We start from the raw sequence: 72,089 nt of genomic DNA, 5'->3' as shown, positions 1-72,089 counted from the left end.
TCACATCAGAAAACTATCATAACTTCATCTAATAACACTATCATAACATCATCTAATAAACTACACACGAAACCAACCATGATAACTAAATAAATGTTGTGATGAATTATTTTCTTCTTTTTTTCTTTTTCAAATATACGTGTATTTTAAGGATGAATACTATTTGGTGTTACAAAGACGAATATGGGGTTTAATTATATACTAGAACAAATAACATGAAACTAAAATGTAATAAAGCACATTCACTTAAAAACCCGCATCTATGCCTTCATAGATCATGAAAATATATATCAACAGCTCTCATATACCAACCATTACCGTCACACCGTATGTAAACGAGCCGAGTCGGGAGCCGAGCTCGACCCAGCTCGAGCTCGGCTCGAACTGAATTCGAGCTGGCTCGGCTCGAGCTCGAAATTCAAATCGAGCTAGGATTTGAGGCTCGAGCTCGACTCAATTAAAATTCGAGCTAGCTCAGCTCGATCTAGCTCAAACTAACAAAAAACCGCAAAATTTACTAAATAAAAAGCCCTAGAAATGAATATTTTCATATACTAAGGGCCATATATGCAATTTAATTTAACCAAATGGCTAAATATGCATGTATAAATGTTTAACTCACTTTGTACATTTTCTTTACCTTCTTTTATAGGGGAAATACTTCCTTAGTTTTTGTCTTCTGAGCGATGGGACAAAAAAAATGATGTAAACCTTACCGAGCCGGCTCACGAGCCGAGCCAGGCCAAGCTCGAGCTCGGCTCGTTTACAACCGAGCCAATTTCGAGTCGAGCTTTTTTCAAACTTTTTTCGAGCAAGTTTAAATCTATAGACAAACTTAAATTGTTATTTGTTCCCTTATATCAAAAGTTAAACTGATTAGGGTTTTAAAACTTAAAAACTTCATTAGAATAATTAACAAAGTGGCTAGTTTTATTGAGAAACTAATATGTGCCCGGAAAAATATCTGGATTTAAAATCAAAAAACACACAAACAAAACTCAATAATTGGATCTCATAAAAGTTTCACATAAGTGTTCAAATCAAACCAAACCCTAGTGTCAGACCGTTCAAGAAGTGAAACAAAACCATAAATTAAAACTTACCACAGTTGTCGAGTTCTCCTCGTAAATAAACCCAAAATTGCCGACTTCCGCTTCCCTTTAAAACCTACGGCCCATGATTATTTGTGGGCTGCTTTCTTTTTTGTAAATACATCTCTCTAATTTTATTATAGCCCAACTCATACTAAAACCTACGGCACATGATTATTTGTGGGCTGCTTTCTTTTTTTGTAAATACATATCTCTAATTTTATTATAGCCACTATTTTTAAACGTAGCCTGACTAGAATTAATTTAAAGCCCCCACTTCAAACAATTCAATCTGTCACAAATCTGCTTCCCAATTAATAATTCAACTCCATGTGGAACATGAGCTTTTTTTCATATATTTTGTTGATCTTCGAAATTAGAACTCAGACTTCAGCTTAAATATATATATTCATGATTTTTTGCTTGTCCTCTTAAAACCAATCATCGACACGTCCGTTTTGAGTTCCAAATCTATCGGTTATCCGCCACAATCACTCCACACCTACAAAAACAATGCAAAGTAGATTCCATTCCGGTAAGAATACATGTTGCTTAAAATAATGAGTTTTATATATGATAAAGGCATGATACGTAATAAAAATGGATTCTAAAGTTACGATAAAATATGTCTAAAAATGCAACTAACGGTGGATTTTGAGGTTAGCCCTTTGGTTCATTCCTTATGATGGTGTTTAGCATATAAGAAAATAGTTTGAACATTGTTAGCTTACTATATTAGCTTGCCACTTTAAAAATCAACTCTAATCATTCATCGAGTTAAATGAATAATTATAATGTTAAAAAATGAAAGCATACAACAACTTAGTATGAAAAAAATATCCCAACCCGACACGTTGACCCTCCTAAGTCCTACCCACTATGATGGTCGTTAGTAAACTACCTTACCTATATTTCTTTTTGAACGTTCAACAAATCCTGGACACCCAGGTACACCAATAGATAAAAGACCACCCACGCCTTTTACAATCTCTAACGCATCTTAACCTATATTACTCTCTCTATTTTAATGTTGTTACAAATAACTACATCAAAAAACTACCATAACTTCATCGGATAACTGCACAAGAAAACCAACCATGATAACTATATAACTTTTATGATGATTTGTGTTCTTTTTTTTTTCTTTTTCAAATATACATGTATTTTAAGTATTTTAAGGATGAAGACTATTTGGTGTTACTGTTGAAAGATATTGGGCTTTCATTCATTTGGTTATTTATTTTATTCTGTTGGGCCTGTATTGTTGGGCCGGTTGTTACTAATGGTAATATGGTTGTTAGTTTGTTTACACAGGTAGTTGGGCCAGATATTTTGAAGGCAGTAAGTTGTAACTTCAGGGGGTATTGTTGTCAAGTTGTTGATCTATTGGTGCAAAGTGGAACATGTGTTGAGCTGCAATATATAAGGGGTTTCTCTCTCTTCAGTTGTTTTACTTCGCTCAGTATTTCACTTTCACTTTGTTTAGATCTAGGGTTTGTTCATCAAGTTCTCTGTTGTATCTTGGCTTCTTCTCTCATCTGTTTGAGAGATTTACAGTACTGTTGGTATAGATGATCATCAGTTGATGATCATCAAGACTGGTTGTATCGTTCCATTTGTTCAGATCTTACATTTGTAAGATCTCTGGGTTTTTGGGGGGCAAAGTTTTTGGTTTTGGTTAAATAAGAGATTTGTCACCGTTTTGTCGCTAGATCTGTGTTTGTTTTCTTTGAATGTTTGTGTGATTCATCTTCAAACCATGGTTGTTAACATGGTATCAGAGCCTTCGAGCTCCTGTTGATGATTTGTTTTGTAGATCCGCTGTATTTTTGATATTGTTTTTTTTTCTGATTAGTTGTTTGTATTTTGTTGTTTAGGGTTTCTGTGCTCGAAAACTTCTGTTGATACCAGATCTGGTTAGATCTGTTTGTTCTTGGTGGTGTTGACTCAAACCCTAGCTTAGGGTTTTCTGATTGGTGGTCATCTTTGATCAAGGCTTCTGCGTTGGTCTCTGAATCCTAGAAGATTCAGGGCAAACTAACCTGAAGTATTATCTTGTGGTCTTTCTCTTTATCAGATCCTGTAGTTCTTGAAAACTACAGATCTGGTGATTGTTGAAGATATTTGCACCCTCTGTAAGATCGTTCTTATCCCTTGTTTCTTATTTCTGTTGTTGGATTAGTTGAAGTCGGGGTAGTGAGGACCGGCACCTATATTTGTTCTTTGATTGTTATTGTTTTTCTAGGGTAGAGTGGCTCCTGAGTAAAGGCTTGTCCAGGCACCTTTGAGTGATGAACCTGGAATCTGGTCCCTGACTCAGCTTCGCCCTTTGTTGTTTAATATTTGGTGTATTGTCTGTTATTGCTTGTATTGTCTGCTTTGTTTGTTGTGTTTGGTTGATTGATTGTTTGTTATCATGGTTGGTGGTGAGGGAACTTCGGTTACTCTTATCAGTAAATTGGATATAGGAGACCCTCTTTATTTGCATCCTAGTGATTCTAGTGCCCTGACTATAGTTAATATAAAATTGAAAGGTACTGAGAACTATTCTGTGTGGTCCAGTGCAATGAAACTTGCATTGGAAGCAAAGAATAAGGTTGGTTTTATAAATGGTAAATGTGAAAAACCTAAAGATAATGATGTTCTTGCTGCTCAGTGGGATAGGTGCAATTCTGTTGTGTTAACCTGGTTGCTTAACTCTGTGTCTGAAGAGTTGTTTTTAGGGCAGGTCTTTTCCAAACTTGCTTCTGAAGTTTGGACTGATCTGAAAGAGACTTATGATAAGGTAGATGGTTCTGTTGTCTATGACTTATATAAAAAGACTAACTGTATATCTCAAAATGGCTGTTCTGTGGCTGAGTATTATAATAAACTGACAACTATGTGGAAGCAGTTTGATGCAATGGTGCAACTGCCTTCATGTTCTTGTCAGGCAGCCAAAGATTACAATGATTTTTCAACTTTAATCAAACTGATGCAGTTTCTCATGGGTCTTGATGATGTCTATCAACCTGTGAGGACTCAACTGTTGACAAGAGAACCATTTCCTTCTGTTAAGGCTGCTTATGCCTTAATTTCTAGAGAAGAGTCACATAGACTCTGAAGTAGTGGGTCAAAGGGTCAAAATGTGTCATATGTGGCTAGGTCTAACCAATCTAATCAAAACACATCTAGAAGGAATTTTAGAGGACCTAATTCAAATTTAAAATGTACCCATTGCAACATGATAGGTCATACTGTTGATAGGTGTTTTGAAATAATTGGTTATCCTCCGGGTATGAAAAAAAGAACTAGTGGGACATTTAATAGAAATAATAGTGGTAATAATTCTAATAAATCTAGTATGTCATCTGGTCCATCTAGTTCTGCTATGTCTGCTTTGCCTTTTACACCTGAGCAGATTGCAAAGTTAATGAGTTTAGTAGGTGAAAAGGCTGATGGGGATCAGGAGAAGTCTAATATGGGAGGTATGTCTGCTTGTGTGTCTGGATTTCTTAGTTGTTCTAGTAGTGTGTGTTTTGATCATGACTATAATTGGGTAGTTGATTCGGGTGCTAATCAACACATGATCAAAAGTGATAAGGATATGTTTAACTGCATAGATGTGTCTGAGTGTGGGTTAAAGGTTGGTCATCCTAATGGGACAAGTGTTAGTGTGTTAAAAATTGGAGATCTTAGGCTGATTAACAATGTCATTATAAAAGATGTGTTTTATGTTCCTGGATACAGTGTCAATCTATTGTCTGTACATAAACTAGCCAAAGATAATAAAATAGCTGTCTTGTTTAATGAGGATAACTGTATGTTACAGGATTTGAGGTCAAAGAAAATCCTGGTGATTGGTAGACAAGAGAATGGGTTATATTTTGTTGGTAAAAATGGTAATTTTGCTAATTTGTGTTTTAATAGTTCTGTTAGATCTGATCTTTGGCATAGTAGGTTGGGTCATCCTTCTGATCAGGTTTTGGCTGTTTTAAAAGATAGTTCGGATGTTAAAAGTGTTGAGCATAGTCCTTGTGAGGTTTGTCACAGGTCTAAACAAGTTAGAGTCCCTTTTCCTTTGAGTGAACATAAATCAAAGGAATTAGGGGATCTAATACATTTGGACTTGTGGGGACCTTATAAAGTGTCTAGCTATGAAGGTTATAAATATTTTCTAACTGTTGTTGATGATTTTACTAGAACTGTTTGGTGCTATATGCTTAAGAATAAAGTTGAAGTTTTTGAAAACTTGAAGTTCTTTTATGAGCTTGTGTTAACACAGTTTAAAAAGAAAGTTAAGATGTTTAGAAGTGATAATGGTACGGAGTTTATAAACAGTCAAATGAACATGTTTTGTAAACAAAAGGGTATTATCCATCAGACTTCATGCTCATATACCCCACAACAAAATGGGGTAGTTGAGCGGAAGCACAGACATCTTTTAAATATAGCCAGAACTTTAATGTTTCAGAGTGGCCTACCTTTGAGATTTTGGAGTGATTGTGTTCTAACTGCTGTATATATTATTAACAGGCTGCCATCTTCTGTGTTAAGTGGGAAAAGTCCTTATGAGCTTATGTTTGGTTTTAGACCCTCTCTGTCTCATTTTAGGAATTTTGGGTGTCTTTGTTTCAGTACCATTTTAAATGAACCTGATAAATTTGCTTATCATGCTGATAAGTGTGTTTTGATAGGGTATTCTAATGTGAAAAAGGGGTATAAGCTTTGGAGTATAGATGAGAAAAAGGTTTTTTTCTCTAGAGATGTCAAATTTTATGAACATGTGTATCCTTTTAAGTCTAAACAGATTAATGATGATGTTATGGTTGATAACAGTTTAAATTTGATAAACTTTTTTGATCAAAATGAAACAAATGCACCTGAAGTTTCTTTAACTCCCAGTGATGAAGAGGGTACTACTGATTCTCACGACACAGTCAGTGATGATCAGCAGCCAGGTCCCTCTACATCTGCCACTCCTGGTCTAAGTAGTGCAGGTCATAACTTAGGATCTAGTGTAGAAGGTAGTAGTAGGAGGGAGTCTGGCAGGGCAGAGGACACTGTTGTGTCAACTGATGAGATCAGCCCATCTGAGGGAAATCTAGAAGGTCTTAGACGATCTTCTAGAAATACTTCTGTTCCAAAAAGGTTCCAAGACTTTGTTCTAAATAGTTGTGCTAAGTATGATATAAATAAAGTTGTAAGCTATGCTTGTTTGACAGCTGATAATGTTGCTTATATTAGTAGTTTAAATAAGACATCTGAACCGAGTAGTTATAGTGAGACTTTAAAAGATCCTAGGTGGATCGAAGCCATGAATCTTGAAATGGAAGCATTAATGCGTAATCAAACTTGGGAACTTGTTGATTTACCTAGTGGTAGAAAGCCTATAGGCTGTAAATTGGTTTATAAAGTTAAATATAAAGCTAATGGTGAGGTTGAGCGATATAAGGCTAGGCTTGTAGCAAAAGGGTATAATCAAAGGGAAGGTTTAGATTTTGGTGAAACCTTCTCACCAGTTGTGAAAATGGTCACTGTGAGGTGTATCTTAAGTTTAGCTGTTCAAAACAGTTGGACTTTGTATCAGTTAGATGTGAATAATGCATTTCTATATGGGTCAATTTCTGAGGATGTGTATATGTTACTTCCAGAAGGTTATTATAGTAAAAATGAGACTAAAGTGTGCAAACTGGTTAAGTCATTGTATGGGCTGAAACAGGCCCCTAGAAAGTGGAATGAAAAGTTGACTAGTGTGTTGCTTGAGTTGGGTTTTGTTCAAAGTTCATGTGATCATTCTTTGTATGTGTTGTCTAGGTCAACTGTGTTTATTGTGTTACTTGTATACGTTGATGATATTGTTATAACAGGTAACAATAATTCTGAGATTGGTAAAATAAAAAATTTGCTTAGTAACAGTTTTCAAATTAAGGATTTAGGTGTCCTTAAGTATTTTCTTGGTCTGGAAGTTGTTTATGATAAGTTTGGGTTGTGCTTAAATCAGCGTAAATACTGTTTGGAGTTATTAGCTGAATTTGGGTATCTTGGTTGTAAACCAGTTAATACCCCAATTGAGCTAAGTCATATTGTGAATAAACGGACAGATAGTGATAAAACAGAACTTATAGATGTCACAAATTATCAAAAGTTAATTGGTAAGTTAATCTATTTGTCATTAACACGTCCTGATATCAGTTATGCTGTGCAGTATCTGAGTCAGTTTATGCATAAACCTTTAACTGCTCATCTCAGAATTGCTTTAAGACTGTTGCGTTATTTGAAACTTAATCCTGGAAAAGGTTTAGTGTTTAAAAAGAGTGATAGTTTTGACTTGACATGTTTTGCTGACTCTGATTGGGCTAAATGTTTAGATACTCGTAAGTCTGTAACTGGTTACTGCATTTTTTTGGGTAAAAATCTTGTGTCGTGGAAAAGTAAAAAACAATCCACGGTTTCAAGGTCGACTGGAGAGGCTGAGTATCGTGCTATGTGCTCGGCAACATGTGAACTTGTGTGGATTGTGAATGTGCTAAATGAGTTGAATGTGAAGTGTAAACTTCCAATTCAGGTGTTTTGTGATAGCAATGCAGCTATGTCAATAGCTGCAAATCCTGTGTTTCACGAGCGTACGAAGCACTTTGAGATTGATTTATATTTCTTGAGAGAAAAGGTGTCAAATGGTTTCATTGTTACTAAAAGGGTTGAGTCTGAGGATCAACTGGCAGACATCTTTACAAAGGGTTTAAGTGTTACCCAACACAATGACTTTTGTGGTCAGTTGGGAATGTTAGACTTGTTTAAACCCAATTGAATGAAGGGGGAGTGTTGAAAGATATTGGGCTTTCATTCATTTGGGTTATTTATTTTATTCTGTTGGGCCTGTATTGTTGGGCCGGTTGTTACTAATGGTAATATGGTTGTTAGTTTGTTTACACAGGTAGTTGGGCCAGATATTTTGAAGGCGGTAAGTTGTAACTTCAGGGGGTATTGTTGTCAAGTTGTTGATCTATTGGTGCAAAGTGGAACATGTGTTGAGCTGCAATATATAAGGGGTTTCTCTCTCTTCAGTTGTTTTACTTCGCTCAGTATTTCACTTTCACTTTGTTTAGATCTAGGGTTTGTTCATCAAGTTCTCTGTTGTATCTTGGCTTCTTCTCTCATCTGTTTGAGAGATTTACAGTACTGTTGGTATAGATGATCATCAGTTGATGATCATCAAGACTGGTTGTATCGTTCCATTTGTTCAGATCTTACATTTGTAAGATCTCTGGGTTTTTGGGGGGCAAAGTTTTTGGTTTGGGTTAAATAAGAGATTTGTCACCGTTTTGTCGCTAGATCTGTGTTTGTTTTCTTTGAATGTTTGTGTGATTCATCTTCAAACCATGGTTGTTAACAGTTACAAAGACAAATATAGGGTTTAATTATATACTAGAACAAATTACATTACATTAGAATGTGATAAAGCTTAAAGTCTAAACTTTAAACCACTAAATGATTCTCTTATTCAACCACAAATCTTGCACATACAACTGAAAAAACGCATCTCCGCCTTCACAGATCACGAAAATCTAAACCGACAGCCCTCATATACCAACCATTACCGTATATATATATACACATGAGTGATCCAAGACTTTTATTCAATTCTTGTAACTTGAAAAAAAAAGAGTGTATCCGCGCGACCACAATCAGCAAACAGTAGTTTCCTTGGTCACAAACCCGTTATCCACCACCCGGTCATCTAGCAACTGAGTTGGTGGTGCTTCATCCATGTCTGACTCAATGATATCTTTCGTATTCAAAAAACTCGGTTGATTCGTTGAAGATAACATTCTTGCCCACATCCTATCAGTAATTACAACCTTGTTTTGTTTCTCAGTTATTCTCTGCAAATATAACAATAACTCGATTAACTTGTGTTTCTTTTTTCAGAACGAAAATGATTCAGAGGGTATAACGGTAACTTTAAGTTTTTAACTTACGTAAAACGGTAGGTAACATTCTCGACCATGGACCGGGCCAACAGTGAAGCCAGTGTAGCCAGCCATAGCTCCGTGAACCGCACTTTGAGCCAGAAGAGTGCAGTAAACATTATCCGATGCATTACTTGGAACAGCTCGAATCATGTACGTAGGATCTGTAACCCGAACACATACACCCTTTTTAACTTTTAATCATATCATATCACATGAAAAAAAATGACGGATTTACCCTTCCTTACCTATGTATTTAAGGTTGATCTCCATTTCTGTTTGTTTCTTGAAATGACCCTGCTTATAAGAATCAGAAATATCACTTAGATGGAGATTGACTATTTACCGTATTGAGCTGGATCGGGCTCAACAGTTGGGCTTGGGCCCGTATGAGGTCTGGCCCATTGGGCCTAACCCAGCCCATATCGTATATATTGTTTTCCTTACCTTGATTTTTTGAGATAACCACAAACCAACATCATTTAAGAGCTTGTTTCCAGAGGCATCCTTGTCATCATTAGTTCGTAAGCTCTCGGCAACAAGATCCTGGCCCGCACCTTCTGCTACAACGATTACCATATGCCCGTTTTCTTTGATTCTTTTTTCTATATATTCGAAAAGACCTCCGGGTCCTTCAAGATAGAAAGATGACTCGGGAATCAAACAACAATCAACATCTCGGCTTGCTAGTGTTGCATGCATTGCAATAAACCCTGCACAGACATAATTAACACGTTAATAATATATATTATTTTTCTAACAGTATTGCTTTTGTTAAAGGTAACGGGCCAAACAGGTTTGAAAATCATTCAACTTCTAGTATGAATCCGATCGGCCTGGCCTGGCCCGGCCCAACAGCATATTGTAAAATCATACCACTATTTCGTCCCATTAACTTCACAAGGCCGATACAGTTCTCGTTACTCTCTGCCTCAACATGTGCTGCATTAATAGCACGTTGAGCCTCCTCGACAGCAGTATCAAAGCCGAATGATTGATCGATAACCTGTAAATCAAGATCAAAGTGACACGGTTAGATGACCAAACCTATTCATAGAAGTGCAGAGACCAGATGAAAACAACGATCTTAAATCAGTACCGGAATGTCATTATCTATAGTTTTTGGAATCCCGACAACTGCAACGTTAAGACCCCGCCTTCTAACTTCCTGCATGAACACAAATTGTTTGCACTTGCCTTCATAAAAAGCATTAAATGTTTACAGTCTTACAAAAGTATACCTCATAGATAGCGGACGCCCCCTTTTGTGTTCCGTCACCTCCTATTATATACACCTGATTGATTCCGCGATCTTCAATACTATTGACTATCTTTTTGTTATCATAACCACCTCGTGAAGTCCCGATTATGGTGCCACCTCGTTTATGAATACCGTTAACCACTTTAGGTGTTAATGATATTGTATTTCGTGAGTAAAAACCTCGGTAACCTCCCTGCATATCCATTAACATAGCATATAAGTGCATACCCATGATTCAGGTATGAAGGGAAACTAATGGAAATGAAATTTTAACTTACTTCAATCCCTTCGATTCTTGTAACGCCATACATATCGTGTAAACTACCAACGATTTCTCTAATCACAGTGTTGAGACCGGGGCATAGGCCCCCACATGTCACAATACAAGCGTGAACGTCGTCTGATTTGAAATACACCTGAAATAACATTCATTTAGTATGTCAATTAACATGTGACATATAGAAATATATATAAGTTATAACTAGGGCTGCAAATGAACCGAACGAACACGAACAAGACATTGTCCGTGTTTGTTTGTTAGAAAATATATGTGTTCGTGAATCGTTAATCACGAACACTTATCGAACGAGATTTTATGTTCGTGTTCGTTTGTTAAAGAAATGAATTAGTTCGTGTTCGTTTGTGTTTGTTTGTTAATTTTAGGCAACGGACAAAAACAAACGTTGACGAACACAAATGAGCACAACCTATGTTCATGAACACAAATAATCGTTCATAAACAAAATATATAATACACTGACACTTATTAAATATTTAATTTGTCGGAATTTTGAAGTATTTAAATAAATATAAAAACTAAAAACACTAATGATCTATCGAACACAAACGAACACGTTACCGAACGTTCACGAACATAAACGAACGAACACGACCTCTGTTCATGTTTGTTTGTTTAACTAAACGAACGAAATTTCTTGTTCGTGTTCATTTGTTTAAAAAATGAACGAACACAAATGAACTTCCCGCCGAACAGTTCACGAACTGTTCGCTGAACGTTTGGTTCGTTTGCAGCCCTAGTTATAACTAGTTGATATGTGTGAAAGGTTTTTACCTTTTGACGTGGTCCTGCTCGTCGAAAATGGGTGCCTCTAGGACCATTAGCATGAACAACAATCTGTAAAAATGCAAACGTATTATCAGGACGCGTAATCACATAAGTATGAAAGTAAATGTCTTCGGGTTTCGTTAAATATCGTGTGTCATTAAAGGGAAACTAATCCTTAAGTTAAGACAATGGTATATTGTACGAGAATCATATGAGTGTAAATTAGCAACATGCTGACCTTTTGAGCAATAGTGTCATCCGTATCAACGAAATACTGCCTGAGAAAACAATCAAACACAAGAACAAGTTCTTAAGAATCAAAGCCATTCCAAATTAAATTTTGAAAATGATGAGTGAAATTACTTAAAGAGCTATGATTGTTAACTTACTTAACAACTGCGTATGCAGGATGATCTTGCAGTGGATTAGGATAAGTCTGCAACAAATCATACATTTAATTATTAGTAAGTAACATACACTTCATATTACCACCAATATACAAAGGCACAAATCCCTTCATCATTAAGAGTAGAGCTTGAATCAATTAATCGTCAAAGATGTGTGTTTCTGTGTGTTAAGATTCAGACAAAGATGTGTTATTACTTTTTTAACAAGTATAATTGTTAGTTGACAACAAAGTACAATTATGATCGCTTACACTATATAGGTCACCAACTCCAAACTCACCTTACCAATTACCAATAAATCAGGACCAACTATCAAGGGTAAATTAATATAAAAAAAATAAAAAAATAAGATATATTTGTAGTTTTCATATGATTCACTATTTGAATTTGGTTTTGTATCAAAGTACATCGTCCGACATCGGCATAGGTGTTAATAGTTAACACACACCCCCCTAATAATTTAATGACTAGTTGCGTCACGTATCACAATTATGTGAGCTCGGTATTCTTTTTCTCGATTCTCTTACTTCACCCGTTCGTATTCTATTTTTTAATTTAAAAAAAATTAATTAATAAAATGTCAATCATATATCTTTAATTTTTAAATCTTCATTACAAACTATTAAATATTTCATTTATTCAAAGTGTATAATACATGGGTTCCAACCTATTTTGTGTATGTATGTCTATAGTTTGTGTGGGTGTGTACACACACTAGAGGGACACCATACTTAAATTAAAGAAACTAAAATGTTCGTTTTTATACTGTAATTTTTTTTTCTTTAAAAAAAACATTAACGTATGCAAAAAGTTATAGACGTTTGAAAACTGCATCGGTTATGTTTTAATAGATTGTAACATATGTTTTAAAAGTTGTAATAATCCGTTAAACTCTTAAAATTATATAAAATTACTTTTTGTCCTATTATTATTATTATTATTATAAATAAATAAATAAAGGGCGGATAGACCCTTAATCAGACAGGCATGATTAACAATATAATATTAATCGCGTTTGTCCAAAACAATTCACAAATAACACAAAATTAACCGTGTGTGTGTGTGTGAAGAGAGAGATGGATATTCATACAACATACCGGAAGATCAGAGATATAATCAGTCAAATGAGGAACATCTTCAAGAACATAACCATGATCCCCCCTAACAACCTTCGGTTGACCCAACACTTTAACCGGCACTGAACCCATAACTCTACTCCGATGTGTCACTTTCACCAACGCTTTTCTCCCGTTACAGTTACCCGTTTTCCGACCAGAATTATTATCACCACTTACCTTATAAAAACCAACGATCGAACCACTGTTACATACAGAATGCATTAATTTCAAAACAACAAATCTTCAAATATAGCTACAAAAACCATCTCTATATATACTTCATTTAAACTGGAAACTGGTCAGGAAATAACGACTCATGGCACACCAAACAAGACCATACTTTTAAGGTTGACTTTGAAACAACTGATTGCATGTGTTTCTGGAGGGTAAGAAACATGTGGGGGTGTCTGGTTTTCCAACAATCTCAAAGAAAATTGTGAGGGTTTATTGAATAAATTGCTTGGAAAAGAAGGTCAATAACCGAGGTTGAAATTGGAAACGGCAGTTGAGGTATTTGAGAACATTGATTTTTGCCTTTTTGGATCAATTGTTAAAAGTCCTTGAGGTTTTGGGATTGTTTCTTTTGGTCCTTTGAGTATTGAGTTTGGCTGAATTATCCTTGTAAGTTGTAAGAGACTTTTCTTGTTTCACAAGGCCACGTATCTTTTTATGAAAGATTTGAATTAGTTTCCATAAATTAAATGGAATTTAATTTAAAAGCCGTTATATGGTAACAATATTTGGGTTGTGAATATGTTAACAAATAGAAGGTAAATAATGCTTGATAAGGTAAATTTTTTCATGCTCATGTAAATGCTCGGAAAGTAGTTAATGGCATTCCGGGTCTTAACATTGGGTCAAGTTGGGTTAGTAAACCGTCGGTAGTTAAACTGGAAGTCTTGAAGTTTTTTAGGTCCAGGTTTTCGGAAGAAGTGATAAACAGGCCGTCTTTGGAATGTCTTGATATTAATAAATTGTCGAAGATGGATAAATCGGGGTTTGTTGTGCCATTTTCTCTATTGGAGGTGAAGAACGCCTTAAAGGAATGTGGGAATGACAAAGCGCCCGGACTGGATGGCTTAAACTTTAAGTTTATTAAAGTGTTCTGGCATCTTTTTGAGGAGGATTTTATGAATTTTTTTGCTCATTTTTATGAACAAGGGAATTTTAGCAAAGGTTGTAGTTCATCGTTTATCACCCTTATCTCCAAAATTAAAGACCCGTTGAGTTAAAAAATTATAGACCTATAAACCTTATTGGGATTATTAGTAAGTTGTTATCGATGGTGCTTGCGAATAGATTGAAAAAGGTTATTGGATCGGTGATATCGGAATCGCAATCGGCTTTCTTGAAAGGAAATTTTATTTTGGATGGTCCTTTGATCTTTAATTAATTATACAACTGGGGTAAGAAGGTTAAGAAAAAATTATTTTTCCTTAAGATCGACTTCGAAAAGGCTTATGATAATGTGAATTGGAATTTTTTATTGTCGGTTATGCATCAAATGGGTTTCCGGCCGAGATGGTGTTGTTGGATTAAAGGAATTATTGAATCGGCTAGATCGTCAGTTTTGGTTAATGGTTCGCCTACGTTCGAGTTCAAGTGCTCGAAAGGGATTAGACAAGGTGATGCGATTTCTCCTTTTCTATTTATTATTGTCATGGAGGCGTTATCGTATATGATTGATAGGGCAAAAAATGAAGGGGCTGTGGTTGGTATTCAAACCCCTTTGAATGGTCCGGTCGTCTCTCATCTGTTTTATGCAGATGACGCAATTATTTTGGGAGAGTGGTCGAAGGCTAATATAGAGAATGTGGTTCGTGTTCTTAGGATTTTTCATTTATGTTCAGGATTAAAAATTAATCTTTCGAAATCTAATTTATTTGGAGTCGGTATCAATAATGGGGAGTTGGAAAATATGGCGGAAATTATTGGTTGTCAAGCAGAAATTTTTCCGTTCAGATATCTTGGCCTAACTGTTGGAGCTAACATGAATAGGGTTGCCAACTGGAAGCTCGTGTATGATATAGTTGAAGCTAGGCTTGCGAAGTGGAAAGCGGCGATGCTTTCTATGGGAGGGAGAATTACGCTGATTAAGTCGGTTCTCGAAAGCTTACCGACTTATTTCTTTTCTCTTTATAAAGCCCCGGTTCAGGTTATTAAGGATCTCGAAGCTAAAATTAGGAATTTTTGTGGGGAGGATGTAATGCGGTTAATAAAATTCATTGGGCTGCTTGGGATCGGGTGGCTTGTCCGATTGATAAAGGGGGTTTGGGCCTTAGTAAACTAAAGCATATCAATATTTCTTTACTTGCCAAATGGGGTTGGGGGTTTAAGGCGGATAAGGAGAAATTATGGGTTAAAGTGATCGAAGCGGTTCACACTACGAAAAATAGATGGGATTGTTTCCCGGTCAGAAAATCTATGGGGGGGGGGGGGGTCTGGTGTAACATAATCAACATGCTGGATAAATTGTCGATTGATAACAAACCGCTGAAATATTTTTTATGGGAGAAGTTGGTAATGGGGAATCGATTCAGTTCTGGATAGATCCGTGATCGGGTAATAGGCTTTTGAGTCTCAGGTTCCCAGCGCTATTCCAGTTGGAGATGAAGAAAGACTGCAAGATGGTTGACAGGATCGCTAATTTCGGTGGGAATTCGAGATTTTGTCTGCAATGGAAGCGCCCGTTGGAAGCTGGGCAGGAGGTCGATGAGATGATTGGATTATGCAGCCTGCTTATTAATTTCGAGTTAAAAGATGATATAGATAAATGGGTTTGGACAGGATCAGTGGATAAACAATTCAGTGTGGGATCGGTTAAGGAGCTTTTGACTAAAATCCTTGGATCACAGGGGATATATATTCCGAGCAGGTGTAGATGGGTCCCTCGGAAATGCAACGTATTTATATGGAGACTCAGTATGGACAGGCTTGCTTCAAAGGATGCGCTCAAGAAAAGGAATATAGACAGGGGGGATCAAGTATGCGTGCTTTGTGACGAAGAGGATGAAACTGTCGAACACTTATTTACTTCGTGTTATATTGCGTTGACACTTTGGTCTATTGTGAGCATGTGGTGCAAGATCCCTTTGATCTTGGCTTTTTCGGTGAGGGACCTTCTGGAATCGCACGAAAATATTGGTCTCAAAGGGAAGAAAAAAGAAGTCATACAAGGTATCGTAAGAGTCGGGTGTTGGAGTAATTGGAAGGCTAGGAATGAGGCTAGATTTAACAACAAACCTGCGAAATTGGAGGGGATTATTAGGGAGATCAAATCGGTGGGTTTTGTATGGCTTAATTCTGTAGGATCGGTTTTGACACCGTTCGATTGCGTAACGAACGTTCGACGTGCGGAATCCGTGAACGTGCGTGACCGAACACACAATAACGTACTAGAACCGTGAATCTATTGAAAGATATGACGTGTACAATACAAGAATCACGTAGAGAGTACTTTCTCTCTCTAGACTTTCTCTCTCTAGACTTGAATCTTCTAAATCAACAAATGAGCAAAAGTCTTTAACTTTAAACCTAAAGCTCCTATTTATAGACCTTGGAATTAATGAGATTTCTCATTAATTACCAAAATGCCACCTTGCTAATTCTATCTAAATATTACAATATAAGCTTGATTTCTTCGGTTTCTCGCTACGGCTCAAATTGACGAAGCCGATAGACATTAATGCACTAACAATCTCCCCCTTGGATATTTCCGCAGTCAATCTCGTAGCGACTTGTCTTTCTCTTTTTCAAACAGAATCCCTGTGGATCTGTCTTCAGCTTCAGTTGCTCTTCCTATCGATCAGACTTCTTTTCTTCAGGCTCCCCCTTTCGTCAAGCTTCCGTGCTTTTAGGATCGACGCCTGGCTTTCCGTAGCAACAGAATCAGAAACCTACACATCTCAACCTCTCGTAAGACAAAATAATTTTGACTCTAAAAGAATTTACTCAAAAATTCACTCAAAATTCTCAAACGTATAACACACAATATTGTGATTCAAATTAATGAATCATCTTAACATTTGAGGATTATCTTCCAACTTCTCATCATCTTAACCAAACCAATTGTTCATCTTGTTTAGCCTTTGAGATTTTGAATATCAGCTTTTCAACATCAGTTGTCGAAAATCTTTTTGGATTTTTTCAATAATATGAAACATAAATGCAAAAACAAAATTTAAACGCAGAAATAAAATATGTACAAACACTATTTTTGTGAGTTTGTGAAAGAGGATCATATCAGTTTTTGAGACAAATCACTAGCACCGTTAAGCTTTAAACATATTAAGTTCTAAACGATTCACATTGATTGACGATATAATTGTCCTCTTAAGCTCAATCTAAAAACTTTCGAAAATGCTTACCGATACTTTAAGGTATACTTTAAGGATGTCCAATGCTTAAACAAAATAAAGAAATAAAACAAGTTTAAATCTTTGCAAAATGAAATGCACAATCACAGTGACTTTTCAGCAAAGTAGTGAAAGTTCACAAACTTAACCAGTTTTATGTCTTTCGACAATCAGCGATTACTGAGTAGGCACACAATCAAGAAGGACAAAACTAAGTACTATGCTTTTAATCATGTTTCCCACTAGAACTAGGCTTTTTCATTTAAGTTTGTATCGTTATCGCAAATCTACTAGTCTAGATGAGCCTATCGTCACATCTTTAGTGAGACCGTTTATCACATTTTACATTTCATTTCTTTAGCATGCTGTGATAGTCCACTGATTTACTATCATTTCCTCTTGTCTTCAACAAAACTCATTTTTAATTTTTTTCTATGTTTTTGACATTTTCAAATTTTCTAATTTTTTTAAATTTTTCTCCCCCTAAAATCAAAATATATTTCAATTTTGATTTTCTGAGAAAATTTGAAAACAATAAACTGTACAAAGTAAAGTGACAACTTGACGAGAATTACTTCAATTCTCCATCCTCCTAGCGTAAACAATTAGAACTCCCCCTGACAACAAACTATTTTCCCATTATGATTTCAAAACACTTAAGTTTGTTTTAATCAAAATGGTTTTTCTGGAAAATTAGTTTTGTTGATTTTCACAAACCATTTGTAGGTCAGGGGTTTACTTCATCACTTTATTTTCCTTTAATCACTTGTCGAAAAGATAAATCAAGTACAACTTAATGTCCTTGATTAGTCTTTTGTAATTCGAAATATCACAGTTACCAACCTGTGAATTTCTCAAGAAAGATGCCGATTCCTACTCCCCAATTACCAACCTGGGAGTTCCGACAAGTCAGGTTTTTCATTTAAACAGTTTCACCCAAGCCTGACGGTCCTTGGGTGCTTTTTAATTCTCGCTCAACAATGGTGGAAAATTTGCATCATCCATTGTTAAACCAGAATTCTCTACTTTTACCTCATCAACTGGCTCCTCTGGCTTTGATAAACCAGAATCATTGCCTGAACGTGGCTTGTCTGACTTTAATAAGCCAGATTCATCGCCGACATGTGGCTCCTTTGTTTTCACAGAAACAGATTCATCGCCAAGAAGTGAAAATTTCACTTTCTTTGTTTTGTTAATCTTCTGCTTAACAACTTTGTCTTTCTTCAAAATTCCTTTCTCTTCTGTCCTCATATTTGTATCTGATGAATTCGTTTTGCAAGATTTATCATTCTTTGAAAAGCAAGACGATTTATCAGAACTGCTGTTTGGTTTTCCTGATGTACCCGAGGACAAAATTTTCTCGAGATACTCTCTCGCCTTCTTCCTCTTTTTCCTCAGTCTGTCTTTCTGCCCTTGTGAAAGCTTCACTTTCTGTTTTTGAACTTTCTGTTCTTTGGGCTTTACTTCGACTTTGACTGATTTCTTTATCTTTTTCTGAGATTTAGCCCTCGATCTTTCCTTTGATCTCATTGGGCAATCTCTTGCAATATGTCCTTTGATTTGGCAGTTATAACATCTCCTCGTCTCAAACCACTGATTCTGGCAGTTAACAGCAATGTGTCCTTGAACACCACAAGTGTAACACATCCTGTTATCGTACCAGTCTCCACCATCAATCCAAACACTCAAATCATAACACTGATTTGATTTGTAGTACTCATGACTTCTCCTATAAGCTTGATTTGACGCTTGAGCACTGTGGTCAAACCTGCACCACTGATTACCAACTTTTTGTGAGTTTTTGTTTTCAGATTTATGTGATTTTGCATAATGATTGGATGACTGAACTGATGAGCTTTTATTTTCATTTTGAAAAATTTTCGAATTTTTAATTTTTTGTTTCTGTTCTACAATCTTCTTAACAGGTTTTTGCTTTGAGCATTCACCTATTTAAGTAGATTGCAAAACAGTATTTTTAAATTTTTCTTTTAATTCCAAAAATATTTTCTTTTTCTCTTTTTCATCATCAGGTTTATCATCGCAATCTTCAATTTTGACTTTGTCAAAATTTGTGACATTGTCACTTATTGGAACAGCATTGATCGGTTCTAGACACACATATGGTGCAGAAGTCACAAAACCTTTCAACTTATTTTCTAACTCAGCAATTTTATTCCGATCACTTTCAGCTTCTTTTTCAAGCTGAATGATTTTAGCAAAATGAGAATTTATTGCAATTTGTTTTTCAAGATTATTTTTACCAAAAATATTTTTCTCATCTTCTAAAATCTTTATTTGATTTTGATAATCTTTTCCTTTTTCTTTTAAAAATTTGTTTTCCAATGTCAAACTCTCTAAATCCCTCAAGAGTTTGGCATTTTCAGATTTCAGATTTTCACAATTTAAGCACTTCTCGATCGTCTTTTCAGCTTCAGCTTTCTTCTCCACCTTGATAGCTGAAATTTCTTTAACCTGCTCCTCTAACTCTTGAACAATTTCCTTAGATTTGAATTTTACTTCATCAGTTGCTGCTTTACTCTTCTATCTTGAATCAGACTTCAATTTTCTAATCTTTTGAAATTCAAGTTCTTGAGCTTGAATCTTCTCGACGAACGAGCTCAAATTGAAACTATAATATTCACCGTTCTTCTTCCAAGCTAACAAATACGTTCCCCACACATCAATTGGTAAAGCATTCGCCAACTTATCAACCCATGTCTCATCCATTTGGTTAATGTTCAAACTCCTCATCTCTAAATATAACTTGACATACCTTTCGATCAACTCTTCAGTTGATTCTCCCTTGATACCCGTAAAACTAGAAAACTTATTCTGTGCAATATAAAACTCAGAATCCATGTTTCGGTAATGAAAAATTCACAATAACAAATTTTCAAACAATACAAAATTTCACACAATCTAAAATCAGTTAGGATCGTTTGAGGATTCACTCGGGCGAGTATCCTATGCTTAACAAATCACCTTGAATCACCTGCAAACAAACAAACACACAATCAGTTTAAACGAACTGAATACGTAAAAGTGTGTGTGACGATGAAATCAATCTAAGACTCGTTGTCTAAGATTTGCGGATTCGTTCCAATTTTGTTCGGATGAAAACTTTGTATATGAATTATCCGGAAAATGGAAAGATGTGACACGTCCTTTGAATGGGCTTAGAATGACTTGGGCCTAACGGATCTTCAAAACTGATGAGCTATCCAATTTGGCCTAAAAATCTCTTGACTTGTTTAAATGTCGTTGATTAATGATTGGACCGATATAAGGTGGCTGATGATAGGACCGTTTTTTATCCGACAACCTTTTAATTGAGCCGACAACCTTTTAACTTTTACATACAAACCGAATTAATGTCCCTCATGGCAATTCATTGATTATCTCAATATGTATAATGGCCAACACTATCTTTTATAATTTTGATCAGATCAATATCAGACAACTGTTGTTCCACTGTTGTTCCACACTTGTTTTTCACTTTTGTTTACACTGATTGGGCCACAAGATCCCACTAATCAAAATAATTTTCTATACTGTAGGACCGAACTATTACTGATTTGATCTTTGGGCCTTTCAATTAGTATATGTGATTGGACCACTTTATCTAATTTGTTGTATCTCGTGCCGATATAAACAGATATGCTCAAATATGATTGGATCGAATGATTTTAGTTGACTGACACCCTTTTATTTACCAAGGAATTCTATTTGACCTCAATATCCACTAAGCTGACAACTATTAATACACAACAACAATTTCCAATAAAATGAATGAATCGGTGCACCAGTTCACGTGATTTGTAAGTTCAAGACAACCTCTTTTTAATGTTTCAATATCTCGATCACATGCAATTCTTGAACTAATTACTCACATGCAAACCGACAATATCAGATACCAACTGATTGCCGATTGGACCTTACGCAAAAACAACTTATCAGTACTTTGAAACCACAAAAGAGAAATCGATGATTACACTACGAGCAAAACCTCAATTAAACCGGTTTTGGAGCGAAATCAAAAGGCACTCAAAAGCGAAATCTGATGTTCATAAAAGCGAAATCTCTCAACTTTTGTGACACAGGAGCGAAATCAGGTGTATTGGGGGGACATATGAGCGAAATCAGGTGTCTGAATGATCTTAAGAGCGAAATCAGGTGCATTGGGGGGACATATAAGCGAAATCAGTGTCTGAATGATCTTAAGAGCGAAATCAGGTGCATTGGGGGGACATATGAGCGAAATCAGGTGTCTGATGAGCGAAATCAACACTTTTGACACGAAATCAGACCTAAAACCTTCGATTTCTCCTAAACGGCTAGGAGTTTGGATCTGAAACTTGGTAGGGTTATAGATCAGGTGTTTTCGCACAACATATCAAAAAATCTGCCGATTCGGACCGTAAAACCCCGTTCAATTTGACGAGAAACAATGAAAAACGTGAAAGAATGAGTAGAAGATAAAGAAATAATACAATTCGGATCTGAAAACGCTGAATTCTGGTACGAATCAATGTGTTTGATCAGTGCAATGGAGCTCCTAGCTCTGATACCACTTGTAGGATCGGTTTTGACACCGTTCGATTGCGTAACGAACGTTCGACGTGCGGAATCCGTGAACGTGCGTGACCGAACACACAATAACGTACTAGAACCGTGAATCTATTGAAAGATATGACGTGTACAATACAAGAATCACGTAGAGAGTACTTTCTCTCTCTAGACTTTCTCTTTCTAGACTTGAATCTTCTAAATCAACAAATGAGCAAAAGTCTTTAACTTTAAACCTAAAGCTCCTATTTATAGGCCTTGGAATTAATGAGATTTCTCATTAATTACCAAAATGCCACCTTGCTAATTCTATCTAAATATTACAATATAAGCTTGATTTCTTCGGTTTCTCGCTACGGCTCGAATTGACGAAGGCGATAGACATTAATGCACTAACAAATTCCAGAACTAAGGATAGAGTAGTTAGTTGGGAAGAGTGGTTTAGTTTTGTTAATATGTAATCTTTTTTGTTCGTTTATTTGTTTGTCGTCCCTTCTTGGGGTTTTGGCGTTTGCTGTTAATGAAATTCTCCTTAAAAAAAAGGTTCGGATATAATAGGAAGTTTATTTGGGTAGGAAGCCTAGGAAGTAATCTTGGCCATTTATTTATTTAATCAAGGGCTAAAATTAAATGAATGAAATTGAAGGAAAAAAAGGAGGCGCGTGGGTTAGTTAGGGGCATTCTAGTCAATCCAGCACAATAGTTTCTCTCTCCTCCAATTCCCCCCCCCTTTTTTAAACGTTAATAACTCTTTCATACGACATTATTTTTTTATAAAAATTGCACAAAAAAACGAGAGATTTTTATCTTTAAAACGAGTATACCATTGCTATATTTTCGATTTTTTTTTTGAAAACCCAATTACGTAAAACGCAATGGAGAAAACCCAGTTGCGTAAAACGCAATGAAAAAAAAAGCATAAAAAATGACTTTTTCTAAAACGCAATGCACAAAAAACACAAAGAAATGTCTTATTTCTAAAACGCAATGACCAGAAAACACAAAGAAATGTCTTATTTCTAAAACGCAATAGCCTAAAAACACAAAAAAATGTACTTTCTAAAACGCAATGGACTGAATGTGTTTTACCTAAAACGCGATGCACCCAAAACACAAAAAAAAATGTCTTATTTCTAAAACGCAATGGCCAAAAAACACTTAAAATGTCTTTTTTATAAAACGCAATAGCCTAAAAACACAAAAGAAAGTGTACTTTCTAAAACGCAATGGACTCAAAACACATAAAAATGTGTTTTACCTAAAACACAATGCACAAAAAACATAAAGAAATGTCTTATTTCTAAAACGCATTGTCCAGAAAACACTTAAAATGTCTTTTTTCTAAAACGCAATGGCTAGAAAACACATAAAAATGTCTTATTTCTAAAACGCAATGGCCTAAAAACACAAAAGAAACTGTTCTCTCTAAAACGCAATGAACTGAATACACATAAAAATGTGTTTAAACACTTCAAAAATGTTTTATTTCTAAAACGCAATGACCAGCCAAGGGCTCTTCCCCTTGGACCCCGCCAGGGGCTGCCGCCCCTTGGACCCTGCTACCAGGGGCGCTGCCCCGGACCCCCGCCAAGATCGTAAAACGCAATGACTAAATCAAAAACCCAGATCGTAAAAATGAAATTAAAGAATTTATTACATGGATCGAAGCCGATTTCTTCAACGATTGACAAAATTTGAATGACAAAAACACTTATTAGCGATCGAATCGAACGGATCGAGTGATTATCTTCAAAATCATGGGAAAAACGAGATTTTTAATGAAATTAAACTGAGTTTTCTTCAAAAAAAAAGCTGAAGAACACGTTGATCGGGTGTTTGAATCATTGATTGATGACGAAAATTGCACTATAATGTAGTGATTATTGAGATAGCAAGTGAAGAAAAGGTTGAAGATGGTGGGTTTTGAAGTTACTGGGGAGAAGAAGGAAGAAGAAAGGATATGATTTACTAAAGAGTAAATTACATGTTTTGTCCTTTACGTTTACACCAAATTGCAAGCGCTGTCCTTTAGCAAAAAAATTGACAGGTTCTGTCCTTTTTGTTTCAAAATCTTACATGTTATGTCCTTTAGGCCAAACTCAGTTAGATTTTTTTGGTTAAATCATATTATACAAGGGTAATTTGGTCTTTTTACCCATGTATATACATAAATATTTAATTAACAATAAAAAAATTGAAAAACTAATATAATATATTATATACATAAATAACATTTGTATATTGATATCACATAGATGATAGAACCCACATCTCTCTCTCGTTCTACCCTGTCCGTCTTTCTCTCTACATCTGTCCACCACCAATGACAGCCACCAACAACCACAACTCTCAACATCACCCACACCATCACTGTTCACCACCGCCCCACTCCCAACCACCGCTCCAAGGGTGTACTAGTTCAAGAACCACCACTACCACCAGATCTGGGCAGATCTCTTTAACCATCTTTTGAAACCTTAACATATCTCTTGTTTTCAGATCTTAAAAAATGATGAGATGGGTTTGAATGGTGGTGGTGATGGCATAAAAAAAGAAGCACTCGTGGAATTAAGTTCACTTTTTCCTAAGATCTTCACCATTGTGGTGTCAGATCCTTTTTAGTTCTTAATGCAGCTACTCAGGGGAATCAATTTGCAACAGAACATGAATAATGAGATACACTTTTATATTGTTTATTCCTTTTTCATTCACAAAGAAGGCATCTGTAACTTGTTATTTTGAATGTTCTCGGCTGTAATTGCTCAGGGTTGTGTAGCTTTTTTTGTAATTGTTACCTGTGGCGGTGACGGAAGTGGTGACGACGGTGGCGGAATTGATGGATTTCGGTGCATAAATCGATGTCTTCTACGTCTGTGATTGCTTGAAAGTATGATAATTTGTCGGTTGAATCGTTCATTTTGGTGTGATTTGTGGGGGATTTGGGGAGGTGATGAAGGTTTGTTAGGTGAAGTGGGTGAAATCTGAGAGTAGAGAGAGAGGGGTAGAGAGAGAGGTTGAGCTGAATATATCATTTGGCTTTATTTTATATATAATTTTTAAAAACTGCGTTAAATGACCAAATTACCCTTGTGTAATATGATTTAACCAAAAAAATCTAACTGGGTTTGGCCTAAAGGACATAACGTGTAAGATTTTGAAACAAAAAGGACAAAATCTGTCAAGTTTTGCGTTAAAGGACAGCGCCTGCAATTTGGTGTAAACGTAAAGGACAAAACTTGTAATTTACTCTTTACTAAAATACCCTTTCTCTTTATTTTAAATTTTGCCACATGTCATAATCCTATTGCTTCCTATCATTCCTAGCCAAAATAAACTTTCTACTTGATAATGAAACTAACTTTTTTGGTTTTCTTTGTATTACTTGCTTGTTTTTATAAACAAACCTGTAAGCTATGATAATAAGAATTTACAAAAATAATAATATACATTATTTTTTTATTAATTTCTTGGTTACTAAAAATATATGAAGATTCAAACTATTGTTCTATTATTTTTTGTTAAAATCTCTTTGAACAATTGATATACTTCTTTGTGATGTATACAATTTAAACTTAACAAATGAACTTTTAAGTTATTGAATCATTTACCAATATATAGATCTCACTAGATAAATATTATTAGACGATGATGATACTTGATAGTTACCATTTATCGATATCGTATAACCTTAGCATTTTATACATATATTAAAAATAGTTACCATTTATCGATATCGTATAACCTTAGCATTTTATACATATATTAAAAATAGAATCTTATGAATAGTGACAGGTGGACACCTGTCCTGTCCACTTGATGTTAACTATTTTTTTATACTGTCATCCTTTATTTGTGTTTATAACTTATTTAATATGCACATGTTTAGAATAAATTGTGTTGGTCTAATGGTTCAAGCGTCATTTGATTGCCTTGAACGCCCAGGTTTGAAACTGCTTTTTGTTCTTTTTATCATTTTTTTTGTTTTGCGCTCTTTTTATCACTTTTATTCCTTGCTTTTAAAGGTTTGAGTTTTGGACTTTTGGAGGAAGAGATGGCTTATAGAGAGAGAGAGCACAAGGGACATGGCCTTCGGTTGTTACAAACTTCGGCCGATCCCTGAGCAGCGGCGGAAGGTTATGATGTGCACAAAATGCAACATATAAATTACATCAATTGTGGCATAAAACTAACCCTTTTTTAGTACTAATGTTGGAAAAAGCGTGCTTTTGTCTTCCTTTTGTATTTTCACGATTAAATGAGCTCAAATAGACAAAAGAAGCAAAAAGGCAGCTAAATCTGACATAAATACAAGAAAAGGAACAAACGTGACATGCCCGACCTCCCGGCAGCATCTTCCCAAGCAAACAAGAAGACAGAAGACTGAACACGCCCCGTGCTCAGTGAGCACGGGGGCGTTCCCAAGTGTCAGCAAAAAAGACAAAGTTGTAGAAGCTTCCATCGCCCACCACGGGGCCGTGCTCAGCGGACACGGGGCCGTGGTCAACTATAAGATTCGCGTAATCCAGGCAAATCTTGATAGTACAGATATGCTTCTGCACACGGGGTCGTGCTCAGCGGACACGGGGGCGTGGTCAACTAATGCAGACAAACTGCATTTAATGAAGAAAGAGAGGAGGATGGACACGGGGCCGTGCCCAGTGGACACGGGGCCGTGCCCGAGCTTCTGTTCAGCCTATAAATAGGAGTGCTTGGAGCTCTTGCAACTCATCCCTTGGCAGACCACCTCTCTCACACTTCACCCACCACCACCACCATCATCCACCACCATCATCCATTGTCCATCATAGAGTGTGTGAGTCATCTCGGGATCCAAGATTGATCGTAAGAGTTCTTGACAATCAAAGGCCATGTTTGTCTAAGTCTCTTACATCACTTGGTGAAGACAAGTGTTTAGTGTAATACTTTTTATTTTTAATTGGTTTTGTATTAATGACTTTAATTACTAGTTTCTTATGTTGAAGGTGATTCTTCCTTATCGTTTGTCTGTGGCGTCTTGGCATTATTTTACTGTCTATATAAAATAAAAGATTTTCACCATTCATATCTCCACGGTCTATATGGAGGTATGTTGGCTACCTGGTCGGGGGTTAAGGGAACGGTTTGGTAAGAGTCTTGCCATTGTTCAGTGTATAGATCCTGCAAAGGACCTGGGTCAAATTTAATAGGAACTCCTTCAATACCCAACGGTATTGGATGGCGGGGGTCCAAACTCTTTGACCCCTCATAAGTTAAAATACTATTAAAACTTTAACCCGGCTACTTAGGACTGTATCCCTGCTGACTCAGACTACTTAGCCGAGGGTAACGTCGCCTTCAAAAGAGGGGCCTACCACATTATGCATTAATAACTTAATTAATTATCTTTCAATAATCCGACCCTTTAGGATTGTATCCTTGCTGACTCAAACTACTGGGTTGAGGATAACGTCGCCTTCAAAAGAGGGGCCTACTACAATAACTAAGATAATCTCTTAAACAAGTGCAAAAGTGCGAAAATAATCAAAGGTTACACTACACACGAGTCGGATCCAAGTGATTCATCTTGTCTATCTGTTTTTACTTTTATTTTACTTTTCAGCATTTTAGTTAGTTTTATTTTTCTAGTTTAAAAAACCTTTTTCTAATTTTTGATTTGATTAGACGTTGAGGATAAACCGGTACTAAAAGCTCTTGTGTCCTTGGACGACCTCGGTATCTTACCAACACTATACTACATCCACGATGGGTGCACTTGCCCATATGTGTGTTTAGTGTTAGTAAATATCGTGTTTTATAAATTTAAAACTTGGCTAAAAAAGTGTAAAAAGGGCTTAAAATATACACCTAAAATATATTACACTACACATGTGTCAAGTTTTTGGCGCCGTTGCCGGGGACACAAGGATTTTAAGAAAGCTTAAAATCGACGGCCTAATCAGTTTTTCAAAACGCGCGCACATTTTTCTGCATTTTAGTTTAGTTTGCATTTACAGTAGGTTGAACACGGGCCGTGTCCACTGAACACGAGGCCGTGCTGCATATTTTTAATAAAACACCCAGATACAAAGTCTGAACACGGGGTCGTGCTCACTGAACACGCCCCCGTGCTCAACGAAACCAGTAACTTTAATTAAAACGCCCAGATACAGATACTGAACACGGGCCGTGTCCAGCTTCTGTTTCCGTCTTTATTTTTATTTTCTGGTCCCGAGACTCTGTCGTGGTCTGTTGAGTGATCCTTATGGATCAATACTCAGGGGGCTACAATTACACCTATGAGGAGGATGATTGTAGGGAAGACTATTACACTAATTGTGGTAACCCGCACTCGGTTCAATATTACAACTCATCCCAACCATCCACTTCATACAACTATAATGAGGAGCCCAGGTACGAGCCATCGACTTCATACACATCCTATGAAGACCAAAGGTATGAACCTTCTCCCTCATACTCATATTTTGGTGAACAAAGGTATGAGCCTTCATACTCATACTTTGAGGAATCAAGATATGAGCCACCACCTTCATACTTTTATTATGAGGAACCATGGCGTGAACAACCTACCTCATATGAGTACTATGAAGAACAAAATTACGACCCTTATCCATCATATACTTACAATGAGGAACAATGTTGTAAACCATCTACTTCATATGAGTACTATGAAGGACCAAGGATCGAACAACCGGATTCAAGCTTTGAGGATCCCGATCCTTTTTCTATCACCGAAGTGACCGATAGGATATTAGAAAAACTTAAAACTGTCGAGCGATACATAAAAGAATCTCGCGCAAGGGAAGAGGAGTCCCGCGCAAGAGAAGAATTAAATAAAGAAAAGATAGATGAAGAGTTAAAAATGGAAGAACAAATAAGTGAAAAACCGACACATGAGTTAAACAACGAAAGGGGTGAGGACGATGACGTTAAAATTCAAGAAGAGTCTAATTTTGAAGAAATTAATCTCTTGTCACCTTCTTTTGAAAATCATTGTTTAGTACCAACTCATGCTAAGTTTTTAAAAGAGTTAAACACTAACACTAAAATTGAAGAAATGGTAAGTGTTAAGTTAACTAATGATCAAACTTCGCTAATAAAAGAAGACCCTTTTGAAATTAACATTACACCGGTTCCATGTTTCTTTCAAAATTCATTTATTAGTAACATCACCATTGATAAAGATCTTTGTGTTAACATAATGCCTAATTACATTTTCGAAAAATTAAGTATTAGTGATTTTTCTCCACTTCAAATACCCATTTTTCTGTCCAATCGGAAAATAATAAAATCAATCGGTGTAGTTGAGGATGTCTTGGTTCAAACAAATCAAATGGTAATCCCAACCAACTTTGTCATCCTCGATGACGCTCCTCTAGTGTTGGGACGACCTTTTGTAAAAACTCACGAAGCTTTGAAAAACCTGAAGTTCAATAATCCACCTCTTCAACTAGGGCGTTCAAAAGGCGCATAGATCTTGAGAGCTCAATGAAATATCCTTTTGGCAACAATGACCCCCTAATTGAAGATGAAGATGAGCCACCCGATACAAGTGAAAAGATTGACCACTTTGTTGAAGAAGAGGTCGCCATAGAACAAACTTTTAAAGTTCTTGATCAAAATGAGCAACCAAATAAGGAGTATCCTAAAGACCCACCTCTTGAGCTCAAAGAACTTCCGAAAGGTTTGGAATATGCTTTTCTAGACAAAGATGGTAAATCACCTGTAATTATTTCGTCTAAATTAAGTAGTTTAGAAAAAGAAAAATTAATTAAACTTTTGAAAAAACACAAAAATGCGATCGCTTGGAAGCTTGTAGATATTAAAGGAATAAGTCCTTCCATGTGCACGCACAAAATTTTAATGAATGGTGACTACAAATCGGCAATACAACCACAACGAAGAGTAAATCCAAATGTGCAAGAAGTGGTTAAAAACGAAGTCATCAAATTACTTGATGCTAGACTTATCTACCTTATCTCAAATAGTCCCAGGGTAAGTCCCGTCCAAGTAGTTCCGAAGAAAAGAGGTATGACGGTAATAACTAACGAAAAGAATGAATTAATACCAACAAGAATCGTCACATGATGGAGAGAATGTATAGACTATAGATGATTAAATGAAGCAACAAGGAAAGATCACTTTCCTTTACCCTTCATTGATCAAATGTTAGAAAGATTATCCGGTGTCACGGCCCCCGACCCGGTTTGACCCGTTTCAGGAGCCGCGGGACAGAAATCCTGCGGTATTTAATTTAGGTGACAAAGGAAGTCTTTTAAAACAGGATCTTTAGTATTAAAACTGCTCTTTACATAATTTAGGGATAAAACCCAGTAATTTACAATAATGTGATTTCCATGGAAATCTTTATTTTTAAAACATGTTCCTTTATTTATTTACACTGAGCCACTTTTCTAAGCTGGTAGTGCTTCCTGGCACTTTTCTTTGCTCACAACAGATTACCTGAAACATGTTTGAAAAAGGTTTTGTCAGCGGGGAAATACTGAGTGAGTTCATTCAGTTTTTTAGGAAATGACCCATAGTTATAAATTACAGCATAAGAGCGATTACAATGGTTCATATCTTATTTTTATCTGGCTTTCTGTCACAATGGTGACAAGTCACAATGGTGACGATGGTCATACCACTATTAGGTCAATGAACTCTAATAGTGACGTTTCTCCCTAGTAGGTCAATGAACCTAACTGGGAGAAATAGTAATGTGCACAATACCCCACTAACCAATAAATCAAGATATCCATGACTTAGTCCCTGTAATTATAACACTTTGAAAATAATTTGGAGTATTGTAAAACAGTTGATAAAAAGAGAATGACTCACATTGCAGATTTAACGAGCAGTGTATAAGCCTACTGATTAGCCTTGATTATTTCTAATTTAACAATAATGCACACAAAACAGGATTAGTGATCAATACAGCAGTTACGATAACTTCCGAGATCAATTTCTCATAATGAATGACCAAGTGCAATACTTTAACTCATTTATCAAAATGACAAACGACAAAGTATAGTACTTCAACTCATTTATCGAATTATCGACAAACGACAAAGTACAATGCTTCAACTCATTTATCGGTTTACCGACAAACGACAAAGCATAGCCCAATGTGGGCGGCACTTAGACATTCTTTGAATGTATTGATTCCGGAAACTGAATCGTAATAGCGATCGAGTAATTACCCTGTTCCGCGGCAGCACCTCGTGATTAGTGTGTGTGTGTTGGACTGTTTCTGTGATAATTCGCTCTACGTAACTCAATTTTACGTCGTTCCAAAGACAGAATTCAAGTCCCAGACTCCTCTATTTATACACGAAATTTGACCCTGTCGCGTAGCGCGAGGGGTACCCCTATAGGCGTCGCGCTACGCGAGGGGTAACCTAGTTTCTATAGGTAGCCACGTCCCTAACTAGGCTTGCTGTGTTGACAGTTTCCTAAAATTCGATTTTTACAGATAATTATGAAGATAATCGTTGGCTAGGGTTTATCCTCCCCTGAGTTTTAGGGGCCCTGATCCTGATTCTGAAAATTCTGAAAATTTTAGGGTTTGTGTGGAATCACTTGGGTTTCTCAATTAGGGTTTTCTTAATAGATAATTAACATTCTAATTATTAATTTTAATGAGGGTTGTTACATCCTCCCCACCTTAAGAAAAATCTCGTCCTCGAGATTTACTGAAATAGATGAGGGTGCTTTCACTTCATCTCTGATTTCAGTTCCCAGGTGTCCTCTGGTCCTCTCCTGGATTCCTATTTGACTTTTACTAGTACTAGTCGTTTGTGTTTGAGAAACTTAATCTTCCGATCTTCTATTTGTAGGGGTTTCTCTATGAATTTTAGCTTTTCATTTACCTCTATATCTTGAAGAGGTACTTACCAGGGATTCGTCTGTGAGACATTTCTTATGATTGGATATATGAAACACATCATGTACTTCAGCTAATTCTTCTGGTAGTTGTAAATGATAAGCTACTGGTCCTATACGTTGGATTACTGGAAATGGTCCTACGTATCAGAGACTTAGCTTCTTCTCTTACCTAATTTATAAATTCCTTTCCAAGGAAATACTTTCAATAGCATTTTGTCTCCAACTCGAACTTCGACGGCTTTTGTTTATTATTTGTATAGTTCTTCTAACCGTCTTCAGCCTTTCCTTCGTGATACTAAATATCATAGTCGTAATCACCGAGGATTTCCTTTTTCCTCATGTTTAATTCTTGTTGCTCAAATATGTATCTTAAATTCTTATGACCCATATGGATAGTAAGCTTGCTTAGATAATGTTTCCTAATCTTAAGGGTAACTTGTGGTTTCTAATTTTTAAGCTTACAAGTGGTAAGGCTTTCTTCGTGCTTTTGCAATTGCCTCGATGCATACACAATTATCTTTTTGTGTCGCATTACCATACATTCAAATTTTAACTTTGAAGCATTACCGTATACTTTAAAATCTTCTGTTCCTTCTGGTAAGGCTAGGATTGGAATATTTATTAATTTATGCTAGAGGGTTCTTTTTGTTTGGGTTCTCATTTAGAATTAACTGTGTTAACTTAGTTAAGGATATATCTATCTAAAAGAATCCTTAATAAACTGCCTATAGTATCCGGCTAAATTTACAAAATTCCTAATTTCCATTTAAAGATTGCGAACTCTTCCATTGCTATCTTAGCAGGATTTAAGTGAATATCTTCATAATTTATCATGTGACCTTACGTGGTTTATTTCCTATAATCATAAATACTTTTCCGGCGGGTACCTGAATTTTCTATAAAGTTCTTGTCACAGAGAATTCGAGTAGGGTTGGCTACTAACCAATCTATTTCTAATACAACATCAAACTCGGCTAATTTCATAGGAATTAGGTTAGCGAAGAATTATATGACCTGAGAGTTCTATATTTTCCTTTTTGCCTGTTTTGACTGTAAAGATTTGTCTAAGTTAAGAATTTTGACACAATGAAGTATTTATAAAACTTTGGTGTGTATCAGAGTCAGTTAATACTTTTTGTGTAAACGTTGTAACCTAGGACGTACCGGCTATTACATCTGGAATGAGCTCTGTTTCCTGAGCAGTCAATTGAAAGGCTCTTACATTCCTTTTTGCTTCTTCTGCAGGTTTGGCTTTAGTGTCAGATGGTTTGTTTAGTTTTGGACAATTTGGCCTAAGATGTCCAGTTTCTCCACAGTTGTAACAAACTGAAAATTTCTTCCTCCTGCAGTCTTCTTCCTGATGCCCCGGAATTTTGCAAAAATTGCAGTATCCTTTGCATCTTCCAAAATGCTTTCTTTTGAAAAAATTGCAAAATGGACTAGTGGAAGATTGCCCATTCCCTCCTTTCTTAAAATCGTTATGGTTATCCGAACGGATTACCTGGGTAATCTTTTGGGCTACTTCCTTCCTTCTATTTTCTTCTCTTGTCCGTACTAGTTCGTCAGTCAGAGTATTGGCTAAATCCACCGCATCATCAATCGTGCGAGGTTTCGCAGCCTTGACGATGTTACGGATTTCAGAAATCAATCCCCAAAAATATCGAGAAATAAGTACCGGCTCTGGCGAAGCCAGGGTTGGTACTACTCGAGCATATTCGAAGAATGTCGTAGTATACTTTCGACAATCTACATCAACCATTCGGTGGGTTAAAAATTTGTTTGTCATTTGTTCCTTTTCATATTCGGGACGGAATTTTCTTTCTACCAAGCTCTTAAATTCTTCCCAGTTCATAGCATACGCCATTCTTCTTCCTTTTGATTGTAACACCGTATTCCACCATTCTAGCGCTCCTTCTTTGAAAAGATTTGACGCGTACATAACCTGATCATCCTGAGCACATTTACTTATGGCAATTACTGCCTTAGTTTTCTCTAACCAACGTAGTGCCGCAGTCGCTCCTTCGTTACCTGCAAACTCAGATGGTTTACAAGCAAGAAATTCCTTGTAAGTGCAACCAGGCGTTGCAACTTTCATTTTCTTAGGGAGCGGCGCTGGTTGTGGTTCATTGTCATGATTAACATGATCATTGCCTCCGTTTACGCAATTACTGAAGTTATTTTCAGAAATACGTTTGCTAGGAACGGGTTGTTGTGGTTCTATTGGATTTTTAACAGCAGCAACGATGGCTGGAATAGCGTTGGCTATCCCTTGAGCTATCATTGTTGGAATAGTGTTGGCTATCCCTTGAGCAACGATATTTTCTATATCCTGCCTAGTCATATATTGATCCCCCGGTTGTTGCTCAGAATCATTAACTGGTTCATTATTAGCGTTTTCCATTCGATAACTAATTTATAGATAAATAATTAGTATACAAGAAATAATCCAATATCACACTTAATTGCACATAATCACGTATACGAACAAAATTTGTAAATTTTCTAAAATTTCATGCTTCTATATACAACCGTTTTATTATTTATCTTACACATACTGATTTTACTATTACTATTACACAATAACAGTTTCATAAATCCCCTATTCTTTTTGTCAACGATATTCTAGTAACTGTGTTCCCTCTTATCGTAGTTCCAGGAGATCTGTTTCCTAATCTCTTGGATCCTATTTTCAACATTCATTAGTTTTTGGTCAAAGTGGCGGAGTTCAGTTATATTTTTATTACTTATTGGGAAATTTTGGTAAAGGTTCTAGATGGAACTTGAGGAAAAAGCTTATAGGGATGGTTTTGTAACTGTATTTCATTAATTAACCATTCGTCTATTTGAGAGTGGATTGAAGGGTTTGGAATAGATGGTTCTAAGTTCATTGGTAGTTGTGTTTCGAGAGAGCGATTAAAAATATTTTCATTAACAGGCTTAATAGTATTATGGCTTGCCATTATAGAATCTAACTCTTCCTGAGATGGTAACTTTTCAATTTGCCTAGAACTTCCCCCAATTTCTATTTCCTTGGGCTTGGGTTTCTTGGGAGGTAAAGCATCGAACTCTATAGGTTCTTCTATATCTGGTATATACCTATTGAAATCTCTGGAAACTTCTACTCTTACTGGATAGAGATTTAAATTCTGAAGGGCCTCAGACAAGTTACTCATGCTGTTTAGTAAAATAGATATAGTCAGAATTCATAAAATTTATAGAAAACTTTTTAAATATTAGTTCCTATTGGGTACTATTGAAATTTACATCACACGAGGTTTTATTTGTAAATTTTATGAATTTCCTTGATAAGACTTCTAGACTGTAGATAATAAAGGTACTAATACTTGAGTCAAATTATTTAAGAATTTGCATTACTTACTACATTGACTAGCATATAAAGATCTGCTCATACTGTACACAATTAGTCAGATAAATAAACAAATAATCACAAAATAGCAATTAATGGAAATTAAGTATTTTCTAAATACTTAATTGGCTTAAATCAGTGGCTTGAGAAGTGGCTCTGATACCACCTTATTTCTGTCACGGCCCCCGACCCGGTTTGACCCGTTTCAGGAGCCGCGGGACAGAAATCCTGCGGTATTTAATTTAGGTGACAGCGGAAGTCTTTTAAAACAGGATCTTTAGTATTAAAACTGCTCTTTACATAATTTAGGGATAAAACCCAGTAATTTACAATAATGTGATTTCCATGGAAATCTTTATTTTTAAAACATGTTCCTTTATTTATTTACACTGAGCCACTTTTCTAAGCTGGTAGTGCTTCCTGGCACTTTTCTTTGCTCACAACAGATTACCTGAAACATGTTTGAAAAAGGTTTTGTCAGCGGGGAAATACTGAGTGAGTTCATTCAGTTTTTTAGGAAATGACCCATAGTTATAAATTACAGCATAAGAGCGATTACAATGGTTCATATCTTATTTTTATCTGGCTTTCTGTCACAATGGTGACAAGTCACAATGGTGACGATGGTCATACCACTATTAGGTCAATGAACTCTAATAGTGACGTTTCTCCCTAGTAGGTCAATGAACCTAACTGGGAGAAATAGTAATGTGCACAATACCCCACTAACCAATAAATCAAGATATCCACGACTTAGTCCCTGTAATTATAACACTTTGAAAATAATTTGGAGTATTGTAAAACAGTTGATAAAAAGAGAATGACTCACATTGCAGATTTAACGAGCAGTGTATAAGCCTACTGATTAGCCTTGATTATTTCTAATTTAACAATAATGCACACAAAATAGGATTAGTGATCAATAAAGCAGTTACGATAACTTCCGAGATCAATTTCTCATAATGAATGACCAAGTGCAATACTTTAACTCATTTATCAAAATGACAAACGACAAAGTATAGTACTTCAACTCATTTATCGAATTATCGACAAACGACAAAGTACAATGCTTCAACTCATTTATCGGTTTACCGACAAACGACAAAGCATAGCCCAATGTGGGCGGCACTTAGACATTCTTTGAATGTATTGATTCCGGAAACTGAATCGTAATAGCGATCGAGTAATTACCCTGTTCCGCGGCAGCACCTCGTGATTAGTGTGTGTGTGTTGGACTGTTTCTGTGATAATTCGCTCTACGTAACTCAATTTTACGTCGTTCCAAAGACAGAATTCAAGTCCCAGACTCCTCTATTTATACACGAAATTTGACCCTGTCGCGCAGCGCGAGGGGTACCCCTATAGGCGTCACGCTACGCGAGGGGTAACCTAGTTTCTATAGGTAGCCACGTCCCTAACTAGGCTTGCTGTGTTGACACTTTCCTAAAATTCGATTTTTACAGATAATTATGAAGATAATCGTTGGCTAGGGTTTATCCCCCCCTGAGTTTTAGGGGCCCTGATCCTGATTCTGAAAATTCTGAAAATTTTAGGGTTTGTGTGGAATCACTTGGGTTTCTCAATTAGGGTTTTCTTAATAGATAATTAACATTCTAATTATTAATTTTAATGAGAGTTGTTACATCCGGTCATAAATTTTATTGTTTCTTGGATGGTTTTTCAGGTTACTTTCAAATCCCGATAGCACCCGAAGACCAAGAAAAAACAACTTTCACATGTCCCTATGGAACTTTTGCTTATCGACGCATGCCATTTGGTCTATGTAATGCCCCCGCAACATTCCAACGTTGCATGGTGGCCATCTTCCATGACATGATCGAAAAGACAATGGAAGTCTTCATGGACGACTTTTCTATCTTTGGAGACTCATACGACCAATGCCTCGATAACCTTGAACGAATGCTATCCCGATGTGAGGAAACTAACCTCGCCCTTAATTGGGAAAAATGCCATTTCATGGTAACAGAGGGAATAGTACTCGGTCACAAGATCTCAAGCGAAGGAATGGAAGTTGATCGAGCAAAAATAGACACTATTTCTCGATTACCTCTACCATCCTCCGTTAGAGCAATCAGAAGTTTCTTAGGGCATGCCGGATTTTATAGACGATTTATCAAAGACTTTTCTAAAATTTCAAGACCTCTAATGAAATTACTTGAAAAAGATGCGCCTTTCATCTTTGACAAGGATTGCAATCAAGCGTTTCTTACCCTCAAGGAAATGCTAGTCAATGCACCTATCATGATAGCGCCTGATTGGAAATTACCTTTCGAAATCATGTGTGATGCAAGTGACTTTGCAGTTGGAGCAGTCTTGGGACAAAGAAAAGAAAAGCATTTTCACCCAATTTATTATGCTAGTAAAACACTTAACGATGCACAAGAGAATTACACGACAACTGAAAAAGAATTACTAGCTGTGGTATTTGCTTTTGATAAATTTCGTTCTTATCTTGCTCTTTCTAAAACAATAGTCTATACAGATCATGCAGCCATTCGATACCTTTTCAAGAAACAAGACGCAAAACCCCGTTTGATCAGGTGGATTTTACTCCTCAAAAAATTTGATATTGAAATCAAAGACAAAAGAGGAGCAGAAAACACAGCAACAGATCATCTTTCGTGCTTAGAAGACCCAGCTTTGGAGGCAACTAGGGACGAGCAAATCAACGAAAAATTTCCAACTGAGTCCCTAGAAATGGTGGAATACAAGGAAGAACCGTGGTATGCCGACTATGCTAACTACTTAGCTAGCGATATAGTCGCCAAAGGATGACCACATCACCAAAGAAAAAGATTCTTCGCTAATGTAAAGCATTACTTTTGGGAAGATCCTTATCTTTTCAAAATGTGTGCTAACCAACTCATCCGACGGTGCGTACATGGTAGCGAAGCAAGGAGGATTCTCCGCCATTGTCATGAAGGTCCATACGGAGGACATCATGGTGCCGCTAGTACCGCATGAAAGTATTTGATTCAGGATTTTATTGGCCGACCATTTACAAAGACGCGCAAAGTCTTGTCAAGACATGTGATGCTTGCCAAAGATCAGGTAATATTTCTTCCAAAAACGAAATGCCACAAAATGGCATTCTCGTTTGTGAAATTTTTGATGTGTGGGGACTCGACTTTATGGGACCTTTCCCGCCGTCAAAAGGAAACAAATATATACTTGTGGCAGTAGATTACTTGTCTAAATGGGCCGAGGCCGAGGCACTTCCAACAAATGATGGAAGAGTTGTGGTAAGATTCCTGAAACAATTATTCTCTCGTTTTGGAACACCTAAAACATTAATAAGTGATAGAGGTACCCATTTTTATAATCATAAACTTGAGAAAATCTTAACAAGATATGGGGTCTATCACCGGGTCTCAACAGCATATCACCCTCAAACAAACGGACAAGCCGAAGTGACTAATAGAGGTTTAAAACGAATACTTGAAAAACCGTAGGATTAAATAAAAAGGAATGGGCCGATAAATTAGATGATGCTTTATGGGCTTTTCGAACTGCTTATAAAACAACAATAGGCACAACCCCGTACAAGCTCGTCTATGGAAAAAGTTGTCATTTGCCGGTAGAAATAGCTCACAAGGCCTACTGGGCAATAAAAAATGTAAACTTAGATTTAGAAATTGCCGGTAAAAATCGATTTTGTCAAATAAATGAATTAGACGAATTAAGGAATTATGCATACTCTAACTCTGAAATTTATAAGGAAAGAATGAAAAATTTGCATGACAAACACATTAAACCTAATGAATTTCGAGTAGGAGATAAAGTTCTATTGTTTAATTCACGACTTCGATTATTTCCGGGTAAACTAAAATCTAGGTGGTTAGGACCTTTTTCCATCACCCATATTTTTCCTCACGGTGCAGTAGAAATTAAATCTCGGAATGGAATTCCATTCAAAGCCAATGGCTAACGGCTGAAACTCTATCAAGGATTCATTGAGGATGAGGAGGAAGAGATCTCGCTTCAAACGGTCGACGAGTAAAGGCATCAACATCATACCTGGTAAGTTACGAACAAGCGGATGAACATTGAAACTGGTAAGTCTTCTAACCGAGTTTTGGGAAAACAGGGCACTCACACAAGCACATTAAAAAAAAACTTTGCTCGGCACGGGGCCGTGTCGACGCAACTGTCGGGATAAAACCCTTTTCAAAACAGTTTCTTAATTTCAACACGCCCCGTTTCCCCACAAAACGCTCTGGTCCAGGCGATTTTCCGCAGATTTTCAACGTCTCCTGTCGTTCTAACAACATCAAGGTATGATTCTATCCCTATTAGTAGTTAGATTAGTTACTTGCATGTAGTTAACACATCAAAAATTTGGGGAAAAATCTAGGGTTCTTGAAGTTCATCTGGATCAAGCCTCAAATTTTTGCTTAAATCTTTTAGCATTAGTATAGACTAGTGTTATGGAAAGTAAACCCACTTGTATTGTTGATAGATTTGCCCGATTTCTCACAAAAACCCCAAACCCTTGTTTTTGAACCGAAAAAGATAAAATCGAAGGGGTAAACGGTTTGTTTTGGGAAAAACGGCACTTGGGGTTTCATTTTCGGGGGAAACCGCACATACTTGACCAAAAATTTTCAAGTTTTCGGGACCGGATCGAAAAATGGAATTTTTGAGTAACAGACGCCTGGACACGGGGTCGTGCCCGCTGAGCACGGGGCCGTGTCCAGCCCACTGTTTTCAGTTTTCTGCGAAAAATTTCATTATTCCGTGCTAACTTTTGGTGTATTCTTTCAGATGTCGAAGAAGTTCACAAGATTCAACGCAAATGAGCTCGATGCTAGGGCCAGATAAGACACACTTCAAACAAGACCAGAAGAATACCCAAGACAAGTGTGCACGGATCTCTTAGCAATGGTGAACCAACTTGACCGGTTTAACAACCTCGTTACCGGCCCACTAAGGATTGCCCTAACCACTAGACTTCGTTCCGTCCATGAGTGCACTATGGAGTTCTATAGCACCTTCACTTTCAATTCAAGGTGCGACCCTTTCGACAATGATGGGGTGGCATTCCGATGTGGTGGAACGAAGTACTCGATCTCAATGGCACAATTCGGGGCAATAGTTGGGCTGTATACGGAGGAAGATTCGGGGAGTGAAGAGAACACCAAAGGGGTGCGAGATTTGGATGAGAACGAGCGCCAAGCCGCGTGGGCTCAGATTGGTGAAGGGCACTACAACCCAAGCAGCACAAAGAGTACCAAGTTGAGGGACCCACTCTACCGATACATCCATAGGGTCCTCGGTTACTCTCTAAGCCAAAGGCATAATAGTGGTGGCGTTGTTGGGTTGAGAGATTTGATAGTCCTTCACTGCATTCATACCCGAAGACACCTCGATGTTCCATTTCTCCTGCTCCGAAACATGCATCTGAACCGGCTAGCTCATGCACCAACCCCTATCTTCTTCGGGGGGTGGGTATACCGTCTCTTCAGGCACTTCGTGAACATACCTAGGTCTCTCGAAAGAAGCCCATGGTCGGGAAGAGTCGATGTGCACATCTGCCGCTCCATGAACCTAATCTATGAGGCGGAAGACGGGTCGGTTAGCTTTCAGAGGATGCAAGGGCATGCATGGAACCCGCAAGAGGCGTTAGTCCTTCACGCTCCACAGTTTCAACAACCTCCCCACTACCAGTACCATCCTCATGGTGATCCGGGCGAATCCTCCTCACAAGGAGGTGGTTTTCCTAACTTTCAGAGTTTACATGATCTTTTGCAGGAAAACCTTATGTGCACCAGGAACACCTACAACCTCGCCAACAACACATACAACCGGGTCGGAGCCATTGAAAGAAACATCTCCGATATCCAAGATGACATTGGAAGCATCCGGGAGTACATGTCGGGGCATGGAAGAGGAGGTGATGACGAGGACAGTGATGAAGACATGGACTAGGCGGGTGGAGTAGGAGCAGGAGCAGGAGCAGGTGGTTGGTAATCCCACAGGTTAACCCCCCTTTCTATCAAACAATTTCCGGCCTGCGTGCCGAAGTGTCGAACAATTTACTTTCCCTAACTCTTTTTATTTTCTGCATTTGTTTTTAACTTTGTGACATGGATGTTGAACTTGGTAATCTAGGATGTTTGGTATTGTTTGTTGTGATGTTTATTGATAAAACAGGTACATACGAGGCTTAAAGTACTAAACATTAGTACTACTAAATCCGGGACAGAAAAATTGGAGCTAGAAACCTGTTTTTCAATCTTGCAGACTGTCTACACGGGGTCGTGTCCGGCCAACACGCCCCCGTGCCCACCTCCCAGACCTGCTGTTTGTTTAATTTCTGCAGATTTTTGCCAGACACGGGGTCGTGTCCAGCCAACACGCCCCCGTGTCCACCTTCTGTAAGTTTTCGTTACTGGCACCTGAACACGAGGTCGTGTCCATCCGACACGGGGTCGTGTCCATCCGACACGGGGTCGTGTCCAGAGTACTAGTAACATAAAATTTTGCTTTTAACACCCTTTTACACATTCAATCAACCTAAAAACTTATTTTTGGGACACATTGAGGACAATGTTTAATTTAAGTGTGTGGGGGGGGGATGCTAAAACTTTGAATCTTGCAAGTCCTAATTAACAAGCCTTACATAAAACTCTATTGGAACCACTAATCACCCCAAATTTTTTCAAAAATTTGCATTTTCTTTTTACTTGTCTAGGTTTAAGTTGGGAATTTCAAGTTCTAACAAGGTTATATTTTTACAAATTTACAACCGATAGCGTCGTGACAAAAAGAACCAACATAAGAAAATTATGAAACGACATGACAAGCATAGTTAAAATTTGATTATATATACTTGATCACATAAAAACCCATTCCCACAAAAGTGAGTTTTGAGCCTTTATTGAGCATACAAATACATATCTTTACACTAAATGCTCATTTTTCGTTTCTTGTGTGAATAGCCGCTTGGTTCTTACAACTCTAGAACTTGCCACGACAATACATTCCCGGTCCTTACCAACTTAAACCCGAGTAAGTAAATGATGGAGGCATTAGGACTAACCCTTTTTCTTTCTACACCATTATTTTTCATTTTTTTTACCACATACCCAAAATCCCCCTAATTAACCCCTTTGAGCCTAAACCTTTTCATTTCTTAACCCAAAAACAAACACCCTTTTTACCCACAAAAACCCTTTTTTATTTTAACCCTTTCTTTTAGTAACAAAGCTCGGTTTTTCTTATGACTTGAAAAAAAAAATGATGGAACCAAATAAACAAACAAGTTCATCAAAAATACTTTGTTTCAAAGAAATGGTTCATCAAAATAAAATAAATTGTGAAAAATAAAAAGTCGTTCAAAAAACCGATGCTTTTTACGCTTTTCGCCCTTTTACTAACCACTAACCAACCACCCACCTTTAACCCAAGCCTAACCCTTCACCCAAAAAAAAGTCCTCTTGATATTTACAAAGGTACATAGTTAAAAAGGAGAAAGATTGATTGCGTGGCAAGCTTATGGTAGGAGTAAGTTCCATGACGCTCTCGAGTGATTCACTAAAAAATACACCTTCGGCCGAGTGTTGAGTGATCCCCCGTGAGATATGTGAACTTGTATATAAATGGAATTTTAAAAAGGCATGTTATGCCCTAATAAATAATTTATCTTATGAAACGTTTTTAATAAATCATGATGAAAAGGATTGTAAATAAATAAAAATAAAACTTAAATAAAGAATCTTAGAAATCCCGACACTCTATGACAAGCCCAAAAACCTTCTCTTCTACCATTCCATTTGGGAGTGAAAAAGCCACATTATAAAGAGTTTTGCTTGAGGACAAACAAAGATTCAAGTGTGGGGGTATTTGATGTGCACAAAATGCAACATATAAATTACATCAATTGTGGCATAAAACTAACCATTTTTTAGTACTAATGTTGGAAAAAGTGTTCTTTTGTCTTCCTTTTGTATTTTCAGGATTAAATGAGCTCAAATAGACAAAAGGTGCAAAAAGACAGCTAAATCTAACATAAATACAAGAAAAGGAACAAACGTGGCATGCCCGACCCCCCGACAACATCTTCCCAAGCAAAACAAGAAGAACAGAAGGCTGAACACGCCCCGTGCTCAGTGAGCACGGGGGCGTGCCCAAGTGTCTGCAGAAAAGACAAAGTTGTAGAAGCTTCTGTCACCCACCACGGGAGCGTGCCCACTGGACACGGGGCCGTGGTCAACTCTAAGATTCACAGAATCTAGGGAAATCTTGATAGTACAGATACGCTTCTACACACGGGGTCGTGCCCAGCGAACACGAGGTCGTGGTTAACTAATGCAGACAAACTGCAATTAATGAAGAAAGAGAAGGAGGATGGACACGGGGCCGTGCCCGAGCTGCTGTTCAGGCTATAAATAGGGGTGCTTGGCTCATTTGCAAACCATCCCTTGGCAAACCACGTCTCTCACACTTCACCCACACTCCACCACCACCACAACACCATCATCCACCACCATCATCCATCATCCATCATAGAGTGTGTGTAGTAGTCTCGGGATCCAAGATTGATCGTAAGAGTTTCTGACAATCAAAGGCCATGTTTGCCTAAGTCTCTTACATCACTTGGTGAAGACAAGTGTCTAGTGTAATACTTTTTATTTTTAATCTTTTCGAACTTTTTATTTGGTTATGTATTAATAACTTTAATAACTAGTGACAAGTGACATGCCCGACCTCAGGATTAAATGAGCTCAAATAGACAAAAGAAGCAAAAAGGCAGCTAAATCTGACATAAATACAAGAAAAGGAACAAACGTGACATGCCCGACCTCCCGACAGCATCTTCCCAAGCAAAGCAAGAAGACAGAAAACTGAACACGCCCCGTGCTCAGTGAGCATGGGGGCGTGCCCAAGTGTCAGCAGAAAAGACAAAGTTATAGAAGCTTCCATTGCCCACCACGGGGCCGTGCTCAGCGGACACGGGGCCGTGGTCAACTATAAGATTCGCGGAATACAGGTAAATCTTGATAGTACAGATATGCTTCTGCACACGGGGTCGTGCTCAGCGGACACGGAGGCGTGGTCAACTAATGCAGACAAACTGCATTTAATGAAGAAAGAGAGGAGGATGGACACGGGGCCGTGCCCGAGCTTCTGTTCAGCCTATAAATAGGAGTGCTTGGAGCTCTTGCAACTCATCCCTTGGCACCACCTCTCTCACACTTCACCCACCACCCACCACGATCATAACACCATCATCCACCACCATCATCCATTGTCCATCATAGAGTGTGTGAGTCGTCTCGGGATCCAAGATTGATCGTAAGAGTTCTTGACAATCAAAGGCTGCCTAAGTCTCTTACATCACTTGGTGAAGACAAGTGTTTAGTGTAATACTTTTTATTTTTAACTTTTGCACTTTTAATTGGTTTTGTATTAATGACTTTAATTACTAGTTTCTTATGTTGAAGGTGATTCTTCCTTATCGTTTGTCCGTGGTGTCTTGGCATTATTTTACTGTCTATATAAAATAAAAGATTTTCACCATTCATATCTCCACGGTCTATATGGAGGTATGTTGGCTACCTGGTCGAGGGTTAAGGGAACAGTCTGGTAAGAGTCTTTCCATTGTTCAGTGTATAGATCCTGCAAAGGACCTGGGTCAAATTTAGTAGGACCTCCTTCAATACCCAACGGTTTTGGACGGCGGGGGTCCAAACTCTTTGAGCCCTCATAAGTTAAACTACTATTAAAACTTTAACCCGGCTACTTAGGACTGTATCCCTGCTGACTCAGACTACTTAGCCGAGGGTAACGTCGCCTTCAAAAGAGGGGCCTACCACATTATGCATTAATAACTTAATTAATTATCTTTCAATAATCCGACCCTTTAGGATTGTATCCTTGCTGACTCAAACTACTGGGCTGAGGGTAACGTCGCCTTCAAAAGAGGGGCCTACTACAATAACTAAGATAATCTCTTAAACAAGTGCAAAAGTGCGAAAATAATCAAAGGTTACACTACACAAGAGTCGGATCCAAGTGATTCATCTTGTCTATCTGTTTTTACTTTTATTTTACTTTTCAGCATTTTAGTTAGCTTTATTTTTCTAGTTTAAAAAACCTTTTTCTAATTTTTGATTTGATTAGACGTTGAGGATAAACCGGTACTAAAAGCTCTTGTGTCCTTGGACGGCCTCGGTATCTTACCAACACTATACTACGTCCACGATGGGTGCACTTGCCCATATGTGTGTTTAGTGTTAGTAAATATCGTGTTTTATAAATTTAAAACTTGGCTAAAAAAGTGTAAAAAGGGCTTAAAATGTACACCTAAAATATATTACACTACACACGCATCAGGTTACAACAACAATTAGGGGCGGCGAACTTACGGTGGTTTGTTAGGACTTCGTCTGATTCCATCATTGAAGGCGACAGAGACAAAGCGATCTTCACCTCCTAATTTCCGGTAAATTTGAGCCCTAAATCGTGAATAAGAAATAACCAAGTCAAAGTTCATAAATTTGTTTTTGTTGTGCTGAACAGATTTAGGGTTTATCAATGATTGAAGAATTCCTTTTGTCCTCTGGTTGCTGAAAACCAAAACCCTCAATCGACCGCTAATGCTCTCATCCCTCAACGTCAAGGTACGTGCAAATTTCAAAATGTAACTTTTAATTTTAGTTTTCCTGTTAACTTTCACGTTTTGGGGTTTTTGTATGCTTGATTACATTGAATTGATGTTGTGTTTCATTCAGGGGTTTCTGTATGCGTCATTACAGTGTCTTGAAACTGTTTTACTTTTTATTTTTGTACGAACTCTTTTAGTCCTTATTTAAGTTAAAAAGTAGCCTATTTTTATTTGTATCACCTCAGCAACCTTCTACCAAGCACATCTTAAATCAAATATTTTATACAATACGTTATTTCATATGCTTTACAACTTGAAGTTTAGCTAACATCCAAAGTCAAACCCTTCTTTTTGTAAGACGACATCTTATAAATGAAGCTTTGTTAATCCAATATTAGGATACAAGATTTAGAGCTACATTTTACATAGAACTTTTTGTAAGTGAAGGTGATTATTATATCAGTGGGGCGTATAGAAATTGCCATAAGTGGTTCAAGAATTGAAGAACATTTTAATGTATTTGAGTAGTTTTTCTACAAATTAATTAACATCGTTACTACAAGTTTCACAATTTACACACTGTACCAATATGTTATGTGTTTACTTTTTTTAAAATAATGTGTATTAACTTTTTTTTCTTTTCACCAGGTGGCTGGGATTGTTTGAAGATTGTCTAAAGTCCATTACTTTATTTCTGAGGTTAGATTCTAAACAGGTCTTCGTCTTTTACCAAACACGTCCTCACACACAAAGTTTCTAGTAGCACCATACCAAAAGAAATACATCTGATTCTTTCGTCACTATGCCGGTTTTCATGTATTCCGGATCAACATAGCCTGGTGTGCTATAGGAAATGGAGATAGCAGCATTTTTATCTAGACATAACTTGGACAACCCAAGATCAGAACTCTTTGCAGCCCAATTTCCATCTAACAGAATATGCACGCTTTTTTATATCTCGATGGATTATGGCTTGATGTTCCCGGACATTTTTGTGGAGCATTTACAAAATTCCTGAGCAATATCAACACATATTCTAAGTCTTTCTAACCATGAAAACTTACAAATGGATATGTTAGGCCATATATACTGATCTAAACTTCCATGCTCCGCATATTTATAAACATATTTTGCCTTCTTTGTCGTCGCAATAACCGAGTAGACAGGTTAAATTTCGATGCTTTTGACCCTAGAGCAAATCAATTTCAGTCAAAAACTCCTTTGACCCTTGTCTTAACTGCCTATCCAATCGCTTTACAACAACAGTCGTAAGTTGTCAAGATATCATAAACCTTATTCCATGGTATTTACATGAGGTTCTTCTTTCTTATTATTAAGAAAGTCCCGTTCTCTTTTGTACACCTGGCCATATCCACCTCTTCCAATACAAGTTTTGAAACTTTTGGTTGCTTCTTCTGTCTCTTTGAATGGTATTTTGAGGTGTTGGACTTGCTTAATTGGGACTTTTTGTTGATGTCTTGTCGAGAAGGTTTTAAGAGTTGGAATGACATTGAAGAGCCAAAGAGGAGATTATCTTGGTGGTATCAAAATTCAAAACTATGGTTTTGTCCTTTTGGGTTTTGTTTAGAACGGTTGGCTTCAATTATACCTCTCAAAAGTTTTGTCAGCCCATGATCTAAAATTGTGGTTTTCATTTTGGAACTTTGAAAAAAGAAAACACTGATAGCATTCACTTTTTGTTAGTGTTAAAGAGGTACTTTCTAAACTGTGATTATGTTCTTACAATAAGTTAATTTCATAATGATTCGGTTATTTTTATAGAACGATATGTCCTGTATTATGCGGTATGAAATCACTTTGGGTGAATCTCGACCCATTTTCCATTTAATATGTGAGTCAACGTATGTTTTGTGGCTAAGGAATCGAGACAAAAGGGTCTCAAGTCACTACATGTGTTATTCAAGTGTTTGTTTGCTCTCTTATGAAAAGTTTTAACTTCTCATTGGAAATGAATCAACGAATGAAACAAAGGTGGTTAACAGATTTGGATTATTGTTGTGTTATTTTTATTTTTGATAATAACTAATTATTTGTTTGTTAAGGATTTGACCAGGTTATCCTAAAAAAAATTGTTTGATTGCATTGGCTGCAAGAAGCCCAGCCACGATGTCATGTGGGACGTTGGCAGTGGCAGCACTCAGCCCGTCACCTCGGTAAGTTAATGTTCCCCTTACTGATATCAATTTACGTGTAACCGAGATCTTTTACTTGATTTATGAATATTAAAATGATTATTAATGTTCTATTTAGGTTTGTAATTGGATCGTATATGTTCTTCGCAACTTCGGAGCATATACAGAAGTGTAATTTGCACAAACACAGGCAAAAATCAGCTCCAATATGCTCCAAAGCTAACTGGATGCTGTAGAAACAGTGAGTCATTTTTTTGATGAGTAATTTGTAAAGTTTTAGCTTTGGCCTTTTGTTTTGTTCAGGATATGTGTGCTTCATATCACTGAATTGTGTGTGTTTGTGTGTATGTATATGTAATATTCGTTGTTAAACTTTGAAGGGTTCATTTTCAGTTAATTTTTGTGTTGTTTGACAGGCGCCGCAACGCGGCGCAGGATAGAACCTAGTTATTGTTTACAAACCAACATTAGTAAACCTTGCCACGTTTACCACTCCAAATGTTCAAACAATTTAGTTTGATTAACCTAGAATTTTGTACGATTTATCTGTCTACATAATTCAGTTGGGTTAACCTTGAACTTTATACGAGTTATCCGTCTCCATAATTCAGTTTAATTAACCGAGAATTTTAGACGATTTATGTGTTTTGGTATTGAAATTTTTTTAACACGCTACTTATGAGAAACTAATTATTTTCTCTCGGGGATTCACACGGTTCCATGTTGTATGGTTGCGGACTCGGACCCCTGATTAGTAGGATAGAAATCATACTCCATGGTGATTGAAAAAAAAAACACTAACAAGCTACATTAAGGTGCTGTTTATTTTTTCTGAAAAGCTCTGCGCAAGCTCTTCTGTCTGCGCCGCGCAGACATTGCCACGCGCAGACTGTTTGTTTTTCCGAAGACGTTTCATTAAAAAAATCTACGTAAGCTCTTCTTGGTGCAGACTTTGCCCAGCCACTTCTAAGATCTTCTAAGGTCTGCAGATAGTTAAACACCGCCACTCACCACCGCCGCCCATCACTGTCACACCCCAACCGATGGCGGAATCATCGGGGCGCGGCACTGAACGAAACAGATTGTCCAGAAGTTTCCATAACAACTATGATTACCAATTATTTAAAGCATCACGTCCCATACCATGACATAATAAGTAGCATAGTTATTACAGATAAAATCAAGACAAATAGTTCTGTTCCGACAACTCAGATTTCAAATAAAAATAAATTGTCTTTGTTTCTAGACTCTTTCCTAGCCTCGATTTCACAGCAAGCCAAACATTCAAACATCATAAGCACCTGTCACATACGTTAAAGTAAAAGTCAATACACATAGTGTAAAGGTGAGTATACAAGTTTAATAGATATAATATAGAGTTTGAAAACGTTTACGCATAACCAGCACGTACAATGCATAAAATGAAGCACGTAAGTTATCGACATGATCCTATCAATACCAATGACTGCGGGTTGACTGCGCAAGGCAGTTCGTAATGCATGTTCACCACTGTGAATCATGTGATTAGTTGTCCTTAACAACCCCTGAGTGAACAGGTGCTGAGTCCAAACTATAGTACTATCGTTGCTAAGGCAGGTAGACAGCAATCCATGTGTAAACATAGCAAACAAGCATTCATTGAGTCGCATATAACATGCAGTAACGGTTAGCATTAAAGTATTGTGTAGTGTGTTCGATGTGATTTAGAATAAGTAACGTATGTAACACCTGAAAGTGCATAAAGTAAAAAGGGTTCGAGTATACTCACAGCGATGATGGATTGAAGGGAGCGCTAGAGTGAATTTAGCCTGATCAGAACGATATCATAAACAATAATCGGCGCGTAAAATGGTGCGAATGTCAAAGGATCGGACGGTAATCCGATCGGATGGCCAGTCGATCGGGTGACAATCCGTTCGGATGGTCATCCGATCGGGTGGCAACTCGATCGGGTGGCCACTCGATTCGAGTGTTCGGCGCGACGAGTTTTGATGTTTCGATTAGCGTGTGGGGCGTTGCGATGCGATAGAGTTTCCCCTTCAAATTACTTTTAATCCCAACTACTATATCTATCACACAATCATCCTAAATAACTTGTTTTTAGCGTTTGCGATTCGATTGCGATAGCGTTGTGATTGAGTTTCGATTAAACACCACAATATAAACATAAATAAACATGCATAAGTAACACATAAATAGCACACACACGTAAAACAATATCCAGAACGCATAATTCGAGTTGCGAGTACGATTGCGATGCGATAAGCGATAAATACATGCGATAAATAGCGAATAACCCTCGATTATTAACAAGTACTCCACATAATACAACTAACGTAACAAAGTAAGTAGACTATCTACCAGTCAAAGAAGTCAAAATAGTAATTGAGCAAGGAGTGACTGATCGCAATTAGCAATCTTTTCTTCCTTTGGCTTCAATCTTGACTTTGACTTTGACTTTCGAAACACGGGGTGTTATAGCCTCCCCCTGTTAAGGGAATTTCGTCCCGAAATTAGGCTTCAGCCGTAACAAATAGCTGCGGGTACTTCGCCTTCATGTCGCTTTCGAGTTCCCAAGTGAACTCTGCGCCTCGTTTGCCTTCCCATCGAACCTTCACAATGGGAATGCGCGAGCGTCTGAGCTGCTTGGTCTGGCGGTCCATGATCTCTACAGGCTTCTCCACGAAGTGTAGTGTTTCGTTTACTCGCAGATCCTCAAGAGGCACGTACAAATCATGCTCAGCTAGGCACTTTATGAGGTTCGACACATGGAAAGTCGGGTGAACGTTGCTAAGTTCCTCTGGTAGTTCGAGTCTGTAGGCCACTTTTCCGATCCTTTCCAGAATCTTAAAGGGTCCCACGTATCGAGGTGCGAGTTTCCCTCTCTTGCCGAATCTGACCACACCCTTCCAAGGTGATACCTTTAGGAGTACATGGTCGCCAACGTCAAATTCAAGGGGCTTGCATCATCTATCGGCGTAACTTTTCTGACGACTCCGAGCTTTCAGCAAGTTGTCTCGAATTTGGAGGATTTTGTCAGTCGTTTCTTGCAATAGCTCAGGACCGGTTAATTGCGAGTGACCGATCTCGTGCCACATAATAGGCGACCGACATCTTCTTCCGTATAATGCCTCGAACGGTGCCATTTGAATGCTGGAATGATAACTGTTATTATACGAGAATTCGACTAAAGGTAAGTATGCGTCCCAATTACCACCGAAGTCTATGACACACGAACGGAGCATGTCTTCGAGGGTACGAATCGTTCTTTCAGTCTGACCGTCGGTTTGGGGATGAAATGTGGTACTTAGATTAAGCGTAGTACCGAGAGCAACTTGAAACGTTTCCCAAAGACGCGAGGTAATGTCGACAAATGATCTCGTTGGTGTAGATTCAGGCTAATCTTTCCACCTTAAAGTCTTCTCGTATTGGTAAAAATGAGCAGATTTGGTCAAACGGTCAACGACAACCCAGATGCTGTCGTGACCTGATGGCGTGCGCGGCAGTTTCGTTATGAAGTCCATGGCGTTACTCTCCCATTTCTACATAGGGATCACGGGTTGTTCAAGCAAGCCAGAGGGTCTTTGGTGCTCAGCCTTGACTTTCGAGCAAGTCAAGCACTTCGAAACATATAGGGTGATATCTCTCTTCATGCCCGGCCACCAGTACTTGTAGCGAAGGTCCTGGTACATTTTATCGGCACCGGGATGAATAGAATACCGGGATTTGTGGGCTTCGTCCATCAGAATTTGTCGTAAATCGGTCCGCTTAGGGATCCAGATTCTGTCCAGATAATGGAATATCCCATTCGACTTATTCACTAGCTGAGCCCCATCGTGATGAATCCTTTCCTTCTTCAAAGTACGCTCGGTAAAGCATGCATGTTGGGCTTCACGGATGAGAGATTCGAGATGATGTTGGGCTTGAACATTAAGAGCGCTATGCAAATAGCTTTGTCGGCTTAGGGCGTCGGCAACGACATTCGCTTTGCTAGGATGGTAACGAATCTCACAGTTATAATCGTTGAGAAGTTCTACCCATCGGCGTTGACGCATATTAAGTTCCTTCTGGCTAAAGATATTTTGTAGGCTCCTATGGTCGGTGAAGACCGTACACTTAGTACCGTAAAGGTGGTGTCGCCAGATCTTCAATGCAAAAACAACTGCGCCTAGCTCGACATCATGGGTTGTATAGTTCTTCTCGTGGATCTTGAGCTGACGAGATGCGTAAGCGATAACCTTGTCCTGTTGCATGAGAACACAACTAAGACCAAGGTTCGAGGCATCGTAGTAGACCACGAAGTCATCATTTCCGTCGGGTAGAGCAAGGACGAGAGCATTGCAAAGCATGTGCTTGAAGGTTTGGAAGGCAGACTCCTGTTCAGTTCCCCAAACAAAGGATCTGTCTTTATGCGTAACAGAAGTAAGCAGCACGGCGATTTTAGAGAATCCTTCGATAAATCGGCGATAATAGCCCGCTAGTCCGAGAAAAGAACGGACTTCAGACGGGTTCTTAGGCGTAACCCAACTCTTAACAGCTTCAATCTTCGCGGGATCGACATGAATACCTTGACTATTGTCAATGTGCCCGAGGAATTGAACATCCTCCAGCCAAAATTCACACTTAGAGAACTTGGCGTAGAGTCGATTCCCTTGGAGTAGCTCGAGAACCAAACGTAGATGTGGCGCGTGTTCGGCTTTCTACTTGGAATAGATCAGGATATCATTGATGAACACGATGATGAAGCGGTTGAGAAATGGTTTACACACACGATTCATCAGATCCATGAAAACCGCGGGTGCGTTGGTTAAACCAAAAGGCATAACAACGAACTCATAGTGGCCGTATCGAGTGCGAAAAATAGTTTTGGGTATATCCTCCTCTTGGATGCATAGTTGGTGATAGCCTGAGCGTAGATCGATCTTCGAAAAACATGAAGCACCTTGTAACTGATCAAACAAATCATCGGTTCGAGGCAGGGGATAGCGATTCTTGATTGTTAGCTTATTCAATTCCCTGTAGTCGATGCACATCCGGAACGACCCATCCTTCTTTTTGATGAAAAGGACTGGTACGCCCCAAGGAGAGGTGCTCGGGCAAATGAAGCTTTATCAAGTAATTCCTGAAGCTGACTCGAGAGTTCACGCATTTTGGACGGAGCGAGTCGATAAAGAGCTCTAGCAACAGGGTTAGCTCCAGGAATAAGGTCAATACGAAAGTCGATATAACGACTTGACGGCAAACCTGGAAGTTCATCACGAAAGACGTTGGGGAATTCACAAACAACGGGGATGTCTTTCACTCCTTTCTTTTCCTTCTCCGCTACTACAATGTTGGCCAAGAAAGCTCTGTATTTGTAGATCCCAAAACGTATCCGGATCACAGTGGTTGGTTGTTTTAGTCCAAAACACCTATTGATTAAGTGTTTGAACTATGAAAAGTCAAGAAAGATCAAGAATGAAGATGAAGCTAATGGATTGATGAATACTACTAGTGTTTGTATTGAATCCAAATAATAAGATAAAGCAATGAACAACCTTGGATATCAGATTTAAGCACACAATATGAATGTAAACAACACTTGATTCAACCAAGAGCCAAAAGCTTGGCTAAGTTACAATGCTTGGGGTATATATAGTAGACTCCTGACTTGCCAGCAAATTTATAAATTTGCTGGAATCTTAACTACACCAAGTCAGGATTACAACTTCTAGACAATTACAAAATAAGCCCCTAAACATTCAAAATACATACAAACTACTATCTAAACTAATCCAGCACAAGTACCAACGATCTCATAAGCTCTAACAATATCCCCCCTAGATCGTTGCGTGCTTGTCTTCTCATTCTTCGGTAGTAACCGCTGGATTTTCAGTAGCTTGATTTTCGGACTCGGTTGGATTTTCTTCAAGAACTATTAATTCTGGTGGTGCAACAGTCTCCGTCGGTGCTTCCGGAGTTTCCTGAGTAACATTAGCTTCACTTGATGGTTGGTCCTCCTTAGCGGTCTCATATGTGGATGAGACCGGAGGTGTTGGTGTTGATTGTGAGGTTGTGGTGACCGGATCAGTTGTTGAAGCAGAACTCCCTTCTTTCGTTTGCTCATGCTTCTTTTTCTTTCTTGCTTCTTTCTTCTTTGCATCCTTTTGTTTTCTCTTTTCTATTTTGTCAATCACATCCAGCATATCTCTCTTCAGTTTCCAGGCACGTTCTACTGCTCGTTGAAATAACGCTGCCTGTTCAAGGTTAGCATTGCCTGCTCCAACATTAATACGGCTAGCGTTTAACATGGTGAGATCTGAGAGCCCGAACTTGAACACATCCATCGGATCCAAAATGCGAATATCAACATTATCATTCGACCTGATCACAGCTTCACCGGTTTTGCTATCGTAAAACCATTTCTTGAAATCCTTGAGAGCGACAGCGATTTCTTCTGGAAGCTTAACTCTAGTGACAACTTTAGCAGGGTTGATCACCCACGTCACTTTTCCTTTGCTGGTAATAGGATCGATGGTGGTTTTTGATACTCTGCGTCTAGGGCGCTGTGGAGTGTGATTCGGAAAACCTCTGTTACATTCTTTGGCGATTATCCGTTCAAAATCCCTCCCAATTCCTCTGTCTTCATGATTTAGCAGATCTAGATGCCCAAGTTCTCGTAGATCCCACCTTGGGAGAGAGAAGAGATCAAATCCAGTTTCAAAATACTGAATTACGCCACCGCGCCTTTTTACCACAAACATTCCTCTAAGATTATCATACATCCAACTGATAATCTTATCAGTAGCCTCAGATTTTTCAACTTTTATAACTTGATACAAATCAGGAAGTCGTTCTCTTTCCTTTTTGAACCATTCGGGGTGCTCGGGAGTGAATGTTTTTCCATCTTCTTGCTCGTATAGAACTTCATCCTCGAGCCCCCATTCAATGAACCTGGATGGCATGTCTTCCCGATCTACCTCTTCTTCTTCACTTTCATTACCTTCAGATACTTTGTCAACTGATTCTAACCGCCTTTTCTTTGCCTCAGCCTCCTTTTCTTTTCGAGCTGTTTCTTCTTCAATAAAAGCATCGAAGTCAAAAATTTCGTCGAACGTGAACATCGGCTCGATCTTCATTTTCTCACACATCCCTCGCATCATCCTGTATATTTTCTCCAAACCAGCCTGCTGAAATCTGATAAATTTGGACTGCTTGGCCATGTACGCAGTCATATCCTTGTTCTTCTTCCTCTGGTCTTTGAGTTTTTCCCTCAGGATGTTAGTATCATTTACTTAATTCTTTAATAAACAGATTTCTTTTGCCACTGAAGGCCCGGTGTCTTTGATCAATCTGTCATACAAGTCTTGAAAGGGGCGGAGCCTTTGCGGAACAACTGGAGGCTTTGAAATTCTTGTGGGTTTGACTGGAGACACCTTTGATGGGCCTTGACTTGCTTGGGCCTCATATGGATCAACAAGAATGTTGTCAACGAAATCATTAATTGTTTGAATTTCTTCAGGTATTGTTTCGGGCATTTCAGAGGGAGATATTTCTTTACGCTTTAATCTTTTCTCTCTTTTCTCCTTCTCTTGCATGACATGAATTGCTTTTAGATCTTGGATGTGTTGACGTTGCTCTTCAGAATCTGCTGCCCTTATTGCTGAACTCATGAGACGTTCAGAACCTTCCGTTGTCTTTTTCTTCTTTGGGGGTTTTCCTTCAGCAGGTTGTTTCTCTTTTCTTTTCCCTTTGCTTCGTTCTTCTCTGGCAGCTATTTCGGCCTGAGCCTGAGCAGCTTTCTGCTGTTTAGCTTTAACTCCCTCCTTGTATTTCTTATACGCAGCCTTGACAATTGGTAATCTTTCTGCTCGATACATCCAATCATGTAGCAGCACCCATTCATTGGTCTTTATTTCAGTATACTGTCGGCTGGTAGGTACATGAAACTTGTAAGTGTTTCCATCATTAGGGAGATCCTTGTGTTGATCGTTGATGAGCATCTGAATGAATCTAGGGTACATTGCCCACGTAGCTCCGTTTGCATTTTCACGCATGTAGTTGAATATTAGCCCAGACAGGTTGAATTTCTGATTTAGGCATAAATTCAACATGGCCGCCGACCATTCCAGGTTTAACCCATCAAAACCACCCTTTCGATGAACTAGACACATAGAGATCACATGAACAATGAATCTCCAATCTCGGGTGAGTCCACCTCTCTTGATTTCTTTCTTGTTGCGGAAGTCTCCAACATATCCCATTCCTCTAAAACCATCAAGGATATCATCTTGACTAAGACTTAACGGATCTTCACTGTTGTCTTGAAACCTTAGAACTTGACGAATCCTGTCTTCTGTCACTTCCACTCTCTTGTTACGAACAGTTGAGACTATCCCTGGTTTGTTGTTGATGGATTCCAGCTTCACGTTTTGCCAGAAGTCTTGAATGTGTATTGGGTAGACTGCAACAGAGGTCTCCACAGCGTATCCGATCCTGCTGTTACGTACCCATCTGGTTACGTCTTCAAAATCAGTAGGCACTGCATCGAGATCTATGCTTTGATTGTGTTTGAGCGTTTTATCCCATTCCAGAATTTTCACCATGCTGCACAGAAAACGAGACAAGTTAGAAAGAGTAAATATGCAATGAACTATACATAGAATGGTATTTACAACTGATATATACAATTATAATAATTATCAATAATAAAATAAAAAAATTTTAACAGCTTGATAATTTCGCTGCCAGGTCAAGATATTACATCGCTGACACAGGTTACCGAGATCAGGCATTGGATCAGTGAGCGATGAACGACCATCGCTGACTTCGCTAACAAAACCGACCCCGATAACCCTTACTAAATTCGCTATGTTCGCTGAGGATCAGACAAGAATTCAAGGATAACTTCGCTAGCGAACATAGCGAAGACAGCATTTCTTTTCCGGAAACGGTTTACCAGCGAAGGTTTCGATCTAGATCGCTACCCGAGCGAAATAGATCGTTCGCTGATTGCTCGAACTCGCGTTCGAGACTTTTGGTCTTTCCCTACCTAATTTCGCTATCTTCGCTGGCACTATGTTAATTTCGCCATATTCAATTTTTCTTATAAAACCCTTTTTAAAACCCTTTAATCTGTTTTAACTAACATGACACTGATATTTATCAAAACATATGTCGTTCAAATCAGATTCATTGTGTACCAACAAGATGCAAAAACAGATCATATCAAAGGAACAAATATCATTAACAGATTTCAGATTTCAAATTAGGTTTAGAATTATATGAAACTTCAAACCTACTCATTTAAACAGATTCCTTCGATTCGAACAACAGATTGCGATAAGATGAGAGATAATTGATAACATACCTGATGATGTTTGACTGAGATGTGAAACTTGTGTTGATTTTATGAACAAATCGGAGAATACGAGATGAGGAAGATGAGAAGACCGGCGATGGGAGAAATAGGAGCGATGAAGTAAAATTTTGAATTTTAACAGTTGTAAAAAAATTGTACATATATGTACGGTTAAAGATAACCAGCGAACTTATAAGTTCGCTGGTATCTTAATTTCGCCGCCCTTCTTATCTTATCAAACTGATTTTGATTTTGCTTGTCGATTTCAAACTTTCTCGAAAAAAAAACGTGCCCATTTTTGTTTAAAACCTTGTTTATTTCGGAATATTTACAGTAATACTAAAATTTGGGCCATTTTGACTCCGAACTTCAATTTCCTTGCTTTGCGAGGATTCATTTAACTCAGAATTTCTTGAGATGTCTGACACTTACCGAACTTACCTGCAGAGAATCATACTGCCAACACTTGCCAAATTCTTTATATATTATTATTATTATATTACTAACCAGGGCACAAGAAAAACTGTCAGTATGTTTGTCCGCTTAAATCCATGCATCCTTCTTTCAACATACCTTCGGAGAGCGTGTTTTATCATGTTTTCGGTAATATTGACAAGTCTTCGATGGCCCCCACACAAGCTATTGAAAATAGAATCATTACGCCCTCGTGAGTCCCACATCAGGACATACCCCCGCGATCAAGGTATGCACAAAGATTCCTCATAACGGGTGAGTATATTGGATTCATTCTCTTCAACAATAGAACGGAGATCAGGTCTGTATTTTCGTACAACAGAGATTCCAGGAACTATCGAGGGTTAAGATAGATAGTTCGGCGAACAGGTCAGTACCACCGTACAGCAGAGTTGCCAAACTGATCTATCAAAGGATTTGGCCAAAGATGGCGCTTATTATGGATTTTGGCCAAAAATGGCGCTTATTAGAAAGGGTTTGGCCTCTTTTTTTTTTTTTTTTTTTTTTTTTAAGGCACTTATTATTAAGAGAATATCATAGTGTCTAGGTCAGTACCACCGTACAGCAGAAGAGCAACTATGATATCCTCCGAATGAAATACCAATATAAAGACCCGAAATCTCAGACTTTGGCAATCCGTCAACGCAAGATTCAAGACCATTAAGCCATATGCCGCAACGTGTTACCCACTGAGGTGCGTAATACCTGAGAAAAGCCAGAATTCTTGTGTAGTCATTATGTTTTGCTCCCTAATAGCAGTTTACTCGTCGGTGTTGCTGAATCTACCGACACGTCGTTGCTTGGTACCCTGATTTTATATTGTATTCTGTTCAAAGAAATGACAAAGTGTTAGCAATTTTCTATCACTTCCTCTACCAGGAGTCTGACATAAGCATCTGTTTCAAGGATTTTCTGAATATCCCCCCTAAAATTTTTATTTTCGTGAGTCCATTTGCCCGAAAATAAAATTTTAACCAGAAAATCTTTTTGGTGGGCGACGTCTTTCAATACTAGTTTTATTTTCAACAAGCAAAAACTTTATTATATTACTTTTAATTAAAAGCTTTTTTTTTTTATCAACACAAGATTCATTTCCAGTCAAGGAAATTAACCATTTCTAACCAGGTTACCAACTGGTTAAAACGAGTTTTGTCAAACGCTTTCGTGAAGATGTCGGCCCATTGCTGTGTTGTATCCACTGGCACCACTTGAATGTATCCCTTTTCATAAGCATCTCGAATTGCATGAATGCGAATTTCGATGTGCTTGGTTCTTGAGTGGTGCACGGGATTCTTCACAATTCCCAGACACGCTTCATTGTCGATGAATATCGGAGTCTTCATGATGTTGATTCCGTAATCCAGCAACTGATTTTGTATCCAAAGAACTTGTGAACAGCAACTGTATGCCGCAGTGTATTCCGCTTGAGCGGTTGACGTGGATACTGTTGTTTGCTTCTTGCTTTGCCATGAAATCAACCGGTTTCCCAGAAATTGACATCCTCCTGATACGGACCTGCGATCTACTTTGCAACCTGCATGATCACTGTCAGAATATGCAATTAAATCAAAATTACTATCTTTAGGATACCAAAGCCCTAGTTTTGGAGTTCCTTTGAGATAGCGGAAGATGCGCTTTACTGCAATTTCATGGGATTCCTTGGGATTTGTTTGGAAACGAGCACAAAGACAAACTGCCCACATGATGTCAGGTCTGCTGGCTGTCAAGTACATCAAAGAACCGATCATTGAGCGATAGAAGGATTTGTTCACTGACTTTCCCTGAGGATCTAGAGTGAGTTCTGTTTGCGAGGCGAATGGCGTGCTTGCAACTTTGCAGTCATTCATGTTGTACTTCGAGAGAATGTCCCGAATGTATTTAGCCTGATGAATAAGAATTCCGTCCTCCTTTTGCTTCACTTCTAATCCCAAGAAGAAATTCAGCTCTCCCATCATGCTCATCTCGAACTTTGCTTTCATGATCGTTTCGAATTCTCTGCACAGAGCCTCATTGGTTGACCCGAAGATAATATCATCCACGTAGATTTGAACCAACATAACATCTTCCCCTATCTTCTTGGTGAAGAGAGTCATGTCAATCGTTCCTCTGGTGTATCCACATTCCAGCAAGTATGTGGACAAAGTCTCGTACCATGCGCGTGGAGCTTGATGAAGACCATAGAGTGCTTTATCCAATTTGAAGTAGCGACCTGGAAAGTGAGGATCTTCGAACCCTGGAGGCTGACATACGTAAACTTCCTCCTTGACCTTCCCGTACAGAAACGCACTTTTGACATCCATTTGAAAGACTTTGAAGTTTCTATAAGAGGCGTACGCCAGGAATATCCTGATTGCCTCCAATCGTGCGACTGGAGCAAAAACTTCTTCGTAGTCAATCCCTTCTTCTTGTCGAAAACCCTGTACTACCAATCGATCCTTGTTCTTGATAACCACCCCACGATCATCCATCTTGTTTCGAAAGACCCATTTAGTACCAATTGGAAACTTTCCTTCAGGTAGATCTACAAGTTCCCACACTTTGAGCTTCCTGAATTGAGATAATTCTTCTTGCATTGCCTGAACCCAGCTCGAGTCTTGAATAGCGTCTTCGATGTCACGTGGAACTGATTGTGATAGAAAAGCTGCGAAGAGACCCTTGTTGATGCTTGCTGACTGTCCGTGAGTACGTACTCCTTCTTCTACAGCGCCGATGACATTTTCAAGAGGATGATTTCTATTTGTCTTGTATCCGGCATTTGTCAGAGATTCGATTTGCTGCGGAAGGTTGGTGAAGTGTTCGTCTACATAAATTACTGGTGGATCATCTTCTTGAGTTGGTTCATTCACATTCGCCTGTGAAGAAGAAGCACCAGTGTCTTGAGTGTTCTCAGGCGAAGTGTCACCGTTTGTTTCATTTACAGCCAGAATCGGATCAGCGGATGATGGAGATAAGCGGGTGGTAAAAGGAGTCAAACCAATGTCAGACGAATCAAACAATGGTTCAACTTGAGTGTCTTCGACTAGGTCAGGGTCTGATACAATCTCCGGAATTTCAAAGTTATTGAAGATCACATTCACATCATAGAACCAGTCAGGAGTGCTGCCAGTGTTGGTGTAGTTTCCTTCTTGAAAGTCCACGTAGTACGATTCAATCACCATCTTTGTTCGTTTGTTGTAAACACGGTAAGCCTTCTGTGTGGATGAATACCCCATAAAGTAGTAGATATCACCCACCGCCTCAAATTTGACGAGATTTTCTTGAGTGTTCAATAGAGTGCACGAACATCCGAATGGCCTGAAGAAATCAATGAGTGGCTTTCTTTTGAAGAGAAGCTCGTATGCTGTCTTTCCATGAGGTTTCACGATGAGTACCCTGTTCAGAACGTAGCATGCCGTATTAACTGCTTCAGCCCAGAAGATAATTGGAAGCTTGGAGTCCACCAGCATGGTTCTTGCAGCTTCAATCAGCGTTCTATTTTTGCGTTCAGCAACTCCATTTTGTTGGGGAGTTCTGGCTGCACTGTATTGAAGATGAATTCCTTTTTCTGCACAGAATGATATGAAGGTCTGATTTTTTAATTCAGACCCGTTGTCGCTTCTTATGGACTTCGCTTTCAGCTTGATCACGTTCTCTATCAGGGGAATGAATGATTTTAACACTTCAGCTGTCTCGCTTTTTGCTTCAAGAAAATATACCCACGAAAACCGAGAGTAATCATATATGTGTTGTTCTGTCTTGGAGCAGTGAGCATGATCATTTCTGCAGGAACAACATAACCGGGCTTCAGGAACAAGCATTCCATGTCATTGAACAGCACCGAGATTCCTTTATCACACACTTGAGAAACGCTCATGAGATTATAGCACAGCTCAGGAACATAGTTGACATTTTCCAGCGTGAGGGCTTCGGACACTACATCTCCTACTCCAACAATCTTTCCTCCCTTTTCATCGCCAGCAAAAGACACGAAGTCACCATCAATAAAGCGGAAGTTTTTCAGTAGTTCCTTCAATCCAGTCATGTGTCTTGAACATCCGCTGTCTACGTGCCAGATGTATTCCATGAGCATTCGAAGCCATTTCTGGAGTTTATTCTGATATACACAAATACACAAATATACAGGTTAGTTTGATTTAGGAACCCAGATCTGTTTGATTTCGAATCTATCGTGGTTTTGACCCACTTTGACCTCTTTTTGTTTCCAAAGATACGCAGTTGAATCAACCAGATTTTTAACAGATTTCTTAAGATAATTTAGTTGCTGCGTGACGTTTGTAATAAAATCATGCTCTGGTTTAGGAAACTTTTTGGTTTTACAATGTTTCGTTGTATGTCCTAAATGACCACAGCGAAAACATCTTTTATGTCTGGGTCTTTTGGTGTGAGAAGATGATGTATGTGATGAGAGTCTTGAGCTTTCTGCTTTCTTCATTTTCTTGTCCACTCTGCTTTCATCTTCGGGATATTCTTCATCACTGTCTGAATCGAGTGAGCTTTCAGACGTGTTGTCCTCGCTTGAATTTTGTTCTTCACTTGCTTCATAACTTGAACATTCGAAGCTTTCATCACTAGTTGCTTGATCTTCAGTTGAGGTTTCTGAATGCGAACTTTCTGATGTCTGTTCGTCTTCTGTGGTAATGACGCTTGAATCTACATTATCTTGATCTTCAGTAACGTTCTTTTCCGATTTTGTCATACCTGTTCTGGAAGGAATAAATTCGGGAATTTCCTTTGTAAGGAATTTTCCAAAACTATTCCCTTTTAATTCTGGCACAAATACAGGAGATTCACAAGCAACATTATCATCACAACACGCATAATTCAAATCATGACATTCAGACACATAAGGTTCATAATCACGGGTCTCAAATGTAGGCACATGGCCTTTACAGTCATCCACAGATTTAGTTTTAGGCACTTGGCCATTACAGTCATCCAACCTACTTAAACTATTACATTCATCCTTAACATTGTTTTTAGAACAATTCCAGACGAACCAGTTAACGGTGGAATAACTGTCGCCTGAATAACCAATTCCTATTTTTGACCCTCCGCAGTTTCCATCATCATCGCACACATCTTCTTTACACTCAATGGAATCTGCATTGCTTTTAGAGCAGTTAGCAGTTGTCTCATTTTCATAAAATTCATTTTGTTCAACTGAGGCCTTTTCATTTATGAGATCATTTTCGGGATGAGGAGTAGGCATAGGCACGTAGTTTTTGCTGTGAGGCGGAAAGAAAAGTTTTCTTTCATTTCCGTGCCTATCCTTATAACCAATCCCATCTTTCACAAACGTTGGTCGTTGGCAATTTTTGATGTCAGTAAAGGCCTTTTGACTGACATTCCATTTGTCTATTATAATTTGAAGTTTGTTCTTTTCATTTAAAGCTTTTTCTAATCTTTCTATAAGATCATTAATGATAAAATCTTTTCTAAACACAAATTCTTTAAGGGTTTGCATTTCAGCCAAAGTTGAGTTCAACTTTCTCTAATATGCAGCCTCATTCTGTTTAAGCTCGTTGTTAATTTTTAAAGCTTTGTCTTTTTGCCTTTCAAACTCCAGGTTTAAGAATTTATAATGTGCCACGACATCAACGCATGCTTCGGAGCATAATTTTTCTTTAAAACTGAGTGGAATACTATTTACCAAGTCCTTGTCAGCCTTTTCTTTTGATGAATCTGCTTTCATGGCTGTAGCTTGAACTTTATCCTTCCCTTTCTCAGATGTCTCTTTAGCAGCATCCTTTTCAGCTTGATCACCAGGCTTCACTGAAGAAAGAATACTTTTCAATCCCTTGTCAGCATCATTGTCTCCAGTTGGGATTCTTGTTGTCTGCTTCTCAAACTGCCTTGCGGATGACTCACCTGTGATCTTGGCCATCAGGGCTTTGTTGACTTGCTCCTTTGCTTCAGTGATCTCTTCACTCCAATCATAGTCTTCAACAACTAAAGCCTTTGGCGTGCTGGGAGATGCATTGTTTTTGTTCTCTTCTACAGTGATTTGTTTAACAGCAGGAGTAGTTTCACTGTTTCCTTCTTTCAACAACGGACAGTCGCGCTTGAAGTGTCCTAGATTCTTGCAGTTGTAGCATCTCAGCTTAGATTTGTCAAAGCCAGCTTTTCCAAGACCCAATCGCTTGCCTGTCTTGTCTTGAAATTTCTTTAACCTCAGAGTGATCATGGCCATTTGCCATTTCAGATCCATTTCTTCCATATCATCTGGATCAACCTGATACATGTCTTCAGCAGTAAACATCTCCTTCTTCAGTTCCCCAGACATTAGGGCTTCGTAGCTGCTCAGAAATGTGTTGAAGAGTGCCACATTTTCAGTGGATACTTTCAACGCTTGAGTATCAACAGTGATAGTCTTCTCAACAAGTTGTGGAGCTTTAGATGCGCTTGCGGAAGCGTTTGCGTAAATTAAGTCAGAAGCTTGTGGAGTGATGCCCCCTGTAGCGAGGAATGCCACATTCTTCAATCCAGCTGAAGGTTGAGTTGTCTTAGGTTGATATCCAGCAGTGTTCATCTCTCTCTTGTTAACATCCATTTCAAAGGCTCTTAGGGTGTTGATCAGATCTGACAAAGTGACAGGATTAGGATTGTTGAGGAAATCCTTCTTGATCATCATACATTGCAGGCTCCATTCCTTGGGGAGCGAATCAAGCAGCTTCTTTATTGCAGCGCGATTGGTAACAGGATTTCCTGCCTTCTTCATTTTGGTCATCATGTTTAGGAAGCGACTAATGTGATCAGACAAACTTTCTCCACGGACTCCGCAAAACATGTCGTATTGCTTCTGCACCATATCTCTCTTGCTTTCGATCAGTTCTTCATTTCCCTCATAGTACTCGATCAATGCATTCCAGAGTGCATTTGCAGTTCGGTGTTCTTCAAACATGTTGCAATCGTTTGTTGATAAAGCCATGGTTAGAGCAGCGTGTGCACGACGATCACGTTGAATGAGAGCCTTGTCTTCGTCAGTGAAGGTAGTAGCATCGTTGTTAGCAACAACTGCATCTCCTCTAACTACCGTTGGAATGTGAGGTCCAGCGGTAACAGAGAGCCACAGATTGTAATCCGTGTACTCGAAGAACGATTGAATGCGAGTTTTCCAAGTGCTAAAGTCTTCCGCCCCTTTCAACTTTGGCGGGCGAGTGGTGGTTCCAGTTTCAAGTTCCGCTTGAGCAATTGGACTTAGTTGATTTAGCGACATTTTTCCTTGTTTTTGACAAACGTGAGCTAAACAGACTTAAATTCGCTGACAGGAGCTTAAGTTCGCCAATGAGCGATATTGATCGATGATCTTCGCTGACTGGTTCGCTATCCTTCGCTGGTAAGTTATGAATCCTGCACGAGCGATCAACTTATCTACGCTGACAAATCAAACACAAACAGGGGTTAGGTTAATTTCACCGGTGACTGTGATAAGAACACTGAGGTTCGCTATCACGGTTCTCGAAGTCGCCTTCGATAATTTCGCTTAAGGGACAAGTGGCACTATTTCGCTGATGATCAGCAATTTCGCTCGAACAATGATCGGCGAAATTGATGATTATGCGATATAACACTCAACGATTAGAATTAATTCGCTATATTCAACGCTGAGTTCGCTATCTTCAACAAATAAGTTCGTTGTGTTTAAAAATTCTTCGCTGTCTTCAAGTTAAATTCGCTGACCAGAGGGTTTAACACGAACTAAAACCCTCTAATCACTCAAAAACAGCCCAAAAACCATGTTTTGATGCACCAAAATGACTAAAATAACTCCCTAATCAAGTATTAACAACAACCTATCGATTAAACACACCAAATCAATCCATTTTAAGCCCAAAAATTTGAAAAACCTTGAAACTTTGAAAAACTTTCAAAACAATGAAAAATCTCAACAAGAACACAACAACCAAGAGCACAAAGGCTCTGATACCAAATTGTAGATCCCAAAACGTATCCGGATCACAGTGGTTGGTTGTTTTAGTCCAAAGCACCTATTGATTAAGTGTTTGAACTATGAAAAGTCAAGAAAGATCAAGAATGAAGATGAAGCTAATGGATTGATGAATACTACTAGTGTTTGTATTGAATCCAAATAATAAGATAAAGCAATGAACAACCTTGGATATCAGATTTAAGCACACAATATGAATGTAAACAACACTTGATTCAACCAAGAGCCAAAAGCTTGGCTAAGTTACAATGCTTGGGGTATATATAGTAGACTCCTGACTTGCCAGCAAATTTATAAATTTGCTGGAATCTTAACTACACCAAGTCAGGATTACAACTTCTAGACAATTACAAAATAAGCCCCTAAACATTCAAAATACATACAAACTACTATCTAAACTAATCCAGCACAAGTACCAACGATCTCATAAGCTCTAACAGTATTCCTTGCGGAGATACTTGCTAGCTTGGACACACGACATGAGTTTGAGACCCTTCGAAGCAGTTTCACCATAAATACACAACAAATCACCATTAGCGAGTGAGAAGCGAATCATCTTATCGAAACACACAACTTCAGCACGATTCTCACGAATAAAATCCATGCCTACTATGATTGTTGTAAATGATAATCAGAGACAAAGATAATCAAAGGGAATTGATTTTATTGATTTGATTCTTGCATACAAAATAGCAAAACTAAGCCTTTATTTATAGGCTTTACAAGAACTTATAAAAAAAGAAATACAATAAAGATGATTCACAATTATTGGTTGCCTGATTTACGGATGCCAAGAATAGGGAGGATTCTTGTTGACCCATAATTTGCTCTCCAAGATATCCTCCTTTCTAACACTCCCCCTCAAGTTGAATTGTGGGATTGTCACGATTCAACTTGGATTGGTTTTGATTTTGGGTTTTGATTATGTTTGGTTTTTGGTTTGGCTACCGTCTCCTTGACATGGTAGTTTGGCTTGATTTGAGTTACCGCCTTTAGACATGGTAACTTTTGGCTTGATTTGAGTTACCGCCTTTCGACATGGTAACTTTGGTTTGATTTGAGCTACCACCTTTCGACATAGCAGCCTGTTTTGGGTTTTGGTTTCCCCTCAAGTTGAAAAAATCAACTTGGCCATTTGGGTTTTGGCATTTGTTTTGATTTGGGTTTTTGGATTTTTGGTTTTTTTTTGGTTTTGGGTTTGAGTTTTTGGGTTTGGTTTTTTATTTTATTTATTTATTTTTTTTGAGCTTTGTTTTTTTTTTCAGTGGAAACGATGCTTGGTTTTTTTAATATTTTCTTTTATTTAATAAAAAACCCTTTCTCAGCTTTGACTTTCCTTATTCCAGAATGTTGAATTCTACTACCTGGTTCCATATGAAGGTCATCCTTTTTCACATGAACATTAACTGCTCTCCTTCTTAAGCCATATAAAGTCTCTGCAAAAGATGCATCTGTGGTGCGTAAGCTATGTGTTTCGAGAATTAGGGTTAGGGCAGCGAAGAATTCGTCTTCATAATCCAATACTTTGTGGAGGAAAGGTCTTCTTAGAGCTAATACACCGATGGAGTAGGTGAGAGCGGCACGGAGACTGGAAGGAAGCTGTTGAGCGGCGGACATCTCGAAGAAGGTGGGATGACTCCCTTGACCTCCCACCTGGAACATCTTTCTCTGAGTGTGTTTGTGTGTGTGATTGCAGTGGGTTTGTTTGTGGGGAAGATGAAGATGGATTGTTGTTTCTACGGATCTCTGACCCCTTTTTTCTCGAAACTTGATTTTGATTTTGGATCTGGGAGATCTGGGCCGATGTGAAACTATGAAGAAGGTTTGGTCGAACGGTTTGTTGAACGATTTTGGGGTTTTGGTTTTTGGTTGGAGATTTGATATTCCAAAGTTTGTTTTTTGGTCTTACTGATTTGAGATTGATGAACAGAGCATCCACGGATCAGAAATCTGCTCTGATACCATGTTGTAAATGATAATCAGAGACAAAGATAATCAAAGGGAATTGATTTTATTGATTTGATTCTTGCATACAAAATAGAAAAACTAAGCCTTTATTTATAGGCTTTACAAGAACTTATAAAAAAGGAAATACAATAAAGATGATTCACAATTATTGGTTGCCTGATTTACGGATGCCAAGAATAGGGAGGATTCTTGTTGACCCATAATTTGCTCTCCAAGATATCCTCCTTTCTAACAATGATGTCAAAACTTCCGAGCTGCATCGGAATAAGGTCGATCGGTAAGATGTGATTGTTGAGCTAGAGAGTACAATCACGAAGAACGAAATTGACGGTGACAGTTCTTCCGGTGGAAACTTTGACATTGAACGACGAGGGTAGATGGGCGCGCTTACGATTAAGGAGCTTCTCGAATTCGAACGACACAAAACAGTTATCGGCTCCAGTATCAAACAAACACGAAACATATATACCATTCACAAGGAACGTACCATTAACCACATTGTTGTCAGCCTGGGCCTGGCGCACATTGATGTTGAAGGCTCGGGCGCGTGCTGCTTGTTGCTGTTGCTGCTGAGGCTCCTGTTTAACCACCCTGTTGAGACACATGTTGGCGAAATGGTTAGGATCGCCACATGCGAAGCAAGCTCTGGCGTGGATCGCGGGTGCTGGAGCTGCTTGTTGTTGACCCTGAGGGGCAGTGAGAAGAGCTTGCTGAGCAGGAGCTGGAGTTGCAGCGTTGCGGGGGCCGGTTTGACAATTGGCGGTGAAGTGGCCATACATATTGCAATGCACGCAATATCTGCAGGCTATACCCACCGGGTGATGATAAGTGCATGTCGGGCAGGCAGGGTGAGGACCAATATACGCCCGTTTTGTAGGCGGCGCATAGGTAACTGGTGCAGCTTGGCGGTGTTGTTGTTGTTGCTGAGCTGGTACGGCTTGTAGTGGGGCAGTGGTGGTAACAACACAATTCTTGTTGGCATTCTTCCTCTTACGACGAGAGGACTTGGATGATGACTACGGAACAGAGGTGGCGGTTTCAGCAGTGGCGGCGGTGGTAGCTTGTAACACCTCGTAAAATCACGTCCAATGATGTATTGACACGTGTAATGAACCCTAATAAAGTCCAATATTGAAATTAGGGGACTAATTTTTTGAAAAATCGAAAACTTTGATTATGAAAGGGACTGGAAGTGTTAACATACCTAAAATAAGTTTCTAAATAACCTCTCACGATATTTATGTTCACAAATGAGCCGCTTGTCGATCGAGTGTAGCCGTTTGCGGAATTAATTGAAAGTTTGCGCAATAAAGGGTTAAAGGCGTCAACATGTTAATTCTTACCTCTGAGTGACCTTTTAACAAACTGGAAGCTTCATTATATTTGATTATAGGGGTGTTCATCAAATCGAATATCGAATTTTCGAATTATTCGAATCGAATTGTTCGAATAATTTTTATTTTTCCTTGAATTCGTATTCGATTCGAATTCGATTAAAACCTACCGAATTCGATTCGAATTCGTATTCAAATAAAAAAATCAATTCATATTCGATTAAAAATTCGAATTCGAATCGAATTCGAATAAATTCGATTTAATTCAGATTCTTTAAAAACATGTAAAAAACATTTAAAATGAAACATAAATTTTAAAGCAGTCATAAAACACCATATCACATTAAAAAGTTCCAAATAAAGTACCACAAGTATAAAATTCAAAACGAGAAGTCGGGAATAACCACTCCACATTACAAGTTAATATTTTTATGCTTAGAAATCTATTGATAGATTTGTTACTTAGGTTTTAGTTATGGGCCATGTAGTGGGTTTGGTAATGGATAATTTTCATACTTGGAAAAAAAATTAAAAATAATTTATAGTATAGCCTAATAAAAGTTATATATATATTATATCTAAAAATAATAAATAAAAGTGTATAAATTTTATTCGAATTTCGAATCAAATCGAGTTTGAAATTATAAATTCGTATTCGATTCGTATTCGATTTAGTTGAGTCGAATTGAATCGAATTCGAATTCGAAATCTTATAATCGAAACGAGTTCTTGATAATCGAATCGAATTTAAACGAATTTTGAATTTTTCGAATTCGAAACGAATTCTGCACACCCCTATTTGATTATACTCTCGGGAATGCCAAATAATGGTCGTCTAAGGTTTTTATGCCTATAAGTAAAATTACGCGCAACTTTGCAAGTTAGAGGGACTAAAAGTGTCAATATGTTTAATTATACCTCTGAATGACCTTTTAGCGAACCCGAAGCATCGTGATGTTTAATAATAATTTCAAGAATGTCTAATATGGATTAGATGAGGCTTCAATGCTATTAAATGGTGAGATGCGCAAGTTTGCGCAATAGAGGGACCTAAAGCGTCAACTTTTGAATATACGCCTTTCGGTGACCATTTAAGCGAACGAGAGCGTAGTAATATTTAAGCATATGCTTGGGAATGATCAATATGGGCTATGGAAGACTTGGATATCATTAAACGACATTTCGCGCTACTTTGCGCAATTAAAGACTATTTGCGTCAAACTGCAAAAGTATGATGATTCGTATGGTAACGGACCTTCCGGAATATGCCCATGAGTTAAACATACCCTAATTATCCTTTATATAGCTTAGATATAGGATTAGAGGTGTTTTGTGCGCAAAAATAAACTTTTAAGTCATGGAGAGACTAAAAGTGTCAAAAAGTTCATAAGTTTGCACTCTCGCGCATATCGTACGTTCTGGATATATCTGGACATCCAAAAATTTATGTATGCACTAAAATATTTTATTTTAGTGTTTGGCTTGATAAAATTCCATTCGTCGCGTAATTTGGTTCGTTTTTCGCGTCCGTCCGTGTTTCGTCGTAATTAGCCGAACAACGTGACCGTACGACCAAACGAACCGACATCCAACATATTTTTGAGCATGTTTCATGTTCCCTATGCTTAGGCATCATTGTAGAGCCTTAAAAGTGGTTTAACGGGCCTTAGATGTGTCGGAAATGGCATTTGGAAGTGCAGGGGCCAAAATTGTCAACTTTTGAAACTTGCTGTGTGCAGGCCTGGTGCTTACGGACCGTATGACTGGACCCTTACGGTCCGTAAGCCGTTGCCAGTAACAGAAATGTTAAAAACCAGCTTTGGTTTTGCTCTTTGTCTCACATACTTCATTCTAGGGGCTGGTTTTAGTGCACCCATAGTTTTCTAAAACAAGGGGCATACTTGTAGGGCTGAGATCGAATCCTGTTTAACGAGGAACGATCCTAACGACTCTCAAAATCCTATAAATACCCCCTTTGATTTTGAGTTTCACATGCACCATTCATTCATTTCTGATTGCTCTGAATTCTTTGAGGGTCTTGAGCTTCTTGAGAACCTCTTTCAGTCCTTTGGACTCTTGTAAGTAATCCCTTCATGCTTAGTTTAATTATTTAGCGTTTATAGCCGAAAAGTCAAGCATTTTCGATAAACGCTTTGACTTTTAAACAGTTGAGCCATTGTTCGCAATGAACATGGCTACGTGATCGTAATTAGGTAGGTATTAAACCCTCTAAAGGGTACCTCCTAATTACCACGTTTACTTAGTTAAATTGTCGGGTCAAATGAAAGTCAAATGGGTTAGTTTTAAATAAATTCATGAATATTAATATAAGGAACCATAAGATCAGTTTTCTCACTTTAATAACTTGGTAAATATTAGTTGAACATGCCTAAGCATGATTCAACCCGACAATTCTAAGTATAGGCTCGATTCGGAACCGAAAGTCGCAAAAGTTGACTTTTGCTTTGACTTTCAGTTCTGACCCGATTTAGCTTAATTTAGATATTCCTTAGGATTCCATTAGGACCATATTATAGGTTAGTATAACCCTCCGAGGTTATACAACTTGGTTCCATAGAAATCCTAGTTCATGCATGTTTCCGTTAAATGCCTAAATGTTGACCGTTATGCCTTTTGACCCTAAAACGAGAATTTTGAAACTGTGAGAGGACAATAATCTTTATTACTGATTTATAAACTTGTCCCTAAAATTTGACATCAGTTTGAGGTCTAGATTAGGAGTTATGCTCAATAGCGTAAATGAAAAGCTTTTTATGAATTAAACGGCATAATTAGCGTATATCCTATCAAAACCCAATTTTTGATACCAAACTTTTTACCCACTGATATAAAATAATATTTTGGGATTTTTAAAGATTTTTATTTAATTTTAGGCTGAGCATAACACAGGGTTATAGCTTTGATTCGCTAATTGTCGATTTTGCCCTTTTGGCCTATAAAATGAGTTTTACAAATCATTTTGGTTCCAAACCTTTTTCTACTGATCTTATATGATAAATAAGATATTTTAAGCCTTCTAGAATAATAAAAATATCAGCTTTTCTTATAAAACCCGGGAATCACTTAAAACCGTCTTTTTACGCGTTTTAAGCGCATAGTATGTATTAAAACTATTTTAAATATATGTGAATTGATACCTACTGATATTTTAAG

At 38.1% G+C, this 72,089-nt stretch overlaps 2 protein-coding genes and 1 long non-coding RNA gene across 5 annotated transcripts; 2 read left to right on the top strand and 1 right to left on the bottom strand.

The window, feature by feature from the left end:
- Positions 1 to 8,473: 8,473 nt before the first annotated feature.
- On the bottom strand, positions 8,474 to 13,392 carry LOC110864940 (ATP-dependent 6-phosphofructokinase 3). 3 transcript variants are annotated; one of them, XM_022114110.2, is made up of 13 exons: positions 13,174 to 13,392; positions 12,875 to 13,097; positions 11,760 to 11,806; positions 11,609 to 11,648; positions 11,377 to 11,439; positions 10,583 to 10,720; positions 10,285 to 10,497; positions 10,143 to 10,211; positions 9,920 to 10,049; positions 9,491 to 9,756; positions 9,292 to 9,340; positions 9,053 to 9,207; positions 8,474 to 8,956 (listed from the first exon to the last, which is right to left on the bottom strand). In XM_022114110.2, exons 1-13 carry the CDS (start codon positions 13,176 to 13,178, stop codon positions 8,759 to 8,761), a joined length of 1,596 nt encoding a protein of 531 aa, XP_021969802.1. In that variant the 5' UTR covers positions 13,179 to 13,392; the 3' UTR covers positions 8,474 to 8,758. The 3 variants fall into 3 exon arrangements, with proteins under 3 accessions (XP_021969802.1, XP_021969803.1, XP_021969801.1); XM_022114111.2 differs by having other exon boundaries at positions 13,236 to 13,391; XM_022114109.2 differs by having other exon boundaries at positions 12,875 to 13,392.
- A 2,112-nt stretch (positions 13,393 to 15,504) lies between these two features.
- Positions 15,505 to 24,438, top strand: LOC110944507. The gene is made up of 2 exons (XM_022186169.1): positions 15,505 to 16,176; positions 24,316 to 24,438. The coding sequence occupies exons 1-2, from the start codon at positions 15,505 to 15,507 to the stop codon at positions 24,436 to 24,438; spliced, it is 795 nt and encodes a 264-aa protein (XP_022041861.1).
- Positions 24,439 to 25,790: 1,352 nt separating this feature from the next.
- On the top strand, positions 25,791 to 45,716 carry LOC110863837. Its single transcript, XR_002549406.2, has 3 exons — positions 25,791 to 25,949; positions 45,428 to 45,536; positions 45,614 to 45,716. It is a non-coding gene; the product is annotated as an uncharacterized LOC110863837 (long non-coding RNA).
- The last annotated feature ends 26,373 nt before the right edge of the window (positions 45,717 to 72,089 follow it).

This window comes from Helianthus annuus, chromosome 6 (genome assembly GCF_002127325.2).
Source record: "Helianthus annuus cultivar XRQ/B chromosome 6, HanXRQr2.0-SUNRISE, whole genome shotgun sequence".
NCBI classification, from domain to species: domain Eukaryota; kingdom Viridiplantae; phylum Streptophyta; class Magnoliopsida; order Asterales; family Asteraceae; genus Helianthus; species Helianthus annuus.
Note: the sequence above shows the minus strand (reverse complement) of the source record. Positions and strands in the feature narration are given on the sequence as shown.

Bases quoted from the DNA above. Each gene is read 5' to 3' on its own strand.
- LOC110864940 (XM_022114109.2), bottom strand. From the start codon at position 13,117: ATGCATTCTGTATGTAACAGTGGTTCGATCGTTGGTTTTTATAAGGTA. The intron at 10,498-10,582 runs GTAAGTTAAAAT...ATGGATATGCAG, and splicing joins CAAGAATCGAAGGGATTGAA to GGAGGTTACCGAGGTTTTTA. The intron at 8,957-9,052 runs GTAAGTTAAAAA...TTATATTTGCAG, and splicing joins AATGTTACCTACCGTTTTAC to AGAATAACTGAGAAACAAAA.
- LOC110944507 (XM_022186169.1), top strand. From the start codon at position 15,505: ATGAAGAAAGACTGCAAGATGGTTGACAGGATCGCTAATTTCGGTGGG. The intron at 16,177-24,315 runs GTGGGTTTTGTA...TCTTGTTTTCAG, and splicing joins TTATTAGGGAGATCAAATCG to ATCTTAAAAAATGATGAGAT.